The 64,700-nt window shown below is 42.0% G+C and overlaps 1 protein-coding gene across 1 annotated transcript; it reads left to right on the forward strand.

Moving 5' to 3' along the window:
- The first annotated feature begins 627 nt into the window (after nt 1–627).
- On the forward strand, nt 628–37,062 carry LOC126651136 (F-actin-monooxygenase MICAL2-like). The gene is made up of 12 exons (XM_050336710.1): nt 628–658; nt 2,671–2,863; nt 5,833–6,005; nt 7,280–7,354; nt 11,340–11,437; nt 13,701–15,048; nt 22,499–22,593; nt 24,620–24,712; nt 26,109–26,202; nt 31,850–31,949; nt 33,090–33,163; nt 34,063–37,062. The coding sequence occupies exons 1-12, from the start codon at nt 628–630 to the stop codon at nt 34,245–34,247; spliced, it is 2,559 nt and encodes an 852-aa protein (XP_050192667.1). The 3' UTR covers nt 34,248–37,062.
- The last annotated feature ends 27,638 nt before the right edge of the window (nt 37,063–64,700 follow it).

A 64,700-nucleotide genomic window follows, 5' to 3' on the forward strand; every position in this document is an offset into this window, starting at 1 on the left:
GAGGGGCAGGTAATGATTACCAGTTGGGATCCAGGCCTGCAGAGCTCCAGGCTTTTGTTTGAATTGGCCACACTCTTCTCCTGTGCTGTTTACATGAGTCCAGCAGCAGCAAGTCCCTGCTGCCTGCACTTGGTCCATACCCATTTTATCCTTAGGGATGGAAAACTCTCCTCCAGGCTGGGTGTAACCACCAGCACCTGCCTACAGGGCTGGGGGTCAGCTCAGTGCTGCAGTAGGAGAGACTTAACATCATCAGAGCCTACAAAGAAACTCTGACCCTTGGGCCTCTGGGATACCTTTGCCTTCTGTTCGAGCCTGTTGCCCAAGGTGCAGTCCTGTGATGAGGGACAGCAGTACTAACTTAATCTTATCAAAAGGCCTGCAGAATGTCTGACCCAGTGTTGGAGTTAGTGCACATGTGGGCGTCCCACGCACTGAAATACCAAAATGGTCCAGTCTCTGCTTTTGTGGAATTGAGTATAACATAATTTATTCAAATTTATATGTCACAGTACAAATATGGATAAAATATGTTAGTAAGGAGTGGGTTTGCTTTGTAATCCTACAGTGGTTTGGGTTGGAAGTGACCTATAGAGGACTATTCCAACCCCCCTGGTATGGGCAGGGATGCCCGTGCAGGATGCTGATCTTAAACATGGTTAGTATCACTGTGCATGTAAACTTATCTTGCTCAGAAAGGACTCTGCTGTCTAACAAATTCCTGAGAGGGTCAGCTTCTGGGTGCAGAATTCAAGGGGAGAGATGATGATGCCAAAAAGGAAGGGGGGAAAAAACCCCAAACCCACAACAATAGGAAAAAAGCAAGCACAGAAATGTAACTCTTCAGAGAGTTACATCCATCCCTGTCATCTGGTGTCCTGGGTGACATCCTGAGGTCCTTCACCAGCTCTGACTATTACAGGTCCCTAATGACTGAAAACTGGATGTGTAGTAAGCTATTGAAGAGGGACTTGTTGACTGGAAATCTGTTCATGTTCAGGAACCACGCTGGGAATCATTGTAGGTAGTCTGTCTGTCTGTGGGTTTTGATGGTCTCCAGCTGTGTGTCTGTTAGTCATAAACATGTTTTCTCCTCTTTCCTGTTAGCGTGGCAGGGAGAGCATTAATGCATGGGGGGGGGGAAGGGAACACATACTGAGCCTGCAAGCAAATGGCAAAACTGACTTTCTTTGACAGCTGCTTGCAGTGGCCTCAGGCAGTGCTTACTGCCAGCATGGGTACAAAGTTTATAGACAGAACTGGAAAACTATTATTTGGTTTTGTTTGCTCTGATTGTCATATAAAATGCACCAACTTTTAAGGAGAGAGTTGAAGGATTTGGGGTTTACAAATTGGATCACAAAACCAGTTTCTACTTGGCTTCTGGCAAGTAGAAATGGCACCTCGTGGTCCAGCCCAGCTCATGTTTCATGCCTTCCTGTGAGGAAGGGCAGCCATGCCCTGCCATCCTGTGGGCTTCCATGAGTTGCCCAAACACTGCCAGGCTTGCTGTGCACTGCCCACATCATCTTTGGGTGGGTGGCCTTGGTGGGCCAAAGTAGAAGTCAGACATAAAAATCAGGGAGGTATGAATTTCTTCCATTTTTTCCCATGTGTTTGGGATTTACTTGTAGCACTCTTGCTCCCAGTGGGTTTGTTTTCCACTTTGAACTCCTGCAAGCACTTGGTGTTCAAGGTAAAAACCCTTGCAAGGATGGGGTGAGTGCACTCCTGAAATAAATAAAGGAGCAGCAAGTTAAATAGGAGTTTAACTGATGTTTACTAAATAGTTTGCTCTAATAGATGAGAAAATGAGCCATGTCCAAGGTCTGATGTTTTTTCCACTTATACAGGTGTAAATTAGTTCTAATTCTAATTCAACCAATGTTGAATTAGATGTGGTGAAAGCACCACACACAGGAGGTGAACAAAGCAGAACCACTCTCCCAGAGCTTGTCACTTGTTCCTTCTGCACTGAGCTCCAGGGGAACTTGTGCAGCTGATATGTTTATATTTCCTTGGGCAGCAGACTGTAGATAGATGAGGTTGCTCAAGGAATTGCAAGGGAAACTTGACTTTACTCTCTATTCATCTTGCCTGAATGCAGAGTTCAGGGATGGTGCTGTTTAACTGCTGGGATGCTGCTGCTTTTTCCAAATCAGTGTCCATATTTGCTGTACACAATCAAAAATAACCTGAAGAGTCTGTTTATTTTGTTCACTCCCACTGTCCTAAGTTAACCTACACTTGTAGTGTGAGGCTGAAGGTTTGGCAAGGTTGGTTCAACTGCCTTCTGCCACAAGCACAGCTACGAAGGTGTCCAGAAAAAAGCCCATGAATCCCTAGTTGTGTGGCAGGCACGTGTCTTAGTGCTGCCAGCAGGCACCCAGCCTGATGGCCATCCCACTGAGAAGCACAAGGACCCGTAGCTGCGCAAGCTGAGGCTGCCCCTGAAGTTTCCTTCTCTCTGAATCCAAGCTGAGGAAGCCCAATAGGGCTGTATTGGGATGTTTTTGCTATGCCAGGCTGTCCATGCACACCTCTGGGGGCAGCACAGGGCCCCACACAGAAACCACCAGCGATGGCCAAGACCACTGGATGGCAGAAGTGAAGTTCCCCTGTGGTTCCCTCCTCCCCTAACGCTTTGCTATCACCTTTGTGCTTTGCCAGGCTTCTGCTTGCCCTTGGCTGATGCACCCACCTCCCCCAAGAAGGCGAAGAGCATCCCCGGGCGCTGTGACTTGGAGAGCTGGTTCTCACCTCCTTCCACCAAGTGTTCTGCCATAAGGATCATTCCCGAGGAGGAGATGACTGAGCATAACTTTCTTGCCATCCGAGTCATGGTCACCAGTGATACAAGCAGGTACTTGAAAATATGAGTAAGCCTATAAAAAAACCTATAGAAAACCCAGTTTGATTTTCCCCTGGATTGCTAAAGAAAAATATAACAAAATATAGTACTGTGTGTATGTAGAACTGGGCGGGGGGAGGAGGAAGAAAAAGACAAACCGCTCAGACTAACAATTGTTCTTAACCACAGCCATAAATCCCCCCAGGCACATGACTCACTTTGCAGGAAATCTTTAAACATTCACATCCCACACAGGGGCCTGAATCAGAGGGAAAAACATTGTCTTGATCAGCCTGGGTTCAGCTTCTGGAACAGACATTTTTTGGGACACCAGGATTAAGCAAGTGGGTGTGTTGTGGCAAAAGGTGCATCCTGTTGACGTGGCCACCTCCCGCCTTGGGTACCATCCTGCAGCTCCACACCCTGGGTCTCTTCTGGGATGTTTGAGAGCCTGCCCACCGCTAAGAAATTGGATGATCCTTGAGGAGCTGTCAGAGGAAGCACAATTTCTGCATGCATTAGAATTTATTGACTCTCTGGGCAGGATTCTGTGGGATTTCATTCTGCCTAAAGATTAGGTGGATATCTGCTGAGTAAAGCAGTTTTCCTTACTAAGAACTAAAAAAAAAAAAAGGGGGGGAAGGAAAAGCGAAAAAAGGCAAAACCTAAGCCAACTGATGCAAACTATTGCTCTGTAGGGAAGCTCATTCAGTTTCTAACACCTGTTTGTGGTGCTGTATAGCTTGTGGAGAGCAATGCTCTGAGAAATGCAAATTTCTGCTATTCCCTGCAGTGGTTTGTGCTCTGCACATGGATCTAGGTGCTCTTACAGGGAAGGATGCACCTATCAAGGGCTCCTCTACTGTGAGGAAATGGAGAACACAGGGAATGGTTTACTACCTCTTTGACACCCCCCCTCCCCCTGCCCCGCTGAGCATGTGCTTGTATCCCTCGCTAATACCCTCCTGCTCGCAGTGGCGCCCGGGCAGTGATGAGAGCCGGCTAATCCTTCTGATCTGAGGGATCAGCTCCTTTCCCTGCGGCAACCCCCGCGGCTGGACGACAAGGCCCCTGGTTCTCTGCCAGCAGGACGTGGCACGGGGAGCGACGCCACATCTGTCACCAGCGCAGCGAGTGCCAGTGGCTCTGAGGTCGGGCTCCTGCTGTGCCCTTCCCCTTGTACTGCTCTGGCAAACCAGCCCCTGCCCAAAAACGGGGGACAGGAGAAATAGAAAGTGACAAATGGCACTGCTGAGCTGTCCGGGGGGAGCTCAGTGGGACTGGGAAAACGACCAGCTCGGTGACACAGCTTTGCAGTTCAGGGCTTTAGGTACTGTGAATAATAACTACCTACCAAGCAGAGATCAGAGGAGAAGCTTCATGCTATAGCATTACCTCCTTATTGGCCAAGGAAAATAAACCTTTTGCTCTTTAAAACAGAAAGATATCAATCAATGTTGATGGCAGGGCTTTTTCTTTGGTGTGGCGCTCTGCCTGATCTCAGTGTGGTATTGCACCATCCACACAGGGACGCAGCTATCAAAGTCTTCATATATTTATATTTTTATATGTACATATATGTGTTTGGCACTTCTTGAAAGTCACCCTAAAAAGTATGTTTTAGTGGTGAAATATAAGGCCACTCTGATTCAGCCTGCTGAGAGCTGCACACCTGGTGCAATGTTCCCAGTCCCTGCTGTCTTGCCCACCCTGGCCTCCCAGTACTGTTGGTTTGATCTGGGCAAAGCCAGGGTGCAGGGATGGTGAGTGCTACCAGGCTTTTAGCCTGGCATTGTCTGCAGCCTGTCCTTGGTCTGCAGCGTGTCCTTTACCTCCTCTTCCCCCTGAGCTGTGCAAGCAGTGCTATATAAACACAAAGCAGTGTTTTCCTGCTATACCAACAGGGCTGCTTATGGTGTGAGTTCCTCTTTTTTTTAAGGCAGAGCTATTAATCATTACAGTAAATCTATGAATTAGGTTAGCAGTATTGTTTGCATTAAAAAATCAGCTGAGTTGGATCATGCTGGTGGTGGGAATGTGGTCACATCAGAAGGGCTGATGGTGTCTGTTCCCTACAGTGTGGACTTCAGAGATGAAAGAAATGGCATGATTGTTGGAGAACGGGCTAATAATCACCTTAAACTGTCATTCCACCATGAGGCAAGGCCATGATGTGTGTATCATTCACATACGTTTTTTGTGTGGCATAGTTTTAATTACATTTAAACAAGGGATACCATAATCTGCCTCTGTTATTGGCTCAGGTGCCTCCCTGAGGTTGTTGTTACATGGGCTGACCCAGTGGCTTCAAGGAACGAGGAGAAAAGTCTCCTCATTTCTTTATTTCTTATAGACACCTTTTGCATGTTTGAAGGCTGCTCATGCAGCTTCACTCAGTCCTCCCTCTAGACTAATGCTTACAACTGTCTCCAACTTCTTGACTAAGCCTTGTTTGCTGGGCCCACAGCTGTCCTCACGCCTCTCCTCCTGGCTCCTTCTTCACTGGCTCCTCTTATTTCCAAAAATCTGTGCAAAAGATGTGAAAAGTGTAGAGTTTGGACCCTCATGCCTTGTTTCCAGGCCAGTTATGGCATTGCTGTTTCCCTTACTTCATCTTGGTGTACAGCCTTGCAGGCAGAAGGGCCTATCCCTGCTAAACGAGCAGTGCGGTGTTTCACCCCAAGTCTCTCAGTGGCACTTTGACTCCAGGTGCTGGTTGTCTGTGCAAATGCAAAGTCTGGTGGGAAAAGGGATAGCTCAGCTGTATAGCACCTACAGCAAATTACAGTCCTGTGATAAGGATGATGAAAATGGGGAAAACGAGGACATTGGGTCTGGCTGCCAAACACCTATTTCACTGAGACACCCACACTTCTGTCAGTGCTGAAGCCAGTGCTTGTTGCACTGAAGGGAAATAACTCTGTGCCATATACCTCCTGAAATGTCCCACTTTCTTTCTATCTTGCCCTTTTTCTTGGTAGCTCTGAGCTGGAGTCTGATTTTAATGGTGACTCATCTAACTCTGAAGTGAGCGAAGGACAGACCACGCTGCTGGAGCCCCCCGCCTGCTCGAGCCCCATCCAGAGGTGGGCATCGCTCATCAGCAGCCCTGTGGTGCCAGAGGAAAGCTCCAAAACATCCAAAGTTGCTGATGGTAAGCAGCATCCTGACCTGAGGCTCCTGATGCATCCTGAGGGCTGCAAGCAGGGTTGGGGGAGAGGTTTCAAAGCAGAGGATGTTCCCTGTAGTGTTAGTTCCCACTGTGACAGGTTGTACCTGTTAGTCGTGTCTTTGTTTGGGATGTTTCTGCCTTTCTGGTGCTGTAACTGAAACGCCATTTCTGTGATGCAGGGTAACCTGGAGTAGTTGTGCTTTATATTTAGCTTGTGGGGTGGGATGACTGTTTTCCCACAGGCAAAAACTTTGGATATTCTTAGTAGTCAATGCAATATCTGCAGCATTGCCTAGGCAAAGGTTGTGTTGGGAAGCACTAGAGAGCTCTGCTTTGTGCAATTTGTGTTTCTGCCAGTATCTGCTTAAAATCTTTTTATCCAGTGAAAGCACAATGAGGAAATGATATAGCCAGCAGGGGGGTATGGAAAGGCTTAGGAACAATCTGCCTCCAAATGAATACTCATTTCTGAAGCTAGTCAGAACTAAAAGATGTGCTATAACAGACAAAGAAATTGTTTTGGAGAAAATAAAAGACCATCAGCATTCATTTCTTCTTATCTCTCCCCCACCCCGCCCCACATCCACATATGCATCTTTAATCCAAACAGAAAAGAGGGGGTTTCATACAGCAATTTGAATTGACTCTTGGATAATGAGGCCCTTGTTTAGGGCAAAAGGACAGCAGCAGACCCCGAAGAGTTCCCAGCACATGTGACCCATGCAGTCACTGAAGGATTTTATCCTTTTTTTTCCCCAGTTTCATGTTGTCCCCCACCCCTGGCTGCTAAGGTCATGTTCCTACCACCATCACTTTCCTCCCCCCACCATGCCAGCCGGGTTATCCAGATCTTCCTGAGCAGCCTGTTTTGGCTCTGCATCCTCACCCAGCTGCATTAGCGCATTTTCCCCCCCCGCGTTCAGTCTGCCCCTTCGCCCGTCTGTCTGTCTGTCTGTCCGTCCTTCTGCTCGTGTCGGCTGCTCCGAGAAAAGAGCCGGTGTCGGTTTGGGGATAAGTGAGAAGGTTCCTGGGCTCTCCCACCAGGAGTTGCTCCCGGCATCCCGCGGCGTGCACGCGCTGCCCTCTCCCGGCCGCGCCGCGGGGCCGGGGCCGCTGGAGGCTGCTTGGAAAACTGACCCCAACTGCCGGAGGTTTGAGGGGTTTTTCCCCTCTACTTTTATTTTTGAACATCTCCATTTTCGGTCTTCGACTTCTGCTGCATTAGCTGAATCTGTGTCCTTTCTGTTTTTGTTCAGCACTCCAGAGAGCCAACAGCTTTCACTCCACAGCGTTAAATAAGTGTCAGAATTGGAGGAGAAAACTCCAAACAAGTGAGTAAAGCCTGAGAGGTGATTGTATTTTTTTATTCGTGCTGTTTTCGATTTTTCTGTCTCTTAATTGTCTGCTTCCCCTTCTTTCCTTTAGAAGTTTTGTATTTTTGAGTCACTAGATGAGAAAACAGAGATCTAAAACACATCAAATATTTCTTTTCCATATTCTTATCTTTGAAAGATCAAATTCCCCTTCTGTGTGACTGTTCTCTATGTAATTACATCCATCAGCAAGCGGTGTCCTCTTTAATTCTCCAGAAGAGAGCATGTGCTCCTGTGCCAGAGCTGCATATTTTGTGTCTAGCCCTGCCTGCGCCACTTGCTTTTGACTGGGTGCAACACGGAGTCTAACATCATGTCACTGATTAGAAATGCTGCTGGAGGTGCCTCTTTGCATCCTTCCACAGGTGCTCTGTCACCTCTTTTCTGTTGGTAAAAAAACAGGTAGTATTTCTGGGTTGCTGAAAGGAAGAAAGCCAACACTGTCCCAAGAGGTGAGCTAGTGAAAATAGGTATTATTAGTTCTTGTCCTCCAGCAGTGTCCCTTGTTTTGGGCTGACCTGTCTTTGCCCATGGGAATCACACAGGAATGTAGTGACTTTGGTAGAGACCAACCAGCTCTGTTCTCTGCTCACTTCTGAAGCACTGTGGTCATCCTCACAGCTGAGGCTGCATCTAGGTAACCTTTCTCTTGGGCTGGAGTCCCCAGACAAGCCAGCCACACTTAGTCACATCCTTGCTGCTTGGAACCATGTTGCCCACCCTCCTTGGCACAGCCCCTTGGCAAGTGCACACACTTTCCTCCCAGGATCCCATTGAGGATTGGCAGGTACCTGCCAGGATTGACCTCACTAGTATTGGGGTTGGGTGAGCTTACCAACAGCCCAAACCCTCTCAAAGCTTTGTTAGAAATGCAGTTGTATCTGGCAGACTGGGGGGTTGACAGTCCTAGGTGTGAAACATGAATGTACAGCAGCAGAAAGAAGGGCTTTGTGCATGTGACCAAGTGCCACACTTTCTAGATATGGAGACGGTGGGTTTTGAGGAATGCTGGTGACAGCTGCTCTTTACCCTGCCCTAAACTGCCCTCTGCAACAAGGGGGATTTCTCCTGCCACTTGGAGTCCCAGTTACCCTCAGAGAAGTTATGTTTCAGCTTCTGAAACAAGTAGGACCCCTGTACCCATTAGAGGACCAGTGATCAAGCAGAGGCGTTTTGGCCTGCTTGCTTTGAGTGCCCAAGAAAGCTTCAAAATCATTTGCAGGTGCCCACTGTGGGATGAATTTTTAGATCTCAGAAGATAAGCTGCATCTCTCCTTCCTGGCACCAGGCTTGCCTCCAAGCCTGGTGTCCACTATACACATGAGCAGTGTCACTACCCACCCACAGTCCCTTGGAGGCCCTGATGCCACAAGTCTGGGATAACTCAGCAAATCTCAGAGTATCTACAGAGCTATTTCATAGTCCTGAGAGAAGGCTCCCACTAAGCTCAGCTTCAGCAAACCCTCCCCTCCCCCTGGTCTGTCCCCAGAGAAGCAGTTGTGGCAGACGGACAAGCAGACAGGTACAATGGGGCTGTGTTCCCTGGAATTCGCTGCACTTCCAAAGCATGAGGCCTTGCCATGCTCTGAGAGGCTGCAGGGGGTGTGTCACCCAGGGGAAGGCTCTCCCATGCCTAAGATGGGAAGGTGGAGAAGATTGTTCTCCAAGTCTCATGGCATCTATGTCAGCCTTGACTCCACCTCTGAGCATTTGGGGATTGGCATATGCACCAGAGTTTGGCTGCACCAAAGGATTGGGTTAAAAATCTTGCCTTAATTGATCTCAGTTGTTAAAAGCTCAATCAAAAATTACGCTTATTCCAGATTTGAGGTGGGGGTAAGAAAGACAGAGAGGAAAGAAGAGAATATTGGGGGTGAAGGAGGGCATCCCTCCTAATTTTAACTCATTTTCAGCTTATTCACAGCAAGTATATTACTTAATGGTTTGCCAATTAATTTTCCCATCGTTTTGTTTAAAATCTACCGTCTGCCTCAAGGGCTCTAGAGGGAGCTAGAAGCCTTTGAGAGAAAAGTGGTGTGCTGCATGAATCTGTCTGAACCTCAAGTAGGCTGTTAAAATGAGGTGTAAAGCACAGTCAGCATTCAGTGGGAACAGAATAAAGGCAATTTTTAGTCTCTGGAGGAACACTAAGTCATAGTTTCTATATTTAATCCAATTTGATTACAGGAATTTATATGATCATCAGTCACATGAAAAAAAATCTGTCTCCTTTTCAGACATATTTCCCAAAACACATATGTTTCATAAACAGCACAGGGTACACGGCCAAGGAAAGGAAATCAGTGTCACAGCTATATTGGCTGAAAGGCTCAGAGCAGGATATTACCTTTCAAAACCTTTAATCCCCATCGCCCAGCCACAGGGAACACTGTGCTCTTAATTTATCTTGGGATTTTGGGCCAAGCAGATCATGATAGTGCCCTAGGGAACTTTTTTTTTTTAAATCCTGTTTTAAAAGTGAAGCTGAAAATATCGATTCAGGGTGTTGATGGGAATAAAACCATTATCCCTGTGACAGGCAGCGAGCTGTGGCTGTGTGTGGAGCAATGATCTCGCGTGTGCAGGCCCCGTCCTTCTGAGCTAATGCACACCCACGAGAGCTGGAGTGGGAAGCAGTTCTCCCTGTGGGCTTGTGCCTTTACCCTGCAGAGCCCTGGGCTGGGGGTTTTATGTCCTCATGGGAGCTGTGGCTGTATTTCCCCTCCGTGTGCTGAACCGTGACATTTGCTCATGTCAGGAGGCTCAGAGCTTTAGCAGATCAGGCTAAACCCCCCTGGCTCACTTATGCAGGTGGTGGTAGTGGTATTTTTTTATCCTAATTCTGGATTCTCATGTTTTCCTGTGGCTCAGTTCACTTTACAGAATGTAAAGGTCAGCCCCTGGCTGCTGTCCCTGCAGGAGTTCCTTAACGAACTCCAGCGCATTGTTTCCCTCCAATCTTGATTGAACATAACCAATTGCATCAAGATTGGGTACAAATAGGTGAGACACTGAGAGGAAAGGAAACTTGGCCTCTCTCCCTGGCTTGTCTTTGCCGAAGTTCACATGCAGGAACTCTCCTCTCTCCCTTGAGTGTTGTTTTTGTCCTTATTCAGTTTTTAGTCCCTGTGTAGAAGAACCAGAGTTTACTTTGGGAACCTGCATGGATTTCAGAACTAATAGTTGGGTTTGGCAGTTAATAATTCACTTATAAATATACTTGTCATGTTATAGCTTGACATGGTAATATCTTGGCTCAGGGACACTTCCATTTGTCCAAAGATTATTTATTGTGTAAAATTCCCACAGGCACAAATATTGGAAAGTTCTCCTGACTCCCTTCAGGTGCAAGTTGCACCTACTTTTTCTTTCAGCAGGTCTGTGTATGTCTGTACTAGTTTTGGTTCAAGGCCTTTAGTAATTAGTTACCTTGCCTGATCCTAGGAGAGCCCCCGCATGCCGCCTGTTGTCCTGGCTTGGGAGACCGTTTGGGATTATTTCTGTACTTTCTACCTGCAGATGGATGTGTTTCCCATTTTTCTCTTTCCCGTTCCAATGAACAGCCCTCTCAGAGGTTCTTCATTTCTCAGAACTACCCAGAGTTCAAAAGTCACAGGTTGTTTTGACTGCCTCTCCTTCTGAGGCCTGAAAACCCTCTAAAGGGGGCTGGTTTTCCAGAGAGTTTCCTGGAACTCAAAAGCTGCTTTACCACATCCAGCCAAAAAGTGGAAGCAGTTCAAGTACACTGCTGAAAATATCAACATGTGTTTGGCACAGCATCCACACGTAGAGTGAGGCCATAAACTTCAATATTGTAGGTCAGTTCTTCAGGTACAGCTGTGTCCAGGTGAACGTTTAATTTTCTACTCTCATTCTTTAATTGCAAACTTTATTTAAGACAAAATCAATAGCAATGTGACAGTTAAATTTGTGTCTTTGACAGGCTTTCCTCTGCTGTCCAGCAAGAAACCTGGGCTACACTGGAAGGACAGCTCAGGCAGCTGTCAGAGCGGTCCTGGAGAGGGTCATTCCCAAACACAGGTATGAAGGAGAATTGTGCAGAGCAGAATGTAACTACTGTTGGGGCACGTCTGCTCTTGGCAGGCTGTCTGGGCATCCTCTGCCCTTTCAAATAGTTTTGGTTCTCACAGTAACCACTGAAGTTGGAGTTATGCTTGTGCTATACACAGTGAGGAGGACTTGCTCTAATTTGATATAATTATTCCCAAATCAAGCATCTAAGTCATGCTTGCTGTGGGATTCAGACATAGATTCCATGAAGAGTTAGGCACTAATCTGTGGCATCAATCATGAAATCATAGAGTAGTTTAGGTTGGCAAAGACCTCTAAGATTGTTGTATTCAACCATTAACCCAGCACTGCCAGGTCCACCACTAAACCATATTCCCAAGTGCCACATCTATGTGTCTTCTAAATACCTCCAAGGATGATGACTATACTGCTTCCCTGGGCAGCCTGTTCCAGTGCTTCATGACCATTTCAGTGAAGAAAGTTTTCCAAATATACAGTCTAAACCTGTCTTGGCACAGCTTGAGACTGTTTCCTCTCATCCTGTCACTTCTTACATGGGAGTAGACACCATCCCTCACCTCACTACAACCTCCTTTTGGGTAGTTGTGGAGAACACAAAGACATTTTGGTGCTGGAGCATGTCCAGAGAAGAGCAACAGAGCTGGTGAAGGTTCTGGAGCGTAAGACTAACAAGGAACAGCTGAAGGAGCTGGGGGTGTATAGCCTGGAATAAAGGAGACCTGGTGGAGACAGGGGATTTCTGCTGTTAAAGCCTTTAGATGTAGGCGTCACATGTCTAATATTTTCCCCTTACCTCCAATGGGCAGAAGATTTCTAGACTTGCAACAGGTCCTGTGCTCCACACCTCCCAGTACTCAGGAGTATCTTCTGCTTCCTTCTTCCATTGTATTTTAGGGGTTTTAATTATTTTTTTTTTAAGGCTGAGGAAGGGTGGACCTGCCCTAAGTGCAGCACTGCAGCAGGAGTCATGACCGATCATCCTGAGCAAAGGGCAGCATGTCCCTGGACTCGGAGCCAGGTGGAGCAGGGGCCAGCCCACATCCGCTGTGGCCCAGCCATTTGCCCTCACTCTTGGGTTAACCATGATTAATATTTCTTGACCTCAGGACCTGTGTTAGAAAAAAAATCAACTCTTCCACATCCATGGTGGTAGTTGAAATCCGGTACAGGACAATGGGGTCAGGAAGGGAATGTCCCAGGGGAGCAGAGCTGCACAATGATGCACAAGGAGAGGTGACTCCGTGCCGCTCCTGTTCTACAAGCAATGCTTAGTGACCTTTTTCTTACTTCAAAAAGTAAGGACTAAGAGGGTGTTCATTTGTTTATTGGTGTTTCTTACATTTTTCTCTCAGAGATCCTGGCCAGTAATAATTTTAGTCATCAAATACAACTGTGAAATGGAGAGGAATCATTACTGCTTTAGTTCTGATGCTTCTGGGAAATGAAAAGTCAGACAGATTAATGGCTTCACCCATGTGAATTTGGGAATCTGGCACATAAATGGAAACAGGAATTGAATCTTCATACCATCCATTATCACATAGCACTGATGATAAAATGCCTCCCTTTTAAAAGGAAGAACAAACTCAAGTTTTGGTCTGCTTACTAGATAATGTGGGTATTTATCCTTGTTACGATCTTCAGCAGAAGATTTTGGTGGCTGGAGTAATGAATTTAAACCATTGCCAAAGGAAAAATAACCATGAGAGAGAACTATCTGAATTGTTTAAAACTACCATCCTGCATTTTTATAGTCTTTTCTGGGTCACTTCTTTAATTTCTACCTCTGCTACATAAGCATGCAGTATTATAAAAGCATTTGGAGAGGATGGATGATGGTCTCTTGTGCTTGCTCAAAACTCTAAGGTGATGCAACTGGAACATACACAGGAGAATAGAGCAGGTCTGCTCTTGTCTATTTTCCTGGAGATAGGATTGTTTCTTTCTAAGAAAAATATTAAAGGTAATTCATAAAGATATGACAGATTCTTAGCATGAATAACATTATTTTTAGACTGTTAAAATTTCCAGTAATATTAGATCTCCACTCCTAGAGAAATATTAGCCTTTTAGGGAGAAAAGCTTTTCTTAATTTATTATCATCTACATAAGTTTGTGTATATAAATTAAGTATTATGTGTATTATTATTATGTTAAGATTAAAATGGATTAAAATATTATATGAAATAAGATACACAAGGCAGTATTTTTCTGTCACTAAAATAATCTTTTTTTTTCATGCACATCACAGTCGATTTCTTACAATAGGCCACCAGAAACTACAAAAGGACATTTGAAACCCTACAGCCAAGTATTTCAAAGAAAAGAAAAAGCCAGAGAGATGCCTGAAGACACATATTGCTATGTCCCTCATTGTTCTTTTCAGAGCAGCACCACAGGTTCTCCAAGGACCTCTCCTGGAAATGGGAAACTAGTTGTTGATTTTTATGAGCCTGAAGATACAGATAGTGACTCTGGGACATACTCAGCCCAGGACTGGAAGGAAAAAACGTGGAAATACATCTCTGAACCAGAAGACTTTAATAAGAAGACAAAAGAGCTGTCATCTCTGGATTTGAAAGGGAGAGATGGCAAAAATACCAGGCACACAGAAGAAAAGCTCGAGCAAGAATTAAAGGAGGCAAAAAAGAGGCTGGGGCTTTGTACTCAACAGCAACCCTTGTATGACTCAAACAGGACAGACTTAGGTGGAACCAGGGCAGGGTATCGAAACAGTGAAGCCCTGTGGACTACAGAGAAGGATGATGACTGCAGAAGAGATGCATTCAAACGATCTGGTTGTCCTGTGCCTCTTGTAATTGCAGGTGATGCTCCGCCAGCTTTGCCAGTTGACACAAAAGATGGTCTGAGGAGTCTGGATGCAGTTTCCAGGGAGCACACAGCTGGCCAGCCAAAATCACCACTGAGGATCATAGCCAATGCTATCAAAAGGTCTATTTTGGAGCCTCTAACCTCGACTCCAGGAGGACTAAAGCAGGACTCAGAGAGAAAAGTCAAAGCCTCTTCGGAACAAGCTTTCTTCAGCTTCCCCAGCGCTCCTGGTAATTCCCTAAGCCAAAGGAACACTAACAACAATAACACTCAGACACAGGATCTTAAAGTAGGGGAGTGGGAAGGAGAATATTTAGGAGATGGAAGCCCTTTCTCAAATCCACGTAATTTTTCTGTCAGCTCCAAAGAGATATCTCTAAGGGATTATAGTGAACAGGTATCCCTCACGTCCTACAGTCCTCACACCAGGCCTCCCAACACAACCAGTCTACCTCAGAAATCATCTTGCACTAGGATGGAGGATGTCCCGGGACTCTTAGAAAAGTTTAGCTTTAAGGACACTCCTCCAGAGACTCCCATGGATGACATGTGTATCTGTAAGGAACAGTCCACTCATCGTTCATCTCCAAAGCCCAAGAACACCTCCAAGGACAATCTGGATGACTCTGTACAAAAGGGTAGTCTTGGATTGCTCTTCAGTAGACTGAGAAGTAAAGGTCATGAAAGAGAAGGGAATTCCTTGATGTCATCTCTGCTTGTCCCAAAGGACCATTCTCCAGACAACAGCTTGTGCTATCGTTCCACAGGTAAGGTGGCATAATTTTGCTGTTGCTATTATTATTAGTAGTAGTAGTAGTATTAGTATTGTGTAATAGCACTTAACCTTGAAAAGAGCTGTACGTGATCATGCAAACACATATCTATTGTATGTTATGTTTAATATGTAGTTATTTTCTACATAAGACTTAATAAATATAATGTAATAAGCACCTTATTGACCCACCCTGACCTATTTGAGATCCTAACTAGACAGTGATTAAAAGGCATCAATTTTCATGTTTGCTAGCAAGAAAAAGGTTAGTATTAAAATTGCAGGCAAGTCCAAGAAGTATTGATGTCAGGCAAAGAACAGTTTGAGTAATGTGAGCATAGGCTCAAAAAGAATTAGCTGCAGTACAGTTTCAGGGATGAAATATGAGGCATGAGAGCTGTACCCACCTGTCTTTCTCTGTGATCCATCTTTCTACTGCCCCACTGCAGAAAGACTGAATTATTTAACTGAATAACCTATTGAATTTTATTGGCATACCTGTTTGTATCTTACTTTATTAAATTGCACCCCCAAATGTAACCCCAAACTGCAGCATTAAAATCTGTATGTAAAATGTGAAGTCACTGAAATGTACTCACTGAACTGCCAGACACTTTTGCATCCCTTTTGCTTCAGAACTGCTGCATACTGTGAGGAAGAGAGACAGCATGTAAGAGACTTGATCTGAAACTCATTAAAATTCCTGCTCTCATTCCTGAATTTTTGGGTTGGACTTTGGAGCATCCTTTATCTAACAACTCACAAAACCAGGCATCCTCATTGAGCCAGAGGTTGAAGCCACAGAGAGTTGCTGGTTCACACTTGTAAATCTGTGGCCCTTAATGGGAAGATTTTTTGGAGTCTATACCTGGTCATCACCCATCAATTAAGCCAAGCTGACTTGCTCTTAACTAAATGTATTACAATAACTCGTATGTTCTGTTCCTACTAAAATGGGAAAAGTTCTTTTTAGGTATGAATAATGCTATCCTTTATTTATGTTTTAAATATGTTGGAAAAACACTCCTCTGCTATGCAAGCAGAGGAGTTGCATTCCTCTGCTATGCAAGCCAAATGAGGATTCTTAAATTATTACAATTATTGCTTATAGGCATTGAAAAGTCTGCTTAGATTAAAAGAAAAAAACAACAAAAAAACAATTAAAAAAAAAAGAACAAACCCCCCACAAACCCAAAACTTAAACTCTGATCTAGCCATTCCCTAGTAATCTGTCACTTTCAACCTTTTAGCATTGCAACTCTCTGAACTTTTTCAAACATTCATATTTGAGTAAATCAACTGGTGAAGAGCCAAGTCCTGCTTGCCTCTCTAAAATGGCATTTCTATCTCATATTGGCACTTGTCTGAGGCCCAGGCTTGGCAAACTTTAGTCTGATGATGAGCTTTAGCCTACATTTCATGTCATTATTCTTCTCTCTTGAAATTTACCACAAATCACAGAAAATTTCTTTAATGAAAAAAGTATTCCCAGCACCTTGCAGAGAGCAGTTTAGTGAGACTTTTTCTCATACTTGTCTCTTTATAGTGTGACTTTTCTATCCTATTTCAGGCCAAACTGTTCCTGTGCAAGTATGGTTGGTATTACATTACATTGGTGTTTTCTCCCTCAGTGGCTCGTGGAACCAAAGAATGAGCTGGATGATAAAAGTCCTTGAGATGAGACTGGGCAAGCTCATTGCAGAGAAATCCTCTGAGAAGTAACTAAATACTTAGAAACTGATATTCCAATATTGAACACTCCTGAACTGAAAAATGCTTGGAGGCTGAGCGAGTGTTAAGGGGAGGAATCACATGCCTATAGCGTTCCTTCAGACATACAGTGCTGGAAACAGATTGGAAGGACCTTCAGTCCCACCCGACACATCTGCTCCTATGCGATGTTGCTCGTCTTTCCTTACACCTTGTCTTACTTCAGCTGCAAACACACATCCAGATGTCTTTCCTATGCTGATGACTTCTGCATTTCACACCCAGGTGTCTGTCCAAACTAAAACTATGTTCTGTCCTTCTGTTCTCTCCTACCAAGTGTTCAGCCCCCAGCTGAAGCTCAGCATGAAGAATCAAAGATCTTAGCAGCCTGTCATTCGAACTTAGACCTGCAGTTGCACCTTCCATGTGGGTCATTCCAGTTTCTGGTATCCAGACCTGCTTTTAGGGCTTTCTGCCTAACACTATCCCTCTGTTTCATAAGAACTAGTCCTCATAGCTACTTGGAAATTTTAGGCCATGCAGAGATCTAGCTGGACAGGCTGCTTCTGTGGGACCTAGACGAACCTTACTGTAGTAATGGGGATTCATGCACACTTTTCATTGAGAGACTGGTTTTAAAAAAAAGAAAATCGAAAGTTTGCCCATAGAATATACAACTGTGTGCAAATAACCACACTGGAGTTCCTAAGTGCAATTCCAGCTTTTTGATTTACTGCACAAATATCTCTGAGGCTTTTGTCTTTTATTCTGTCTTTGTGTTTCAAACTGCAGTGAACACCCCCCCCAAAAACTGATCAATAAGTGTTGAATCAGATGGTTTACTGTTCTCTCCTAAGCCTACTTCCCCTTTTGAAATTAAAAAAATGCCAAAGTGCCATATTATTTACTGATACTAAAAATCATTAGTACAACAGGAGAACAATAGTAAAAAGAGACTTAAGCCAGGTTGTGTGAGAGTTGCAGTCAACAGTGTTTGTAGGGAGATGAAGTGGTGGATCCAGGGGTTATTTTTAACATACAGACAGGCCTTCTGAAGACCAGTCCATGAGGGTGGTTGTTTATCAGCAGATGGGTGTGACTCCAGGTTTGCTTCTTGATAGAGATGGAGGCATGGGAGGAGTATTTCTGTCCCTGACAAAGTAGGGATCGTGTCAAAACATTCCTAGAATTGTCCCTTACATGAGATGAGAGTTGTTCTAACTCAGTGTGTGACTATGTGTTGTGTACATGGTGCACATAATTAAGCAGGACAGCCAATTCAGCTAATGAGAAAATTTAGCATGAACACACTCGGCTGATTTTGTGCACTTTTAGATTGAAAAGGGATTGCTTGCAAATATTTCAGGTTCCCATTATTGCATCTTTGTACCACAGAAAGTCTGTGTGTTTGCAGTGTTCTGGTCAGCAAAGACACTGCTTTCACAGTGATTTTGTATTTTAGGAGGGGAACTGAGGCACTAGAAGATTAAATTACATGTCTAAAATCACATGGGAAATCTGTGGAGAAGCAGAGATGTGAAGTGAAATAACCAAGCCCTCTCTTGATTTCTACTGGCCATTCTTTTAATCTCTTTCCTCATGCCAATTTCCCTCTGGTTTTGAACATCAGTGCCCCAAGAGATGTGTGTAATTTTGCCTCTCTTCTGTAAAATGCTGAAGTCCTTACAGTGGTCATGATTAAGTCCCATGACTTTTAAAAATATGTAATCTTGGACACTTACAGAGGAAGCCAAGGATTAGTGTAACTTTATGTTATAAAAACAGTTTCTGCTCCAAGGCAATTCTGTGTATTTAGGCTGCAGTCATTACCATGACACAAACACGCCCCGGGAAAGGGAGGTTGAGCTGGGACAGGCAGACTGACAGCACTGGTGGTTTTCCCTATAAATCTCCAGGACAATCAGCAGTGCTCCCACATCTAATAGAAGGTAGCACCTTCTTAACCTCTTCATATGACATCTCCCTTATTGTTCAGAGTCCTTCAAGTTTCCTGGGAATATGAGTACCTTGGATGTGTATGTTAAGGGAGAGGTTCTCAAAGCACTGCACTTTGGTGCAGTTGCTCCTCAGCGTACAGTGAGGCATTCAGTGATGGCATTCCATGGCAGCAGGCTTAGGCCAAAGTGTCTTTGACACTCACCCTTGGATTGTCGAGCTGTAACAAACTGGCCATAGGAAGGAATTTTAATTTCATGGATATAACTTTGCTTATCTGACACATACATATGAGGATACTACGTCCCAATATCAAGAATTGGAGGTTTTCTCCACCAACGTACTTTGAAGTGTATTCTGTAGCTCTGTCAGGTTCACTAACAATTAATAACACTAATAACTAATACTGTTTTCTGTTATTTGACATCTGTAAATCAGGTATGCTGGAAAAGTGTCTTGACCTAACTCCGAGTAGCTATTGTGAGGTGAAGATCAAGAATAGATTAATATACATTTCAGAAATATTTTTCCTTTGCCCTTTATATTTGAAGGGCAAAGGAACAAACTAATACTGTGACTGGCCACTCCCAGTGGTCCGAAGTCTTGTTAGATGGAGCGGAAAAACTCCATATGTTAACTTGGAAGTTAGGGGGATGCTAGAGTACTTAAGAAATAAGAAATATGTAATAAATAACACTCAATCTAAAGGAACGAGATGGCTGTAAAGATAAAGCCCAAGTCCAGAAGACTTGAGTTAATATTTGGGAAAAAAACATAAGTTTTGGAGATCTGTTCTGTAGCCTATTGAGCTTTAAGGCTTGGCATATTTGAAGTAGACAAATTATTTTTGTGGCAGTTCAAAGTTTCAGATTTTAATGATCCAGAAAGTGTGAAAGTTCCTAAGTTGAATATTTTTATGTATGAACTCCTTGTCTGAATCCTCACAGCTGGCGGCTAAATTTTCTCTATCCCACCCCTTTCTGTTGGAGGGGATTTTGGGGTTTTGGTTTGGGGTTTTTTTGTTTGGTTGATTTGGGGTTTGGTTGTTTTGTGGTTTTTGGTTTTTTTGTTTTTTTTTTTAAACTTGCAGTATTTTTCTCCAGCTCTGCATGAAGCAGAGGCAATTTCTTACCATGGTTGCTATAGTTGTCTTGAAGTTGAAATTTCCATCTGGGGTACACTTCAGAGCATAGTTTTGGTCTCTCTCACGAAGAAATAGCCAAAGAAAATGAGTTAAGCAGAGCACTGAGTGGCTGCCCTTTTAATGTTGAAAGAAATGCACTGTCTCCCATTGTTTCTATATCCATAAAAGCGGCAGGGCCACACATCTGGGAGCCAAAAACCTGTCCTCTTATCCCAATTCTGTCACTCTTTGCTCTGTGTTTCCAGGCACCTCATGCTTCAATTATCCCTGTTACATTAGCAGAGAACATCAGTGCGTGTGAAATGTATTTGCAATAATGGGACAATGAGCACAGGTAGAGCCTTCAGGTGCCTCATCACTGAGTAGGTCATGTGTTCCTTCATCCTGTAACATTCCCAGGTAGAGACCACAAGGGTGCTGATCACAACTGGGTGACTGTTGTCTCACAGGGTTTTGGGTACTGGGTCCCTTGAGAGGCTGAGGTGTTTGGAGCAATCTAAATAGCTTTTCTCTGCAGAGCAAGGTGCAAATACCTGCCTCTCCACAGCCGATAGGCTTTGGGAGGACTGTGGAGGCTGTGAATCTATTCCATTCACAAGCATCAGATTTGTGCTCATGAGACAGGCCGTGGAAATCCTTGGGGAGGTCACAGACTCTCTCCCTGTCCCAGAAAGACCGAGAGTTCTGGAGTCACACCCCCAAGGAGGAAGCAGGTGCCCTTGTGTTAGAGCAGGCTGCTTTGCCTTCAGACCTTGTAACGCTTTTTAAATTATTGATATCACTCAAAGGAGAGGACAAGGGGAAGCAGTTGCTTATTCCCAGCACAGCTGAGAGAAGAAAGGGAGCGTGTAATTGCTTGTGTTTCCAGCCCGGCTGGGCTGTAAAGTTTGCCCTTTGCATACTGTGGAATTTGATTTCTCCAGTGGTGTGACTGCAGGGTAGTTACTGCAAACTTTTTGTTGCGCAGGGAAAAGCAAGATGGGAGAGTTTACTCACTAAAAGAAGGACAGATGCCCCCCCACACCTTGGAAGGGCTCTATGTCTGACTGTCCCTGCTGGGGACAGAGATGGAGTGCGGCTGGGTACGCACTCCTGTCCACAGAGCGTGGGGCAGTGTGTGGCACTGGCCTCCCCACAGCAATCGTGAGCTGTCAGAGAGTCCCTGGCAGGTCAGCAAGCAGGAGTTGTGTCCCTCCTCTAAGATGTGGGGTGGCAACTTGGGCAGTTCTGGAGCAGAGAGTAGAGTCACCTGGGAGGCTGGAGACCCACTTGGAGGGCTATTGCAGCTCCCTGCTTTCACTTGCAGGCATCTGCTGCCCAAGGACCTGAATCACAAAAAGGATGGTGAGACCCAAGTCTGCTCCATCGAGCCAAGCATGAGCTTGTGGCTTCATTGAGCACAAGGACTGGGTGCTTCTAAAACTGAGATTGCTGAGAAAAATCAGAATTTCTGCCTCAAATTATGTGGACTTGTTTTTATTCTTTACTGTCTGGGGTGAATAAGTTTCCTGGATCCTGATTTTAAATTAGGGCTGGAGACAAAAGTCTTCAGGACTCTGCTCCAGAACAAGGCAAAGAAGAAACCTTTACACTGGGAAAATGGGAAATGATTCTAATCTGAATACAACTTGCACCTAGAAAGCCAGCTGATACCTAGCAGATACAAGGAAAAAACTAACACTGTTAGCTTTAAATAATGTACATTTACAAGATGCCCAGCTGTTAATCATTAACCCTGTAGCAGGTTGAAGCATAGACAGATGTTCCAAAAGCGGTTTTATTTTCTGAAATAAAGAGAATGAAGCTATGCATTAGACAAATTAAGAAGAAATTCAAATATTTGCACCCAGTTGAAACAAGATGCTGGAAAAACAGGCATGATAAAATTGCTGCAATTAAATGTAATTCAATTTATAATTCTGAAAGCATGCTTCTTCCAAGGGCAGGCTTTGAGTTTTCCTTATGGAGTGTATTGTTGTGATGTATGGATTTTCCTGACTTCTTATGGCATTTTAATCAACAGTCCAATGATGTGATAATATTCCTAAAGCAGAAAAATAAGTGACGTTTGTTTAGACATAATTAATGAAATATTTATGTTGCATGAGGCTGTGTGATAAAGCCTTGTTCTCTTAGTCCATTTGCTTCTGATTACATTTGTGATTTTTTTATATGACCAGACATTCTGACGCCAACTATTTTACACTGAGCAGATGTCATGTAGTAAAAATGGGTGCCAGATGCTACAAGCCACATAAGGGTAATTTGTTTAAGAGCTGGCTCAGACTTTGTGCATTCAATTACACTGTATAGTGAGCCTTATACAATCATTTGGGTAATATGGCTAACTTCAGATATACATTTTAATGAATGTTGAGTGCATTTAGAACAGCACGCTACACGCAGGGTGCTCAAGGAATTAATTTATTTGTATGTAGCACCTAAAAAAAAAATATATATATATATATACACAGACAGTTTCTGACATGGATCAAAAATTTAATTAATGCTGTCAGCTGAATTTCCAAATTGCTTTAGGTGCTGCTGATTAGAACTCGGGGCAGGTGCAAAGTGTCTGTTTAAGTTAAAGAACAGTATTTTTTGCTTCACTGAGTATTTTGTTCCCTCATTTTAGGATGTGAACACCTACCTGTCAGAAAACAAGCTAGTGAGTATTCGACTTCATCCTCTGATGATGAATTTGAATTCAAGCCTTCATTAACACACAAGGTAATCTTGGCTTTGGAACAAAAAGTTATTTCCTTAGTTGGCCTGTATTTAAGATTCATCATATGATTTTGATCTAAACCACACAGCAGTTTCTCAAAGTGGAGATTGGGACGTTGGAGGTTACATGTCTTGGAGAGAAAATACATTAAAAGTCTTTAAGACAGATGAACACCAACATTTCTTTTTCCTCTTTGGGTCTTTAATTCCCCCAGGTTATACCAGCGTTGACAGAGGAGGTCTTAATTTGACAAGCAGGCATGTTTCATTGAAACCACTTTGAAGCTGCATTCTTAAGTGGCCTTAATACGTAGCCCAACAAGCAAACTGTTGAAAAAATTAAACCAAACAGATGCAGATTTCCTTTGGGGAAATACGGCTTCATTTGAGAAGTGCTACAGGCTGGTTGCCTGGAAAACACTCTGTTTATCCTGATCAGCACAAGTGTGTGAGCCATGAAGCCACACCCAGACCCTTCACACCAAAAGGGCCGACTGCCCACCTGGGTCCTGAGCCCTCCCGTGCAAGCAAGAGCCGTGGGGTTAAAAGCACAGTGAACTTTCAGTACCCGGCTCTGGTGTGAGGGAACAGAGCTTTTGTTGACTGAATAGCTCATGGGAAATGTGTTTACCTCTTTACTGTGGAAGGTATCTGTGAATGGAATTAATAGTATGAGGTGGCCTTTTGATTTGTTGCCTTTTGGCGGGGGGGGCGGAGTGGGTGAGGAGGAAGGAAAACAAAGTACAGTACACAGGAAAAATCAGCTGAGCTGAAGTGAGACTTTGAACAGAAACCTAGTTGTGCAGCTCCAGAGGAACTGAAATGCCGTGAGGAAGAAGCACAGCAATGTGTGGCAGCACTTGTCACAGGTGGCTCTGTGTCAGGATGCACTGATATGTCAGAATTCTTCTCTCATCTTTCCTGTTACAGGAAGGACAATCTATAGCTGGATAATGTTATGGTGAATTAAATAAGGTTTAAACAAAACAGAGAAAAGAAGGGAGACACGAGAGCCACCTGGATGGAAGCAACCCCCGACAGTCCAGGCAGTCCCAGGGAGGGCAGGACCAGGCAGGGAGAAGGCAGCGCTCCGGGGCAGCTGCCAGAAATGGAGTGAACAAGCAGCTGTCACACACAGACATTAGCAGCAATTCAGTTTTGATGCACATACTCCACTCAGCATGTTTCATTCAGCTGCTTCCTACCAGTTCTGGCTGCTGTTTTGTCAGTGCTACCACTTGTACCTGGCGAAATTCGGTGGGAAAAATTTTAGTGGCATCCTGGCTGGTTGATTATTTAATTGTCTTGTCTGCAGTGCTCATATATTCTGTCTCCTCCAAAATGGGAACACCACAGCCTTGAAGCATTTCAGGTTAGCTCGGGTCAAAGGCAAGACAGAGCAATGGCAGGCGATTCCCTAACCAGCCCTGAAGCATTTGCTGCCCAGATCTCCTGGCAGCAGCAACAGGTGCCTGGGGAAAGGCAAAAACCTCTGTAATGCAGTAGAGAAATGGCATTGGGGAAGGTTTCATTGGGCTTCAGGTAGTGTCCCATGATAGCTGGCTGTTTCAGCTGTGTCCCTCTTACTGTGTTACAGGAGATCCAAAGTGGATTTTTCTACTTAGCAGCTGCAGCAGTAGAAATGGGTTTGAATTTCCTCAAACTGATGCTTCCCCAGCCGGTGCCTGGCCATGTCTAGTGGGATGTTGTATACAGTCAGCTTTGTGATTCAAACGTTTTTTATTGATAGACACAGTTCACACTCACTCAGGATTGCATTAAGAGCTTGTAATGATTTAAAGTCAATGTAAGCAAATGCATGTAAAATTTTGTTTCATTTTGGTGAGGTTGCCCCAAGAACCCTGCAGTAGCTCACCCACTTTGGGCAGGGGATCAGGTTAGATGGACTCCAGAGGTTTGTCACAACCTCAGCAGCTCTGTGATTCTGGGGAAGGTTTTAGGAAACCTGTAATTGGTGTACTTATGCTTTGATTACCTTTTTTTTTTTCTCTATCTCTCTCTTTTATAGGCAAAAACAGCTCTCAGAAGGAGAAGGAAGCTGGAGAAGGAGACAAAGCAGTTGATTAAACAAGAGGAGCTGAAGAGGCTTCACAAAGCACAGGTGAAAATGTAGCTTGCAGATGCCCCCTTTGTCTCTCAAGAGTGACTAGCGAGGATGGCGGTACCCAAAGTGGGTTCTGCAGCTCCCCTGACTCCTCACTGCTGCTCACTGCCTTCTGTGCTGAAGTTCCCCCAACCATCAGGAGCAGGAAGGGGTGGATGTGGGAGGGCCCTGCATCTCTCTCTGTGTGACAAATGCATGTGTGCCCCAGATCATCCTAATTTTGTAATTGTATATGAAGAACAATAGGGAATGGTGACTGGCAGTAAGAGGAGAATGCACTGAAAAGAGATGGGGAAATAACATCAACCCGATAGAATGTAAGAAACTCAGCTACTACCTCTATGTACAGCAGGAGGATACAAAAATACAGCGATGGCTTTTGTTTTCCCTCTGCTATAACAATGGAAGTGAACCATTTTCTTTCTCAATGATGGAAAGTCACTTCATTTTGTACAGGCCTTGCTCTTCAGAAAATGCTGGGAAAGCTCTGGACTCTACTGATGTGTTGTTATTTCCAGTTACAGTTTAAGATGGGTGAATGTGCTTCTGCACAGTGTGATCTTGGGTGTATTTTAATACGAAATAGGAGCAACTGTGTTCTGGTTTTTATCCGAGAATTGTAAATTATCTCAAGGTAAAATTAGATGCATACATGCCTTCTCTTACTTTTAATGCTAAGTCCAAAGTTTTTGAATCATCTTACATGTTTGTTAGGCTACTGTTGAGGGCTTGGTTTGGAATGCCCTAACACAGCCTGAAATGGGAACTGCTGAACATCCATCTTTGACATTTCAGCCTTTTCAGATGTTTTATGCCTATTAGCCCCATGACACTTCTGAAAAATCTTATTTAAAAAGGGATGGACAATGAATGTAGAAGTCCTTCCTGAAGTGCCACTGAATTATCACTTCTTAGCTATTACACCTTTTTCTTTCTAGGTGAAAAATTTGTGAAATATGAAAGTAAAACAAACAACAAAAACCTGTGGACATCAAAATAGCTAGCAGAGCTTTCTAGCTGTAAACCTTCAATATTTATATGAGCTTTAGTCATGTAACATCACAGAATATGTGTCTCTGAATATGTTAAGGTATTGACTTTTTACACTCTGTGAAACACATATGATCTCTGTCATCTCTGATTTTCAATGGGAGAGCTAAAGCTCAGAAAAACTGAGGTTCTTCTGGTACCTATGATACTTAGCCACATAAAAGTGCCATAGATACCTAGTGGAATTATTAAATTGTGTAGGCGCCTGGTACACTCAGTGAGTTGGCAAGAGCCAGGACTCCTCTGAGACCTTTTCGAGCTGTTTCTCTAACCACTGAGACCATCTTTTGTCTCTGAATCTTGAAGTTATATCTGTAGCTTTTATATCATTATAATTTTGCAGGCAGTCCAACGCCAACTAGAAGAGTTGGAGGAAAGACAAAGAGCTCTGGAGATTTCTGGTGTCGAACTGGAGAGAGAACTAAGAGGAGAAGCAGGTACACAGAGCAGTTGTTTTTTGTTTGGCGGTGGTTTTTTAACCTGTTTCAAAGTAGAGGGATTTAATGATTATAATGAAATAATTTGGTGTGAAATCTGAAAAGAAACAATAACTGGAAGGACAAAAATAATTGTTTAACCTTCTTCTTTTAGCTCTGTTAGCTCATACATCTTTACATTGAATGATGTAAATTTTTTGTTGGTTATCACGGAGTTAGAATTATTTACCTTGCTATTGAACCTTAATCTACATTTTGCCCCACTGCCCAACATGCCCCCTTCTTTTTTTTAAATCCCATCCTGAGCTTAATTTCATCATAGGGAACCAGTGAGGTTTCCAGGAGCTGTATCTCAGTTACCAAGCCAGCAGCAGCCCATGCCTAGTAACAGAGTCCTTAATGACTTCTCCTGGAGTGTGAAATGCCATTAATATGATTAGAGCCAGTGGCCATGCTATAGCAACAGCAGCATGCAGGCACAGAGACCTTAACAGTGCAGCTTTTCCCTCAATGGGCAGGAGATAACAGGCATGTCAACCTGGCCTCAGCCAGAGGCAAGGTTTTCCTTCGGCTGAGCCAACAGTCCCAAGCACTCAGGGCTGCAGCGTTCCTGCCACTGGCATAGCCTTGCCACTGCTCCCCAGCACACATGGGGTGAAGCTGGGGAGACCTTTTGGAGAGGGAAGGGACATCTGGGGGCTCCTGCCAGGCTCAAAATGAGGGTGTGACTACATGTGCCTGTAAGGAACTTCAGAGGGGGCTGTGGTTCTGTGCTGAAGGCACTCTGGTGAGCTGACAACCTGAGTGCAAAGGTGTCTTTATTTACCTCTGTTTTAGAAAACTGAACCTTGTGCTTTCATGACAGGCAGTTGCACAACACGGAAAACCTAGATATGTTTTGGCACTTAATCTTGTTGTTGTCTTAGCCAGGCAACCCAGCCCAATCTCTACATTTTGGTCTTTTTAATGCCTTATTTCATAGCAGCTATCGCCCCTATTCTGACACTGAACTAATCAGTTCAGCAAGACAGCATTTACCCAACTTTTTTTATTTATTTAGTAATTTCCTAGAATTGATAGTGTCAGCCTATTCAAATGTTATTTAAAAGGTTAGCATTTTTTTTTTTAAATGAAAGCATAACCTCTTATCAAACTCTACCTACCTTACTGCCCGTGAGAAAGTCTGCTCAAAAGGCTTTGAGGATTCAGAACATTAGCTTTTTTGTGCGGAGTTGTATAAAGGTGGTTGTTTTTTGGAAACCTCAAAAATACAGAAGAACAAGAAGGTTCTAACTCTTGGGATAGACACCGAATACCAGGATAAATGGCCTAAAGCCACCTCTTGTTTTTGCTGTTTTGACAATCGCATTTCCTAAAGAAGGCTGTCTGCCAAGAGATCGATGCTTCTCATTCTCTTGCCATCCTTAGTAATTGGATTGCCCTCATTAAGGTGAAAGTACAATTTTTTTTTTCTCCCTGTTGATTGTTTGTGTGTAGGTGGCCAGTTACAAATAGGGCAGATACTGAAATGTAGCATGTTACTGTTTCTCAATAACTCTCCTGGTGCAAAAGCATGAAGCCATAAGTTTCCCAAACAAAATGTGAGTGCTTTGTTACTTGTATTAGAATATGTGTAATGATGCAGGAATCGGTGAGTTTAATATTCTGTTCAACCTTCTTAAAAATAACAAGCATTATTGTTTAATGAATGACCAGTGTTTATTAGGTTAAGTTGTACTTAAGCAGGTCTGCGCTTATGCAATTGAAGTGATTTAATAGGTATTATTAAGGTAATTAGAAAACGATCACAGTTCAGCAATAATATTGAACTGCAAAGGTTGTGAATAACCAAATTTAGAGGCAGGCCTGCAAACACTAGTCTTCAGTGACATTTACGCAACTCTCCTCTAATAATTCTGTGAGCCCGGGATGAATGGCCCCTTTGTTAGGGGGAGTTATTCATTAGCTCCTCAACTGAATTAGAAGAGAACATGCGTGGGTGCGAAACAACTGCCGTGAAGACTGATGAGCAAAATGAGGTTTTGATGATCTTCTAATTGTAGTGACAACAATTCATGCATTAAAAAAAAAAGAAAAAAGAAATAGTATCAGTTCTATGAATAATTTTTCATGCTCATTATTCCCTTTATTCTGGTTCGAAATACCAAATAATAAATCACTGATGTACCGTTTCTTTGTTTTCCACTGACATTTGTGGAGGCTTATGGAGATCTTCTGCCTACAAGAAAACACAGAAATAAAACCTCGAAACATGTTTTCCACTGAAATTAGCATAATGGATCAGTTGACTAAATAAATCATGAAGACTGATGGTAAAGAAGAAAATCTACTTTGAGAGAATGTTAAGAGAGCTCTCCATGTTTTGGAAGGTGAACAAATATTTGCAGATGGCGTACCTAGTTTTTTATTTCATAAGGAGCATATCCAGGGTTTCTTGGAATTTTCAATGGAGTCAAAAGAAATCAGTGGAAAACCTGTAGGAATAGGGAATATGAGGTTTAACTGTTCCTAAAAGGGTGCAAGGAGCCCCTGGTGGTCTAGTGGTGAAGGCGCGGCGCTATCACCTCCGAGACCCGGGTTCGATTCCCGGTCAGGGCCACTCCCGGGCAGGTGGGGCTCGTTAGCCCTTAAAGGCAACCCACCTACGTCCTGAGGACCTCGCTGCCACTGTCCAAGCTCGCTTGGCCTCGGCAGATGAACCTTAGGATTAAAGGGTGGGCTCAGTTCTGCGCACACTGTGTCTCACCTAAAAAATCCAATGCGCAGGCTGGAAGGTGTAAGGACCTTCCCCGGATCTTCGCTCGCGAAGGCTGGCCATTATATTATAAAAGGGTGCAAACTGGCTAAGCCCCCTTTACTGTGTGATGACTGTGTGGAGAAGGTTCAGGTTTTGAGAACAGTGTTCAGTAAATACTCCTCTGCAGCCTGTCATTCCCTCAAAAGGGATGGAAATAGAAGTACTTATGATGTCATTAGAAGAATGTTTGACTTTCAAATGGATCTCAGTTAAAGGAGACTTGGTAAACCAGGAGGAAAGGTTTACTTTAGCAATGCTGTAAGGAAAAGCCAACCTGGCTCACAAAATACACTCATAAATTGTTTTCCATCTAACATTTAAGATCTGTTGCATTGTGTTATACAAAATACTTCATTGGCTTGCTCTGCTCTTGGAAAGCATCAAGCACTCCATCACACTCAAATAATAACTATTAGCATTGTTGGTAACAAACATTTGAAAAGCTCAGGGGTAAAATGCCATTTGGAACACTTAGGGGGCGTTCTGTGGGATGGAGGAGATGGAAAAAAATAGGGCTATTTTTATTTCAGCTTGCACTGAGGATTTTGCTAAAATGAGTGTTTTCTTTCAAAGTGCATTTTCTTTATTTACCTCAATCAACCCACAATACACAGTCTTTTATTAGAGATACAGAGATTTTAAAGTATAAGGTGGAAAAGTTAAAAGGAGGAATATTTTTGCCTAAATAAGAAAACAAAAAGGATCTAGTAACCCTCTGTGTCTGTGCAGGACTTATGTGTACCTGCAATTGCAATGTTTTTACTGACAGTAATATAGACCAAATTTTGATGATAACCTCTTATGGTGACATACAAAGACCTAAGACTCTTTTAGCTAGGGCTGTATCCTGCACTGGATCTGTGAGAAACTGGCATGTTCCAGCAAGGACTGCTCCAGCAGTCACTGAGAAGACGCTTTTTATCACCACTTGCTGACCTGGAAGATCCCACAGGAAAACATCTATTGCTGCCAAATTTTAATGGAATCACGGCGAAATTGAAGCAAGATTGCTCTGCCCTCTCCTGCTGTTTATCCTCCTGTTTCATGGTGATTTCCAGTCGGGGTCAAGTCCTGATGGGAAACTGCAGAACAGCACTCAAGACACCATGACTCTTGTCCTTGTCATTCCTCTGACACTGACAGGAAGTGACCTGCATTTCCTGGGATAATGGTGGCTGGTGAAAGCACACAGATGGTCACCCAACAGTTTCCCTCATACTCAGGAAGATTGCTAAAGGGCTGCACTGGGTGCAGATCAATACTGCCCAAAGGAGCTGGTCTTCGAACTGCTGCTCTCTGGCTTTGACATAAAGTGAGGGACAGGTGAAGCCGTAGAGACAAGAGGGTAATTCCTAGGGCCAAGAGCAAAGCACATTTCAAAACTGTGACAGAAAGGCATCAGAAACACTGCTGAACTTTCCAGGACTCTGTCTGTCTCTCCCCTTGGTAACCTAGTTTAATTATGCTCTTGTAATTGGTGTCTCTGGAGCTTGAACCTGACACCTTTGGGTTTAAATTTCAGTGCTCTCAGTCATCTGAAATAAAGGTGCAGTCCTCTTAAAGGAGAAATCACATAAGTTTCCCACCACCAGAAAACGGGCAGGCTGCATTACGGGGATTTTATGCTTGATTATCCAGCAGTGTGGTATAAGGACGGAGGAGCCAGAGGCCTGGTGTTCCCCTGCCCGCCGGTGGCACCTCCTTTTGCTTTGTCCCGGGTCTGACTGTCCCTGCCTCTAACATGTATAGTGACGTCTGTAAATACCACATGTTGGGACAGGAGCACAGGCTGGCTGTTGGTTTTATGCCTCTGAAGGTGCCAGTGTGTCACCTAAATTGTTGCCTCAACCTGGACTAGTGTAAGGTATTTTCTTCGTACAAGTGATCACTGTTTTGTGGCATCAGGCAATGGATGTGCAAAGCAGACGTGGGAGGTGTGTTAACAGTGCCATCACTGTTGCTGTAATTCTGCATCTAAAGATGATGGGATGGTTTTACTTTGTGGAGAAAATGAGTGGAAATTGTGAAGTGATGAGGATGTTAAAAAGGGCAATGAGGATAAGAAATACATATGTGTTCTGACTTGCCATTTGAAAACTCCCAGGGGTTCTTCATTGCCAAAGAGTTTCGTACAGATGGTATTTTAGGAGTAGTAAAGGCCCTCACCTGGTAAAAGAGATCCATCCTCTGTGCTCCTCTGCAAGGCAGAGTCAAGCTCTGGAGAGACCATCTTGTGTTTTGTGTCTGTGTAGTGTCTACCAGTGATGCCCTGGCCCAAAGTGTTTTAGAACCACCCAATAATCATAGATTCGTCATTCAAAGCAGATGGAGATTTAGAGGCCTATTGACAAGTGAATGGAAATTTCCTGATGTCCACTGGAAGCAGGGACTAAGTTGATACTTGCCAGCATGTGCATCCTGAAGTCTGATTGTGTTAATGGGATGTGGAATATCCACTTAGACATATAGTTCAGCTCTGAAGTCCAGCTTCAACAGAGAAACTATCTTATCAAAGGCAGAACTAAGAGAAAGACAAAGTGCCCACTAAAAAGAAAGTCTATATGATTATTAGAAAGGAAAAGCTTTAAACCAGAAGTGTTCTATAATCTAGTGCATCTTTATCTGTAATAAGCCACAACAGTCAACCAGAGGTAGACAAAACTGTTTTACCTGTTGTACCCAGTCAGTATTGATGTACATTGCATACAGCAAAACCATCTCCATTTGAGCTCACATTGGCTTACACAGGACTATTGAAAGGGAACTTAATTGGCAAAAGCATGGGAAAGAAAGCTGGTAATGCACACTAAAATCTCCTATTTTATACAGATTCAGGCACAAAAGATGAAACTCAGATGCTACATGAATGGTTTGAGCTGGTCCTGGAGAAGAATAAGTTAATGCGTTATGAGTCTGAGCTCCTGATTATGTAAGTAAAGACAAGCATTAGTATTAAAGATGTGGAGGGGAGAGGGGTAAAAGTGTACTCACAATACACCTGAACACCTTGCTGTGTGCTGCAGTTTGAGACAGTTGTGGAATAAACATACCCAGAGTAGCTACAATCTGTTTTGAACACAGATTTGTAGTTGAGCCCTCCTCATTCTTCCCTCTTGCAGTGGTGCAATTATTTCAGTCCTGTATAATGCTCTGAACCAACAAAGCACGTAGATGCCTTTACATCATGTGGGTCTAACACTGGGGCACTTTCACCTTTGGAAGAAAAGTAGTCTGACAACTTAATCTCAGTTTTTACTGGATATAGGGAAAAAGATCTAGGAATTCACTACAGCAGCAAAACAAGCAGATAAATCCCACCTCAGATGCCACAGTTGTGGTTGATGGAAACAATATTTGCTGTAGCTCCCTCACCTCGCCCTCTTAGAAACACACCCAAGAGACAGGCGGAGGTGACTCTCAGCTATTTTCTCCACTATTTGTGGGCAATGTGGGAAGGCAATGAGAGCTGCAGCAGTCATTGCTCAGCCCTGGATTTCACACCAATGTGGGCTGCTCGTTGCTGTTTATCAGCCTCTCCCCATCTGTGCTGATGCTGCCAGGGGCCAAAACTCTTCTTGCCCCTTCAATTGCCATTGGGTGTTTTGGTAGCAATGCTTCCTGCCTACACTGCCTGCAAAGTGGAGTGAAAAAAAGCAAAAGCAGGCAGCTTTTACCACCACAGGACACAAAAAGTTGTTGTCTGGATGTGTACACGTGTTAATTCCTTTGCCTCAGGCCCTGTTCCTGTGCAGAGGGCCTGGCAGGGCCCTTCGTGTGTGGGAGTGTTCAGCCCTATCTGGAGTTACATTGTGGGTGCCACCAACAATTCACAGATGGTGAAAAGCCTTGAGTGTTGCACCGTATGAGGGAGCTGAATCTGATACATAATGCAAAAGGTGGTAGTGGTACTTCTGCTGTGGAGATGATGGCATAGGAAAACCTTTTAGCCCTGACTGCCCATGAGGAGAAAGTAGAGGATAAATAGAACACAGAATCTCTTGGTTGAAACAATATATATGTCTTTATTGAAATAAAGCTTATTCTTTAACATACTTTTTGCTGTACCTAGAGCCCAAGAGCTAGAACTGGAGGACCACCAAAGCAGGTTGGAACAAAAGCTGAGGGAGAAAATGGCCATTGATGGTAAGTCAAAGGGGACGGTGTTCTCCAGTCCGCAGTGACAGACCATGCCTGTGTGCATCCCTGTTTGCTCCAGAAGGGACCAGGATGGCTGAGGCTCCTGTGCTCTCAGCGAGTGCAGCTCAGCCAGCAAAATGTGACTTGTGAGATCTTCTCATCTGACTCCTCGTGAAGACAGCTGAGCTGACCTGCCCAGCTCTGCACTGAACTGGATGAGAAGCACTGCATGTGTAATTATGCTAATTGTGCTCTCCAGGCATTAATGTCCAGCTACCATGCAATAATGGGCAGCAGTGGAAAGTAGCTTCTTCAGCCACCTAAATAAAGAGTTATCTGCTTTTGTGTAGCATTGATGGCTGCCACAGCATTTTGGAACTGCTTTTAGGTACTTAGAATTAAAGTTTGGGCTTGTCCTTCCATTTGGTCTTTGAGAAACGAGCATGGGTAGGAGGAGTCAAGGGACAAGAGAGGTTCCAGAGCACTGAATACTCCAAAATATCCTGTTGTGTTTAGGCATGTGGATTGTAAGTGAAGGCAGTTTTCAATACATTTTCTGAAAAATATTTCCTATTTTCTTACAAGCACTACATTTCATTTTGGGCTTTTTACCTTATAAACTAAATTTAAACTCCATCTTAATTGTTTTTATAAACAAGCAGTGCTTTTCCTATCCTTTCCAGTCCAAATTTTGTTAAAAAGTCTACTCTAGGCATTAGGAGCCTTAATGGTCAACTTCAAATGGCCCAAATGCAGTGGAAAATTTCCCTGAACTATAACTTGAAAAGTACTAACTGCTATTGACTTAATTTGTCATTAACTATAATGTTAATTCAAGCTGTCCTCGTAACAGTTAAAATGCAAACAGTGATCTGGATTTTCATCACTTTTTTGTGATCTTCTAGACAGCCTTAAAGATGAGGAGGATCTGAATGAGGAGGATGAAATTTTTATTGAGATGATGAAAGTGGTGGAAGAAAGAGACAAACTTGTGTGTACCTTAGAGGAGCAGAGAGTGAAAGAAAAAGCAGAAGACCAGCACTTTGAAAGTCTTATATTATCCAGAGGCTACCAGCTGAGCAGGATTTAAACAGCCACATGCAAATAAACATCATTTCAGCAATATTCCCAATCATGGAGATACAGTCTTCTGAAAAATGAAGGAATTAAAATTTAAAATCAGCTTATTTGGGAAACATGTCGTTTTGTTATCAAAAGCTTCTAAGCACTTCTTTTACTCATACTGGAGTGAGTCGTTTCACTGGCAGCTCAAAGGATCACTGGCATACAGATTTGGACTGAATTTGCCTGACTGATGGGCATCAGGGTCTGTGAAAGGGAAATCAAAGCTCTATTATTCTCTTGGAATTTTATTTTAATGCTGAGAGTAGAGTTTCTGAGGAACATGATGACATCACTTCGTATTTTTGAGACAGCATTACTGTTCATCTGTTTGTCTGAATCTGTATGTGCTTTTGTTAATATTTTGGCACAGCCAAGCCATGGTCAACTATGCAAAAGTCAGAAAACAAGCATCTCATATAAAAATAGGATTAGATTTTATTTCTGGTGGAGGAAGAGTCATTTGACTAATGACTACATATAAGCACTCACTAAAACTACTGTAAATACAATGTCAGAAATTAATTTTTCAGGTATTTGTAAGTTTTATTGCACTGTGTATTTTTGAACAAGAAGTTAAAGTGATATTAAATCCCTACATTTTGTAAAATGGTAAGGGATTATCAAAGGAGTGACTACCCTTAAAGCTGTTACATGCTCAAAAAAGTTTCTGTATGTCAGAGATTAAGGTCTTTAAAATACAATAAAAGATCATTCAAAAATAGTAATCCAGACCCAACTGATATTTATAGGGTAGCCTTTACTATGGTAGACTTTTTACAGTTGCTTGATAAAACCTATCACGAGTTGTGCCATAGGGTGCAATGAGTGGTATAGCAGTTAAAGATCTCCCTGAGAATAATTCCTGAAAAGGACTGCAAAAAATGTTGAGTTTGTAATATCAACATTTGATAGAAAATATTGTGGCTGCATTTAAACTACATTTGTCTTCCTACTTAAGAATATATGCATATTTTTAGCTTAAAGGAACTATCCCCTGTCTTTGTTGTACGTGCATTTGTAGATATTGGCAAAACAGATGTTGCAGAAGTTCTCCTAATTTAAGTACTTTCTTAAATCTGAGGTAATTCCGCAATTTAAGATTAGTGCATCATACATACAGTTGGGAATATTACCAGATTTTCAAACTGAAAACAGAAAAAAAACAAGAAAGAGAAACTGAAAGACTGTTTATTTTTGAATGTGATTTTACCTCATGCTCTGAGAAGATTTGATGTTCTCATTATTTCATGAATGGTGCTAATGTGCAGCATTTGCCTGCGGTACAGCCAAAGCTAGAAGCCTTCCTGTCACAAAAGGTTTAAACTAAAAAACCACTTGGTAGGTACTTGTAGGGTAACAGGCACACTGGATTCTGTCACAATAACTTATTAATTATCTTCAGGGTTTTTTTTGCTGTATTAAAGAAATTTGAAATACCCATTCTAAATATAAAAGCAAGTTCTTACTATTGGCCACAGATAAATATACAAGGACTATGCTGTTGTTCTACACTATTTATGTGTTCTTATTTATTTGACTGTTTAAAGAGGATAAATGTCAGATTACATTTTACAGTTTGGATGTTGTCTCTGATTTTGGTTGAAAAATGTGTATTTTCAACAGTTGTGTATAGGAAAAGCTGTGCATTGCAGAGTAGACTTACCAATTTGGTAAATAATTAGCAAGAAAATATGAATTAGGATTTTAAACAAGGTTGAGTTACTATAACTTGAAGGGATGGTCTAAAAACGTAACAGGCAGGGCTTTAAAAGTACCATTTGTCTTCCATCACAGTGGAAAGACAGAGGAGAATCCTTGAATGTGTTCCAAAATTACCATCTTTTTTTCCCCTGTCACTCATAGGCTAAGCATACCTATTGTTCAGATGACATCTTTATTGAGATTAGTTGCAGTGATTGATTTTTTTAAACTATTACTCAAGATTGACACAAAGTAGGAGAGGCAGAGCAGCAATAAATATTTTAGTTTTCTCTGTTGAGTTCTGCTGGTATTTCCAGTTATGTGGAGAAAATTTCTGGGTTTCATCACTGTTGCTAGAAGCCTCATGTAATCCCATAGAACAAGACAGTCTAGAACATTTATCACAGCTTTCTGAAGAAAAACAGAGAGTCAAAGTATTTTCAAGGTATTTTTAAAAAGTGAGATTTCAGTTTACAGGAGATACCTGTTCTGCTATAAAACCAAATACAAAAGGGTGCTTTCCCTTTAGCTCCAAAGTTTTGCATTGCTGGGAGTATTAGAGACAACAGAAGCTGAGGGCCATCAGCACTTTAGGGACTTCAAAAATATTCTTACTAAAAGAATACTTTTTCTAGACGCCATGTGGTTGTAATACTTGCTGCACCCAAAAACACGTGTCTGCTCTTGGGTGGAAAAACCTGTCAGGCCACTGTAACCCTACCTGATATTAAGTACCTCACCAGATTAGAACCAAAAATAAACTGTGCAAGTGATTTAGAAAATAATAGACTCTTAATTAAGTCATTTAAAGCAGGTCTTTGTGTATTATGAGAGTAGAGAAGGAGGTAAAAAAAAGGGAAGCTATGTGCACTGTTCACAGGTCAATTTGATATGGTTGGCTTTTATTAGAACTGTATTTAAACACTGGTTTGGTTATGAGTTTTCTTGCTGCTCAGTCTTTTCTGTGAATTGCCTCACTAATTTATAATAGATTTGTTCATTTTTAAGTTCTTGGCACTGTCATTTTGGGGTATGATGTGGTGTGCTGGAATGTATTGAATGTGTCTAAATGGGCTGGATGTGAGCAATTTTCTATTTGAAAAAATAAAATTCTATCTCACTCTTTTAAGTCTCAAAATCATTTCCATAGCAATTTCTCTCCACTGATACTTACAGTGTAATAATGTGTGATGAGGAAAGATAACAGGTAAAAATTATATCAGTTTCTTAATTCCATCTACTGGTAAGTAAATTGCACTTTCTTGAAGTGCACAGGTTAATTTTGTAGTTTATAAATAATGACAGTCTTAGACAAGTTAGTGGGCATTCAACTGTATCTTTAACACAAGAGTTTACAAACCCCATGAGATTAACAACTTCCACACATGTTGCATAGGAATTCACCAGCTAATTTCCTTAGGCAATTATATGAATTATATAATAATATAAAAACTATAACAGCTCCTTGCAGACTCGAAAGGAAAGTGTCTGTGAATGGATCAAACTGTGATGAAAACCTTAATTGTAAGTTTTCAAATTCCACTAATTTTACCTCTATCAGGTCATCTCATTATTTTCTACCAGTGGGAGAGCCCCTTACAGAGCAAGACAGAGCTGCTCAAAGGAGAGAAGTGGATAGGCAAGATTTGGGCTTATGTTAGTGCCAGCACCATTGTCCTCTGCCTAATAACTCTGAACTGATTGATAGTCCTCTCCTCCTCAGAGGACAGATGGACAGCTGCTTCTCTTCAGAGGTCAAGGTGATTTCTGGCATCTTTGAACTGAATTTTTCCTTCTCCTTTCCTTTCCATCTTGTGTGCGTCAGAGGTGGTGACTTCTCTTATAATACCTCATGTAAGTTCTCAGGACTGCAGAGGAATTAACCTGCCTGCTGGGTTTACTGGAAGTAATACATCAAACACTTATCCATGTTGAAAGCCTTGCAGACACATTGGCTTCTCAGCCAGCTGGTCAATAGCTGGAGGACTTTTCTGGCCAAGGAGCAGGATAGAAGTGCTCTCACAGAAATTATTGAGCCTCTCCTAATCACAGCACACACACCCTCCTTGTCCCCTATTCCAAAGATCAGAGCTCTAAAGAATCACCGTCGGTGCTTAGGGACACGATTTAGTGGTGGACTTGGCAGTGCTGGGGTAATGATTGGACTTGATGATCTTACAAGTCTTTTTGAAACCAAACAATTCTGTGATTCTATAAGAAGTTTGGGGAAAGGATTTTGTAAACTACTGTTTGAAACAAGACCAAGCCATTTGTCCAAAGGTGAAGGGACACTTCACTGATCTTTAGAGTATTTGACTGGGTTTCTCTGGGCACAGGAAACGAACCTAGAGGTTTTGTGCTTTGAAATTTCTGCTTTTTTTAGCCCAGTGCAATCCTGGCAAATATTTTGTGATGAGCAAGGAAGACATTTGCTGGATTTCACCTAAATCTCTTTGCCTGATATTTATGAACAAATTGTGGTTTCTTCTTGTTGCTTCTAAAGAACTACAAAAAGAAACCTGATGGCCCTGCATACCAGCAATGTGTTTGCTGGAATATTCATATAACACAGTTGTACAAAATTACAGGCCCAAGTGAAGGGCACAAGTACAGCTTATTATGAAAAAGGTTGTAATTTTTTTTTTTCTAAAACTATCTCAAGAAGGCCAGTTGTAAGTGCAAGTAAACTTACCCAAGTTTTTATAAATAACTGATTGATCAAACAACATGCTACCAGAAGAATTAAATACCAGGATGATGTTCTCATTTTACCAAAAAGCTTGAAACCCACTTTCTTTCCATTGAAACTTTCAAATTATTAATCTCTGTGACTATATGTAACATGTTATCTTTTGTCTTTCATGTACTTTTTCCTCATCACATCTTTGTCTTTTTTGCTCCTTGATTTACAACAAAAAGTACACTGTACTTTTTAAGAATCTAGTTGGAAATACTCTGTTACTTATGAAACTATGGGGGTTTTTTTGTATTACTTAAAGAGAAGACTCTTATCTCAAAGAAGTTAGAAGTTGAGTAGAAAGCATAGCTCTGTTTTAAATTCAAGCATGAGTACGTGCTCAATTTTAAATTCAGTTTGTGAGCTGGAAACAAATTTATCCTCAGGTGTGAGTTTTAGATGATGGTGGCAATGAAAATTTGGAGCTCTTCTACCATGATACTGATGCATTCTGCTGTTACAATGTAGTCACATCAAGATGATCAGTCAACCCTGAACCTGTCTCAGAGGGTCTAAAGTCACATGCAGCAAAGTCCTTTGGGATGTGTGGGTATGGAATACAGACGTGGATGTACAATTGTTACCCAGGTGTGGCTGTGCCTCAGCCTGCTCCCCATGCTGCCTCTCCCAGCACTGTGCAGAGATGGCCACTGCCCACAGCCATGTGAAGAGTGGGGCTGCCTGGTGAAATTAAAACCACTTTCCTGCAGGGCAGGGCTGGAGGCAGCTCCTGCTTCCCATCCTCCTGGGGCGCCAGCGTTGCCCACAGCGTTGCCTCACTGCACCGGAGGGAGTGGGTGCCTGGCATGTCTTCTTCATGGACTCGCGCAGGAGCTCTTGTCTCCAGGTATTTTGGGGCACCCTCGGGAAAATCCCAACCAAGACATAGATATCAATCATCTGCAAAGTAACTGGTATGGAAACACCTTATTTCCTAAGCGGGCTCCTTTACTGTGCCATTAACTATCAGGGTGGGGTGGGCACGTTCAGCAGTTCACCACACAGCGTTGGCAAGTCAGCAGAAGGCTGACTGCAAATACTTAGGAAAGTAAAAAGGGTAGACACTGATCTAGTTCTCCTCTTCCTGAAGTCAGCAAAGGGTGTTACTGTAGGCAGTCACAGCAGTGGCAGTAAGTTGATAAAGCACTTTTAAATATTCCACTTCTATTAACTTTACATGATCAAATGGCCAAAAGGCTAGAGCAGAGTTACATCAAGGAGAGAAGTGTTAGGAGAACACTGTAAGACAAGTGAATGATATTGCACTTAACCAGCTTGGCTGCTCTTTCTTACTAGCCTAGGCCGTGGCTGGGATATTACCTACCCTGCCTCTTCTGTCTCATTCGGAAAGTAAACCTCTGGTCCTGATTGTTCTGAGTTTTGTAATAAAAGAAATAAAAAACAGCTGTGCATGGACAGATATGAAGGTGAATAAGAATTATTTGAAGTGTGTGGGGGGAGAGGATTTAGAATTCTTTTATTGCCTGGCAAAAGAACATATGTGATCAGGATACAATTAATTTGATCAAATGTTTGGCTCATCTGTACGAACAAGGCGCTGACAGGGAGCGTAGTGAGAGCTCTTGTGGTCTGCTCTGCATTTTATATGCCAGGTGCAGCAGGGCCAGCCTGAACAGCAGCCTGCTGGCTGCTGTGTCCTGTGCTGGGATCATGGAGCGTGATCGTGAAAGTATTCAATTGTCAAATATAAAGCAGAGAAAACCTCATTCCTGTATCTGCCATAACTTAGACATTGTGCATATCTGTAAGGCCTTTGGGCTGAATGCAATATTAATTTAAGGCCATACATCCATATATATTCCCAGATAAAAAAGAAAAAAAAGGTAGCATATACAGTTCTAAATTTAAGATACAGGGGAAAAAAATTGTTGTAACTATCCTCAAAGAGAAACATCACAATTGGAAAAACACTGCAATAATGTTATACACAAAGAACTATAAATAAATCCTTAAAGAAACCTATTAAAAAAACCCCAAACAACCAAAATAAAACAATTAACTTGTCTGCCTGCTTTCGCATTATTACTTAAAGCCCACTGTATTTGTTTCTAAATCTGATAAAGTTGATTTTAAACACAGTAAATTTCTTTTAACTTTTTTCCCCTTGTGATGTGAAACTCCCATAGTTCATGAAGCTATCCAATACGTAATACTGTATTTACCATTAATTTACATAAGCTGAATGTAGTGAAATAGGAAAGATGCTGGGTTTTTTCAGCTGTTTTGTGAGGGACTTGGCAAACATATGTTGAATTCTGACTACTCTGTACCGCACAACCCAGAACCCATTACTGTTCATGAGGTATCTGGCTTGTTCTGTCTTTAACACAAACATAGAGGTACAAAGGCAAGTACACTTATGCTTGCCAAAATGCCCTCTCTTCTGCTGTGTCTACAAAATATTGATATCTATGTATAGTTAGGCTCCAAATGGAGATTTAGTTGGGTCATTGCTCTGTTTGTAAATGCCACAGATTCACAGGCATATAAAAAAGGGATTTGATGTGTTTTATTTCTCCTTTTGAAATTACCTTTTATTATGTTTTTAAAAATTATTCAGAACTGTTAATCTCCATACACTGTGTGAGCAGCACTTCTGTAAAAAGAGAATAAGGTGTGAAATTCAGACCTAAATTCTATAGACAGCAGTTCTGTGACACAATAGGTGCTGTGAACCAGAGAGAAAATGTAAGGAAAGGATTGTGGTAATGACTTGGGCTCACTCCTGCTTATAACTGATGGCAGTATGGATGAATAAAGTTTTTCCCCAGGGCATATACTAACTGCATGCAACAAATAGGCATTGATGTCTACCCCTCATCAGCTAACCAATGTTACTGGCTTGTAAAAACACAACAATTATTAGCCGATTTAGAAATATCCTCATGGTAATTTCATTTCACTTACTATGCCTAATGGATAGCTAGATATTTGCATGAAGTGTGTGTGGCTTTTTGCCTGAATTGTTAATCAAGTGATTAAGTGGTAAGTGAAAGTAGTGCATCCAGATAACATTAATGCTGGTGCAGTCCTGGGTTCCTCCTGAACCAGGCACAGCAAATTACCTGTTTTAAACATACTTCTCTCTTAAGGTACTCATCTGCAAATCAAAGCAGGGTTGATATAGACAATCCATTGTGTTAAGTCACCTTTCCTTCCCACAGGCTTTTTGTACTAGTCTGACTACAGCAGTTGTTTTCTTTTGTAGAAGTGGATGTGATGATGCCGACTCTCACCACAGACATAGACTACATCTACAGGCCGAGGAGCTGCTTTGCAAAATGGGGTCAAGACTGAAATGTATTTCGTAAGGCTGAACTCTAAGTTGCACTAAACAATTTAGTGACAATTTATTACTTCACGAGTTCCTCTCTGTGTCCTGAACTGGGGCCCCTGACACAAGAAAGGTGTGAACCTGTTGGAGCATGTCCAGAGGAGGCCATCAAGATGCTCAGAGGGCCAGAGTACCTCTCCTATGAAGACAGGCTGAGAGAGTTGTGGCAGCCTTTCAGCCTGGATAAGAGAAGGCTCTGGAGAGACCCTCTAGCAGCCTTCCAGTACCTAAATCGGTGTTACAGGAGAACTGGAGAGAGAGTTTTTGCAAGGGCAGGCAGTGATAGGACAAGGGTGAATGGCCTTAAGCTGAAGGAGTGTAGATTTAATTGGATATTAGGAAAAAATTATTTCCTGTGGGGGTGGTGAGGCATTGGAACAGGTTGTCCAGAGAAGCTCTCAATGCTCCATCCGTGGAAGTGTTTAAGACCAGGTTGGATGGGGCTTTGAATAATCTGGCCTAGTGGAAGATGTCCCTGCCCATGGCAGGGTGTTGGAACTAGATGACTTTAAGGTCCCTTCCAACCCAGACCATTATTCTCTTGGTGCAGAGTGTAGCTGTGACCCTCCCATGCTTCAGAGCCTTCACCTACAACTAGTTGTGGATGAACTGAGCTGTCTGAGCCTTGGCACTCTGTCCATACCTGCCTTTAACTTTTAGCACCCCACTACACCGGGGCATTTGACCACCCAGCCCCAGTCAGTCCTGGCTCCACTGCAAGGCAGGGCAAGGGCGGAGGATGGACCACGGGGCGAGGCGCTGTCCTGTGCCCCAGGGCACAGCTGGGCCCCCAAAAGGCGGTGGGTGCCCCCCCGGGAGCGGAGCGCGGTCCCCGCACCAGCCGGGGGCCGCAGGGAGCCGTGCGAGGGGAGCGGGCCCTCCCCGGCGGGAGGGCGGGCGGGAGGAGGGAGGGAAGGAGCGGGAGAGCCGGGAGAGCAGAGCAGGAGCTGCCTCAAATGCTTGAAATAATTCCGCTTCCGTTCCAGAGCCGGGAACAGCCTCCCACGGCACCGGGGCCTCGGACCCGTCTGCTCCGTCCCCGAGCGCCCGCGGCGGCTGGGCCAGCATGGCAACCTCCCCGCAGAAGTCCCTTCTTCCCCCAAATCCCCACCCCTAAATCCCCCCGTCCAGAAAGAAAGATGACTCCTTCCTGGGCAAGCTCGGCGGCACGCTGGCCAGGAGGAAAAAGCCAAAGAAGGTAAAAAGAATTATCAGGTTTCCACGTTTCCTGGGAGTCACCTTAATGGGGGGCTGGCAGGGGGACGGAGGACGGGGAGGAGACAGGGGAGAGGAAAAAGCTCTGGGGAGCGGGAGGAAGGGGCTGGCGGGGAAGGACGCGCAGGGTGGGGTGGGGTGGGCAGGCGGCGAGGGAGGAGCCGCCCCGGCCCCGCCGCTCCCGGGATCGATTCTGGGATCTGTGTGCAGGAGCAGCTCCTGGGGTCTCTGTGGGAGCCGATCCCGAGGTCTGTGTGCGGAGGTCGCTCCGAGCATCCCTGTTTGGGGGCTGCTCCGGGGGTCTGTGTGCGGGGGAGCCGCGGAGCTCGGCCGGGGAAGGAGCGATAGCCGCGCAGGGCCCGGGGCTGGTTCCTGAGCAGGATTTACCTCCGCAGTTGTGGTGCAGGCACCCACAAACTTGGTGCTCGAATCCTCCGTGATTCATAAACATGTAATGTTGGTCTACGGTGTGGTCGGCACACGTCGCTCTGAGGAACCCGCGTAATGCACGCGAGTGATTTCATGTTCATAATCATTGCTCAGAGGCTTGCAATGAAATTGTCCTTGGGCTAAGCAAAAAAACCTTCGCCTCACGACAGCAGACCTTTGCAGAACGCGGAGTATGTGGAACAGTCTGGTTCTTTGTCCACACATGTGAGTTAATGCCCATCCCCGACTAAATTTGCCTATTTGAAATCCCATGAGACAGAGAATTGGAATTTAACCTCGCTGGCCCATCGTTTTCACAGCTGAAGTTAATTTAAATATGATGCAAATAGAGTCGAAGTAACAGCCACTTCAAAACAGTTTTTCAGGCAACATTCGTTGCTTGCAAGTGCAAAGAAAGGTACTACACCCAGCAGACCTTTGCCCTTCATGTGCACAGGGGCAGTGCAAGGAGGCACAGCCTTCCTGAATAGCACAGAATAGCACAGAATAGCACCAGTGCTGTAGCAAAGGATGATACAACTTGAGCGAGTACAGCCCTTCATTCTGTAGCTGTCACATCATCTTTCTGTGATGCATGGGCTTGCTTTTCAATTAAAACCCGTGTTGCACGATTGTACTCGTGTTATTTGGCTTTTTCTGGACTGTAGATAACCTAGAAGTTGATGAAGTAGTAAAGAACGACAAACTTTACTAATTATCCACGTTTTTGCGTTATTCTGTTAGAGTATTTGTGACCATTGGCAGTATTGAACTAGCAGGAATCTTCCTTAATGAGTCCATACTGTAGGTATGTGTAGAGGTCTTTAAGTTAGCGATTTGTAGCAGATTTGGTATGTCCATTTTAATTTTATTATTATTTTTTATTATTAAATGCTGTTTTCCTTAGTGTCAGATGTTTGAAGTCACAAGTCACCAGCAAACTGTTAGAGGGAGAAGTTCCTTTTATTCACAACTTGTAATCTTACAAAAAGATATATTCTGTGAGATCATATTTCTTCTCATTACTTTTATGCCTGTATTGAATTTACTGACTAAAATGTGCACTTGCAATTTCATTATCTCATCACTTTTTACCCTTTAGAAATTTTGAAACTGCATTAGTAGTCTTCTGTGTTTCCCAATTTTATGAAGTCTATTTAAAAATAACAATGACTTGGAGAATTGTTTGGGTTTTTTTTTAACTTTGTGAAGAGTTTATTTGCTGATGGACAAAAAAGTGTTGTATTAAATTCACCTTAATATCCTTCTTACTTCTGCATATATTTGTGACATTTCTCTGGTGGATGCATATATAGAGGTGAGGTTGATAGTATGCTCTTTTATTTTGTTTATTTTGGGGGTTTAGAGGATTAAAACCATACCATGAAGCCTCTCTTTGTCATGCTTCTTAATCTTTCCTGCACTAGAATTAAATATGGGTTTGCAGACTATTAATGAGGGACTTTGTTTCTTGCAGGCTGTAACGCACACACATGGGTTTTATCTTAAGTTGCTGTCAGTTTGTAGGGCTCTAGATATACTAGTCACCTAGCTAGGAACTTCATATAGGAGGGCAGATTGTCTGTTCATCTGGGCTCTGTTCTTTGAGGTTTTCACTGCCTTAATAGAGCTGTGGTAGGTTTCCTGTAGAGCTGGGTCTCAGTCACAGGAGTGCACGTGGTTACTCACTGTTTACACACATGTTAGAAAATGTTCAAGTATAAGTCACAGGTATTTGAGGAAAGAAAATATTTTTTTTCTACTGGCCATGTTTAGGCCTTCATGTTTAGTAAAGTAGAATGAAGTTCTTTTAGATGGCATCTTTCATCTTTTCTCCCATTTTTTAGCAGCACATCAGGATCTGGATGTTCCGTGTTCTGTAATCCAGTTTCTTAGCCTAATATCTCTTTCTACTCTGTTTTAATGTGAATATTGATCTCTAATCTAGTAAAGTCTCTCAATAAAATGAATTGTTAGTAACTCTTCAGAAATAATGCTCTGGTTTGGGTTTTTTTTCTGCATAGGGTATTCATTTCCCCTTTCACCTACTTAGTCTTGTGATTTGTCATTTTAATATTCCAGTAGAGTAAATCCGGTAAATTCTGTATCTCACCTATGTCGATATTTCTTCACGAGACAGCAGTTCTGATTATTCCAATTTGTTGTTGTGTTTAATCTACGGGCAGTGGAACAAGTGCTCTTTTGGATGAATGTAGACCATGCAGAAGATACCTCTGTCATCCCAGTCTCCTGATCAGTCGGGTTAAAGGCCTGGCTAGAGCTACTATGGCATTTTTTCCAACCTGCACACCCTTAGGGACTACCAGGAGGCTGCTGCACACACCCCTCTGTTTTGTTTCTCTGTCTTAAGCCAGGGCATGCTCAGGGTGCACCCCTGAAATCAAAAACTCAGGACCGTACCTGGGTCTCACAGCTTAGTGGTAGGTCAAGACACTCAGTGGGCCCTGGTGTGGTTATGATAAATGAGGGACAACTGAAAATTTTCCTGTCTTTCAGTCAGTGTAAGTTCTGCTTTTACACAGAGGACAGAAACTTACTGATTTACTCCAGCAAATCAGTAATAAAATACTCCAGTATTTTGCTGCAAGGGCTAAGAATTGGTTTTGAATAATGTAAGAATGTTTTCTCTCTTGTAGGGAATATACTAATTACACTTTAGTACTATCAGTTCTGTGTATGTAGTTAACTGTTGTAGATGATACATTATTACACATGAATTTTGACTTTGTCATCAACAGGCAATTTGATCATTGGCAAAGTGATATTTTCATTTATTGCAACAATAGAGCCAGTGTCAAAATGCTCCACCAAATAAAAATCCTTTAGGATCTGAAGTGACATTATGATGAAGAAAAATGCAGATTATTTATGAAGAGAGTCAAGTCTGTGTAGTTTTTGTTACACCTAAAGTATTTTATAATACAATATGAAGTGGGTTTTCTGTAATAACATTAATTCATGTGTATAAATGTGTATAAAAATATATAGCTAGCCTTTCCTTTATGAACTTCAAAGTTTTTGGCAATGGTAAGTAGTCCACCAGAGGTAGAGATGAGAGTAATCTAGACAAGTGAAATGAATTCTCTAATATGACAGCACAAGTTGTTGACCAAAACAAAGAGAGTAATGCAAAGTACTGTTACTTGAGATATCACGTGATGTAAGCAGGGCTTACTTACCCTTAGTCATACCCTAAGACATATGTTAATATGGAAAGTACATTGCCATTAAATATTAGAGAATATTTGGTAAAATCTAGTATTTGGAGCTCAAATTTGCTTATGTTGCCATCTGTCATGTTGGCTTTTAGCTGGTTTTCATTTGCAATATCTCATCACCATTGATGTAATTCAAGGATGAGAACATTGTACTTTAGCCTTTCCTGTGAGAGCATGTGTGTATGTTCTTTTAAAGTAATAAAAAATACAAATTATTGAAGATGTTTGGAGTTAATTGAATTTGCTTTTTATCTAATGAGAGAATGGTGAGGTAATACTAAAATATTTGATGACCTCTTTGCAAACTGAATTCCAATATGCAAAAATTATTTGTAGTTTTTAATAAGGTTCCATCCCTTTCATTCCTGAAATGTATTCAAAGACTGAGCCACCCTATATATGCTACTGAAGGATCCCAGTCCTTATCTATCTGGAGTTCAGATGCATGGTGGAGCTCATATTAGCAAAAGCAAACCACAAATTAATTTTTTTGTAAACTCCTTGTAGAAGTCTCTATTGTGGACTAAATATACATCTTTAAACAAGTGCAAGGAGAGAACAGAATGTTGGTGGCGTTTTTTTAGATGGATGGGGGGGGGGGGGTGTTACATTATGAATTCTTCATGGTGGGTTTTAGTAAGGTCACGTGTGATTGTCCTCCTTGAATTTTCCTGGCCTGGCAATTATAGACACAGAAAATTCACTCCCCCTAATAGCTTACCTTAGTGGAGAATCTAAAAGAATTGGCCCCTGACATGCTAATAAATCTGTGACACGTTTGGGAATGGAGAGCGAAGTTCAGAATTGCTTAAATTGCATAGGAGCAGATGGGAAACACACAGCTTGGACCCGTGCATCTGGTACAGAGCAATTGTATGGGTTCAATCAGTTTTCCAATTGATATGACATCAATTTCAGCAATTTGACTGCTCTTCTGCCTAGTTTATTTGGTGTTGATGGGCAGGAGAAGGAATGAATTTTCTGCTACCTTCCACTTATGATATTTCATCTTTTTGTGTTGCGTGTCTTGTTTTGATTTAATTTGGTATGTGAGGTCACAGTAGGCAGTATTCTCTGTATGCCTACGGGAAGAGCATGTTAACAGTGTAAAATATTGTAGATTCTGGTGTGTTTTGATAATAACCTTAAATTTCTTAATTTGTATTCTTAGATTGTCCTAGTTTCATGTTATTCCATAAAACGCAGTATGGCAACAAGGTAAAGATTAGGAGTAAGTGTAGGGTAATGAAAGCTTTTCATGTATTTTAAGTAAAATGTTTGTCTTTCTGGAATCTGTGAGTAAAACGCCTTACTGTGTAACTCACTGACAGAGAGATTATGCCTTGGTCTTGCTGTGGGCATTTTACTGTGAAAGAAGTGTATTCCTTGGTATGCAAGAAGCATTCTGCTGAATTTTGAATAATTTGAATTTGAATAATTTTCTTTGGACCTGTTTCTGCAGCTTCCTTTTGAGTAGTACACACTCCTAGTGCAAATGACTAGTTTTGTCAGTAGATTTTTGTGCCTTTCTGTTTCTCATGTGAGAGATTCTAGGCTACCTGAAAAGCTTTGCAGGATTTCTCTTATCTTCTACTCTCATCTGATGCTGTATTTAAAATGCAGATGAAGCTGGAAAAAGAACTAATCTATGTCCTACCATTGTACTTGCTCACGTGTAGCGTGAACGGTGAAAATGAACCACTGAATGCTGATTTCATAGTGGTGCTTTGAAGATGGCATCTAGTGTCTTCTGTGAGAAGGAAATGGCACGGGTAAGGCTTTATTGTCAGTCATATTATCAATACTTTTGAATTGCTGCCTTTCACTGCAGCAGATCAGCACATCAACCCTAGGCCTCTTTGTGCCATCCGAGGAGCTGAACAGCTGTTTTTGCTGCCTGACAAAATGGTCTTTACTGCCAACCTTACTGTGTAGCAACTGAAATGTGCTTATAATCTTTTCCCTGTATACTGTGTTGCATATTTCCATGTCCCTGGTGTACTGCCACAGTCACCTTATGGACAGCTGCATAGCTGATGCTGGGCAAAACCTGTTAGCATCACCACTGAAATAATTATTGCCTTGGAGCGAGTTCTGTTAAATAGGTGGAAGGAACATGGAAAGTAAAATAGAGGGAAGATCACTTGCTTTGTTTGTCATTTCGTTGCTATGAGCCTTCTGAGCATGGGAGTAGGAGAAACTACTGAAGAGGACAGCACTGGGTTTTTGTTTCCATGCTTTGAATCAGAATTGTCAGGGGATATCTGGGGAGGCCTCTCTGCCCTGACCGTTGAAGGGATTGCTCAGCAGAAAGGGAGATAATTGTCTCTGAAACACTTCTGTCAGTGAAGATGAACAGCATGGACACCCAACTGTTGCTCAGGCTGCAGTGGCAATCGCCCTCCAGATGCAGCTCCTGGGCACATTTGTAAGTGACAGCTCTGACATGCTTGAAGCTCTGACGTGCTTGAAACTGTTTGTCATCTGTCCAGCCGAGCTGTGCTGGGTTTGTGCGGGTGGAGCAGTAACTGCTGCAGCCTTTGATAGCTTTGGGGTCTGTCCCACTCTTGCCTTCCTGCCTCTACCTCCTCTTTCCACAAGTGCTGCTCTCTGCAATGAACAGGAACCAGTCAGTGCATCTATTACTGTTTATATGGGGCTAAATCAAGGGTCAGGTCTTATTGTGTGTGCTAGGTGCTATACCTTCACAGTACCAAGAGCCCCTGCATGCAATAATTTTCAACCTAAAGCTGTTTATCTTGCATATTTTTCTGGCTTTTTCCTCCTGTAATCTGCATTTTAACATTATACCTGGCATTTCAGTTTTGCTAGTACTCATGATCTCATTCAGAATTTTTACCTAGTTCACTTTCTCTTTGTTTTTTTGTTTCAAGAGCTTTTCCCCCCTCCCTCCCACCCTTTTTTGATGGGCTCTGGTTCTGGTTAGTTTAGAGAAAGATATGAGAATATTGCCAGTATTTCTGAACCTCAAAAGTCACAGATAGTCCTAAAATTACTCTAAAAAATTCATTGTGCAAGCAAATATTCATGTAGGACCCAGTCCGGTTATGCTTGGTCCATGTGTTTCCTGTACAACAAACACATGAGTCCCAGATGCCAGCCTTTTTGCCAGACAGGTTATTGAGTCTGTATCCAGAGTTATCCCATCATGGTATAGCTGAGCATATCAGTGCTTGCTTTATGCTGAATCTCCCCTAGCACGTGCAAAGGGGTTAGATCCTGTGGGATTGTAAAACAGGATATGGAAAATACACTGAGGGTGTTGAGGTTAACACAAAGCACAGCAATGCCAACCTCCTCTGTGTCAGAGAGGGGGCAAAGGGTTGTGGTAGTGTCTCACTGGAGGCAGGAGGACCCATGCACGCAGTAAAGGGATGTGTATGAAGAGGACACAGAGCCAGACTCTCCTGCCTCTTCTCACAAGAGCATCCTTGATTATTAAGTTGCTTTTGAACTAATATGATTGAAAATTTTTTTTTTTTACTGTATGCATTGTTAATTTTTGAAACTTATTGCTATGGGATGTTTTGGATGATAGAAATATTTTTTAAAAGTGGATGGGGTGGGGGAAGCTAGAAGTGAGTCTGGCTGGATTTTAGATATTCCAATATCTGCAGAGGCCCACTTGGGAATCATGTAAGCCATCACAGACATTTCATGTTCAGAAATCACAAAATACCTGTTATAAAATTGAAATCCGTGGCCGTTACGAAGTTTATGCCAAATTTTATTGTTTTGTTTTTCCCTGTTTGTGTTGTAAAGAAGGCATTCCTGCCAGGGACCAGGACCCTGGGCTTTGATGTCCTGTTCTGACCCAATACAACCATGAATTCTGTTGTTCTCTGACTACCTGCAGGAGGGCATAGAGCCACTGAACTCTGCCTTGGCATTTGACTGCCAAAAGCAGCCTAAATTATGTGGACAAGTCAGCTACCACACAAGTACGCCTTTTATTTCCTGCGTTTTTCCCATTTGAGCAGTTTCTCCATCGTCTGAGCCCACAGGTTTCATACAGACTAAAACTAAACATGCACTGAATGGGTTAAAGGAAGGGAGGTGGTGAAGGGGAGTAGAGAAGCAGAGCAAGGGGTCTGGCTGTGGAAAGCAGCTGCTCTCTGAAGTGCTGCTGGGCTGGGAGGAGGGACAGGGCTGGAGGGCAGGGGGAGGGAAGGAGGATGTCTGTCTGCCTGTGGGACTGTGTCCATCCCTTCCTCTCCTCTCTCCAGCAGCAGCTGCTCCCCCCTCTCCTTGTGCTGCCCTGGTCACAGTGGTCACTGCTGCGCTCTTTGGGGTGCTATGAGCAGACCTGGGTGAGGGGGCCTGGTGGTTTGGCAGAGCCCGTTGCCACTGCAGCTGTTCCCCATCTGTGGGGAAGGGATGATGGCCACAAGCTGCCAGGTGGACTGTGCTGTCCCAGAGACAGCTTGGGTTGCAGAATTGCTGAATAGTTATGGTTGGAAGGGACCCCTGGAGATCGTCTGGAGATTCAGGTGTCTGATGGTTCAGGATCTCAACTGAGGGAAGGTGGACTGGTCTGGCCCACCAGGCTCGTACCTTTGACTGGCCGGGTGTGATGAAGGCATGGTGACAGCATACTCTGTCAGTTCTTTTCAGTATCTGCTGTATTTGGCTGGATGCATAGCAATTATCTAGATGAAAGACAAAAAAGATTAAAGTGGTGGAGTAAAATCAGCATTGAACAAATGGTTGAAGAGCCTCCAGTGCCTCTAGATTACAGGACAGAGCCATGGAAAAGAAAAAAAAAACAACTAGAGATCAGCTCAGACTGATGTTCCTTTATTTCAGTGTTAATTTTTTCTTTACATCTCCAGATTTAAAATATACTTTTCCTTATATCAGACTGATGAAAGCATGTATCCAGTTTGCAATGTGAAGGTGGATATAGCTAAATGAAGATGTAGAAGAGAGTAAATACGAAGTTCTCATTTTTATCCTCAGTGAAGTAAGTGTGCCTGTCACAAGAATCTGTAGTTTTAGAACTCTGATGTTTCCTGTAGCATTTAAAGGAATCTGCCCTGAAGGTAAGAGAAGACCTAGAGACTAAGACTCTGACCAATCAAACTCTGGGTTTGATTACTGTTTGTGGGATTCTACATCTTCTGAAACCCTTTATCTTAAAGGCAGCTTCCTGAAAGTACAGGTTTGTGCTTCTGGAAATTTTTCTTGGACAGAATCTCTGGGATGTATCCTAGTTTTAATTTTCTTTTTTTTTAATGCCTTCCACAACCATTAAACAATGCCCTCCCTGCAGACCAAATAGTTTAATACTGTGCTCTCTGCCTTTCTCACGGAGATTAAGATAAGGACAGTCCAGTTATTTTGTTACTTCACTGTATCTGAGATCAAGTGCTTCCTAATAATTTAATCCACTGAGTTCTGTAGTCCTTTTCAGCAAAATGCTGATGTTGCTGAAGGTGAAATTAGAAGCTGTAGGAGCACAACTTAACTTTGTGAAGTGAAACTTTAGAAAGGCAGTGGTTAAGGTGTACCTAAAATTTTGTTACTTTTCCATCTGCTGCTTCTGTCCTCTTCCTTTTCCTCCCCACACCAGTTCCTATTAAAATACAGTTGTTGTTGACTTGTATCTCTAATGCTAAGCTATTTTATTAGCCAAACTGCAGCCAAAACCAAAAGGAGATGACCCTTGAAAGGACAGTTAACACTGCACTTGGTGCAGTCAGTGCTGTGCTGGAAGCAGTTCACGTGATGATGCCATTTTGCGTGAGAGAGGATGAGCTGGAAGGGAGGATATTTTGCAGCGCTTCACATTTTCACTTGTAGCTCTTCCAGATTCTGGGGTGGGGCTGAAGGCTTAGCTTGCTTTCTGTGTGTTCTGTAAGCCTTTTCCAGCTTGTAGTAGTTCCTGTGATGCTTTTGAGTTTGTAGCTGTAGTTGGAGCACTGGGTAGCAAAGGCATTCAGAGCTTTGCTCTTTATGTGTTTCATCATACATTTTCTTCTTAGTGTGCTAATACTTATTAATAGATAATGTTACTTGGCTTGAATACCCTTGTCCCTGTTGGAATTGGGTGTGTATCGATGCACCAGTGAGTTAATTCACTTTGGTGACCAGACTGAAATACAAACAAAAGATGTTTTGGAGCAAAAGCAAAATCAGATCAACAACCTTATGTGAATCCTTAGCCTACTCTGCAACTACCCCTTAGCAAGCTGTGCTCAGGCCAGAGAAAACCAAGGACCAGAAAAAAACAGCAATGTGGCTGGTCAAGAGTGAGTTGTGTTGGCAGAGCTCTATCAGGAAGATTAACCACCATCTGTTCTCCTAAATCTTGCACCTGGCTCTAGACTGTTCAACCAAGCGATGATCTTACTCAAAATATTAGAGAATTGCAGGGTTAAGTAACAAAGCTCTACAGTGTCCCAAATGTTCTGCTTTCCTTTTAGTTTTGTAGTGGTCTCTGTAAAATAATTGCACATGGTACTGTGAAATGTTCTTATTTTTTTATCTTATTATATATGTTTAGATATTTAAAATTAAAGATAGCACATTGGTCATGAGATGACAATACTGCTTTTATTCTAATCTTTGCACTTCTCCTTCTGATGTCTTACTGATGTTTCCATTAAGAGCACATAGTGTACCACGGTTAACAACATGTTACTTTTCCCTAGATAACTATTTTTGCAAAAGAAAACACCGGGAATGTATATTTTTGTGAGTCATTCTTGGTAGTTGTAGTCATGTTTAAGCCCTTCTGGTTTCTCTGATTTCTGCTTAGCATAGAGCTGGTCCTGTTCTTTGCCTTTCCTGTAGAGTGTCTGTGGCACTGACTCAGTGATGGGTGAGATCAGCCTTTGTTCATAGTGAAACCTATGAAATCCTGCTTGGAAAAAGGGACTTCAGTCAGGGTGGTAGGAGAGGGAGTGCAACAATTGTCAGTGGCCACTGGTCCCCCTCAAAAGCTCTGAGCAGAGACTGAAGGGTGTGGTAGAATGAGGAGCACCTGCTCGTCTCCAGACCAGTAGTAATTTCCCAGACATGAAAATGCAATCTCATACTGCAAAAGCTCTGAAAGAATCAAAAATCCTAAATGGAGTTCTAAATATTATAATTTCCTCAATGTTTCTTTAGCATAGGGTTCATAATTTTTAATGGAATGTGTGTTCACAAGAAGAAAAAGTCCATCACCACATGAGTGGTATTAGTACTGAAGTCTCATGTGGTACTTAACCTCTTTACCTGCCTTTGACTTTGCAAAAGTGAACTTTTAAGTGCCCTAATTAGTGCTGGCCTCTTGGCTTTGGCTGCTGCAGCAGTGCACAAGCAGATAATTCAGATGAAGTTAAGCTAACTATGCTAGAAACAGGATTGAGAAGCCAAGTAATGAAATAACATTTTTCATCCATGATTTTTTGCGTTATCCTTTGGAGATGCCAGCTTTTGCAACTGGCCACATTTCTTTGGTCATTTTCACACAGTGCTTTCTGTCCACTAAAAACACCTAAAGCTCCATGTTACCAGCCATGTTCAGTAGGTGGACTTCAACCCTTATCTTACCTTAGCAGGTAATGATTGCTGGCTTATTTTCTACTAGGATTTAGCACTCCAGCTTCTCATTTACTGCAGAGGAAAAAGTTAACTTGCTTTCCATGGCCTGTCCATTGGATTTCTTTCCTGGCTTCTAGGATGTGCATGTTAATGTGTCAGTGCTGTCCTGCCAGTTGTACCTGCACTTCTTTAGCTCACAGTTAATTGTTCCCCTGGAATTACAGACACTGAAAGACTCGGGTGTTGGGTGATCATAGGGCTATGGCTGACCACGTTCCTGGCTCAGAAAACAGGCAGGTGTCATACTCAGCAAACAGATGGACGGGGTGCAGGCAGCCCAGAGAGCACGTGTGCCACAAGCGTGGGTGTTAAGGTCAGAATTTCCCAGGCAAGAATGTCTAAATTGCTGTGCCGTACTTATCCAACTGTGAGCTGGATTAATGAAAGGGAGAGTTTAGGCAGAAAAGTACTTTGGGTACATTTAGTGAGAGAAGAGATGTTTTCTTTTGTATCTGTACAGGTGGTCCTTTTGAAGAAACCAAAGTAAGCTTCCTCACCTGGGTAACAGCCTGAATAGGTTGGCAGGGTGTGAATCCATTTTCAACATGTGTAAAGAAAAGCGTAACCGTTTGCCAGTGTACAGCCTTTCATTTATTTTTTTTCTTAACAAGTTTTTTCTTTGGCCATAGAGTCAGGCTGAGGCCTAATAATTTTTTTTTCTTTTAACCGTAGGCAGTTCTAAAGTAGCAAAGTATTAATAGTGAAATATTGGTTTAGAAGAACACTAATGCACAGGGGATTCTAGAGCAAACGAGGCAATGCTGTCAATGGTTCAGATTGTTCTTAATTACAATAATGGCATTATAGGAGCTGCAGTTGCTGTCGGGCACAAAAGAAGATAATGATAATGTCAGAGTGCTCAGAGTAAATGCAGTATAATGTATTGCAGTGCTGAATTCAAAAGATGATATGCCTAACTTGTCGTCAGAGTACATGAAGAAGAAGAATGGTAAAAGGTCAGAACACTTTTTGTTGTAACTATGTAGTTCAGGGGTTTGGGATTTGTGGTTTTGGGTTTTTTTTTTTTTTTTTTTTTTTTTTTTTTTTTTTTTTGTGGCCTAATTTTTCAGGCTTAAGAAGAAATGTCAGGTCTCGTGTGTTTGAATGATGCGTACTAATTTTATCAGAAGGTGCGATCACATCTGTCCTCCCCACTTGGGATAAAGAAATCACTTTTACTTTGAGAAGGAAAGGAAATATCTATTGTTTCAATAGCCACATACCCTCAACACATTTGATATTGATCCTATTAGAATAAAAAAACATGAATATGTTAGATTGGGCCCCTAGTCAGAATTTGCCCCAGTAGCCTCTGGAGATGTGTCCGGATCTATTTAATGCATGTAATCCCTATTTTAAAATAAGACAAAAAAAAAAAAAAAATTCAGCTCTGAGTTTTGGGCATGTTTCAAAGCTGGATTTGAACTTTATGGCTAGAGACCAAATCTGAACTGCAGCACTTGTAAACTTTGTTAAGGCTGTATGCTTACGTGAAAGGTGCTTTACTGTTTTACTGCAAAGTAAAACGCAGCAAAGCAGCTTGTGGTCTCAGATTCTTGTCACTGCTTTGTTATTCTCAGTCATAGGTACGAACAGATAATAAACTGGAAAATAGTTATCCCACTCATTATCCCATGAGTGTTCAAAGTGATTTAGTGTCTTGTGTAACTCCTAAAACCTCATTGCGGTTGTGGGCCGGATTGGAAAAAAATAATCAGCATCCAGGCGATTTGCATCTTTATTACTTTGTTCATTTTTAACTGGCTTGAAACAGTTACTCGCAAATGAAACCATTTCTGTAGAATCCTAATAAATATTTTTTAGGTGGTGTTGTCTCATGCACAGAATGCCGGTGTGTAAATACAGTTCTTCCCGACGGGACCGCAGGGTGCAGGTGCTCTGTAGGGCACAAGGTGGCTCCAGCTCACGAGGAAAATTGGCGTGAACGGAATAAGTGCCAGGAATTAGTTCAGAGGAATCAGCCAGTAGTGTGTCAGAATGGAGCTCAGCAGTTTGCTGTATTGCAGGTCTGTTATTTTAAATATGGATTGAATCTTAATGACCTTTAGAAGAAAACTGTGTCTAGCCTTAGAGTGGAACTAGTAAATTTAGGTTACATTTTGTGTCTCGTATTTTATTTTAGAGGGAGTTTCCCCACGGATCTTATCAGAAATTCTGAGTGAAGTTGTTCTTGTCCAAGTAAATAACAACTCTGTTTATATCCATAGCTTACAGGAATGCTGTTCTGAACAGAGTTGATGTATACAGTAAGAACACAAATGTAAAGTAAGCTGGGCAGAGGATAAAACAGAGATAAAGGTTCATGAGAAACATTCAGGTTTTTTTTTTTATCAAGGAGGTTGTTAAAATTTATTGGGTAGGGAAGATAACAGAATAAGTTGATAAGAAAATCGCACATTATAACCAGCAATAAAAAAATGCTTTGTGTCTGTTTTTGGTCTTGCACTGTGTAACAACAGCATTTTTGTTTTCAAAGTCACTTAGAAGTGAATTGCTTGTCCAGTTCTATTTCCAACATAATATTAGCTGCTAGTAGTCTGTCCTTACACAGAACATCTTCATTTGAATGTTTTTAAACACTTGAGAATTTTAAAGTGAGATCAGAAAAGGAGAAATGTTTGTTCTCTCCACACCATCTGCTTGGGGCAACTGAGGCAGAAAAAAATGAATTGATTTACTCATGTGATCATCTGCAGGGTAAGAAGTGGAAGAGAGCAGTGGTCTCTTCATTTCAGTGTTTAGTCTTGCTCCATTAGATAGCTTTGTGCCATTCAAGTTTTTTGTGTTTATTTTTTTAACTGTCTAATGTATGTCTTGATATAGTTTAGACTTTTAGACGAAACTTAACTTTTAATTGGTTGGGTTTGGAATTCTTTTATTTAACAACAACTCATCTGGTGTTGCATTTTTTTTTGTTTGTTTGTGAAATTTTTTTTCGTTTGTGAACTAGGTAGAAGTTTTCTGAGGTTTGAATTTTTAAATTTGCTTTACATACAGTTGCAGCAGGCACTATATTAAACAAATATATTAATAAATAGCAGTTCTTCATGTGACTTTGCCTCTATACCAAAGAAGGAGGTTTGCTTAAAAGATTTAAACTGTTTCACTTGATAATAGTCTTTCTCAAAGTAATATCAGGTGTTAAAACAAATTCATAAATCTAACTTTGCTGCATCACTTACTTTAAAAGTCTTGAAGTCTATAACATCTAATGTTAAATACAGTAAAATAAATTAGGTACCAAACCTACACAGAGTTAATGTTAAAGTAGTGCAAAGCACCATTTTGACTTAGTAGATATTCTTTATTTTCAGTTTTACAAAAATATTTTATCAAAAGTTAACTGCGGGCATGATTCTCATTAGTAACTCCCCATATTAGATTCTAACCCCTTTGTTCTTCATTCAGACAGAACGCCCATTAGAGTCAAAGTTTTGACTGAATAAGGAATACAATAACTGGCTCTAGTTTTAGTACATATAGGGCCAGATTGTGGGTCACGGCCAGCTCAAGTGTACAGCTCCAGTGATTCCAGATCTTGTGCATAATAGGCAGATCCTTCACACTGTTATGATGGTACTTTATTAACATGTCAAATACAGAAGAAAAAAAACCGTGACAGTTTTATGGCTGCTCAGAATCTTACTAGCACGTCTTAATGTTTTGTGTTTCTGAACTGAAATTATGCAAATAGGTCTTCAAAAACATTTCCCTGTTTTCATGAGAGAGTGAAGAAAATAGAAGTAATCAAAAATTGGTATTAAATACGCAAATAGTTTGGCCAATTAATAAATATCTGCTGTTGCAGAATAGAAGGTCTGTGGGCTGGAGCTGGCTCTTAACTTAATGTTAACTTACATTTAATTAGCCAGACCAGATGGAAGCTGGCTAAGCTTCGCATGAAGGCTTGTGGGAAAAAGACATAATCTTCCATTTTGTCAAAGGAACTAATACCACAGATTAAAGGTCGGTGTTCTTTTCAGAATTTAGAGTGGATGCATAGTGGCTGACAGCAAGAAACAGCAAGGGCACTAAGAAATTAGCTTAACCCCTCGATAACTAGTACACCGGCCCTGCTTCATTTGATTCCCCAGTTCAAACCATCAGTCTCCAGTTTCAGTAATAAGTCCCAGACAGATCAGAATGTCTGTAAATTTTATTCTTTTGTCAGGAAAGTAAGAGTCATATGTAGGCAGTTAGCATGGGTAGAGAGATGAAGTTCTGGGAAAGGTTTTCTTACCCAGTGGAGTAAAAATTCATGCTGTTCAGATGCTAAGCACTTGGGATCAGTCTGACAAACCACTTAATTCCTCGCTTAACAATAAGCATGCAAGTAGACAAGTCAAGTAGACAAGTCAAGAAACCATTCATATGCTCTAAGAGGTGCATACATGGATCAAGTCAGGGGCTCAGAGCTTAAGGACTAAATCATGCACATACTCTGTTCAGGCTTGAAAGTGTAGTAGAAATAGTGAATGGATCTGTCAGACTGAACCTTAAAAATAGCTACGAGAAATTGCACAGTTTTTAAAATGAAGAAATTAAAGTCCATTAAAAACAAAACAAAAAAACCCCAAAAAAACCCCACAAAAAACCACAAAAAAACCCACAAAAAAACCCAACCAACCAACCAAACAAAAAAACCCCACACCAAAAACAAAACAACAAGAAAGAAATAAAGAAAAGGGGTTGATTGGTTGATTTATGCTAATTGTTTGAGCATTTAGGCAGTCTTTGGGGTTACTTTCTAGTGTTTTCAGCAAGGTAAGAGAGAGTTCTTTCTGAAGTGGAGAATAGTAACCTACAGACCAAGAAATTAAGATAAACTCAGCATTGCCATGAAATATCAAATGCCACATTGCTTGTGCAGAAAATAAGATAACCCTCTGCAGAAGGTAATAATTGTTATAACTTTGGTCTGCCATCTTTCCATATCCTATTTAGAGTGGAAAAACTTGTGCAAGGTCTAACTTGGGAAAGGAAGCTGGGAAATAAGCACCTGCTAGTTGAATCAGGTTTATGCCTGCCTTCATGTACAGCAACAGAGAGTTAAATATCTGTTGGACTTTCCCAGCTGGGATGCAGGCACCTGTAGAGCTGGTAGGTGTCTTTTGAACACCCAAGTACAAAGGTGCATATAGGTGCCTAAATAGCTACTTAAGTTCCCACAGTGTATAATCCCCTGACAGTCACAGTGTATTTTTAAACACTTAAAAACAAGCCTTTCAAAACATTTTGGTGTTCATTTCTCTGTTTTGTAAATATTTTTGCTACTAGACCATCTTACCTAGTTTGTTGCATATGAACTTTCTCATAGTGAGCACTGTCCATTTGGTGGATTTGTCACATAACGAGATTGGGTAGTTCTTAAAAAGAGTAGAGTATTTTGCAAATCTCGATTAATACTCTGTGCTTGCTGACAGTCCCAGGAGAGAGGGCTGGGGACGTGAATGAACATGAAAACTCTGCAACCTGTTTATGATTGCCTTGTGTGGATGGAGATTTGATATACTGAGGTGAGGAAATCTGTGCTGCTGTTTACTGTAGCATTTTTAGAGTGTGGATAAACACAAGATTCCAGCACCATGCTCTGCAAAGTCTACAGATTAAAAAAATTAATTTTAGTGTGCAAAGCTTTTATACTGTATCAGCTGAACTGTAGCACGTATGGATTTGGAATCCTACTGAGTATTTTGAAAGCTGTATTCACATGAATTTATGTTTATGCTTTTGTCTCTTTTCTCATTTTTTAAATAATTACATCCTGGGGATGGAAGAAGAATTGTTTTACTAGTCACTGTTTACTAGACCACATTTATCTACAGTTACCAACTGGTGGCGTTGGGGATACCACAGTTATTTTCCATTTTGAGTTACTGACATATTTCAGATACCACTTCATGACAAAATATTTGAAGGGAATGGTAAATTTAAAAACCATTTTAATCTCAAATGATGGAGTTATCGTTTACTTATCAAGCTCATTTGAGTTGATATTGAGTTGAGTTATAAACCCAGAGATGTGTAAGAGTAGGTAGTGCACTTTTGGGAAATGTATGAAAATACTGGGTTTGCTTTCCTTGTCAGATAAAACTCAACAGTGCACACCTAGACTCAGCTCCTGTTCTCTGATAAATGCCTACTGCCTCACATGGAGAGTGTAGTCCAGCCAAATAGGATTTGTCCCAACAAGTAGATTTGGAGAGAACCTTTAGGAGCAAAGTTGTTCATATACCTTTAATGAATGTGTCAGACAGACATCTTCAGGTGGGGATCACACTCAGTTTTGTGAGGACACAAGTACAAATTCTACTTTCATTAAACTCTGTTACAAAAAACTGTTGAAATCAGGAGAATTTGGGAGCTGCCCTTTTCAGGAAAGTACTGTGCAGTATGAAACTTGCCAAAAACTAATGGATTGTTTGCAGGAAATTGGAAGTTAAAGTGCATGAGTCAGTCTACTTCAAGGCTGAACAGTTTCCACTAAACTTAAATAATGAATGCCAAGACCTGAGACAGTACAATCAGCTGCAGCAGTTTTCTTCAGTTGCTTAGTCCAGGCACTGTAAAGGATTCTATGTTTAGCAGAGTCCTCCTTGTCTGTTAGTTCATCAGGCTTAAAAAATGTTAGCATATGTTGTTGTTACTGACACAGAAACCTTTGCAGAAGGAGCAGCAACCCAAACATTTTTTTTTCTTGTTTCAAAGCAGTTACTACAGAGTAAGGACTAGAATGTGAAGTTTCGGGGATTTCATCTGCAGAAAACAGCTACCTACTTTTGTAATGTCAGTCTCCAGAAAACGACAGGATCATTTCTTTACTCAGAAGTGATACATGTTAGCTTCACAAAGTACACAAGTCATTTGCTTGCCAGTGTGTGCAAGGATTTATGGAATATAACAAACACTAGATACAAGACAAAAAAATTCTTAATCGTTTTGATTTGTGACAGACCTTATGCCCCGAGAGTATTTGTGCAGTACCACTTTTTACCAGGGTACTAAATGAATCTAACTCTTTGTAGGAATGCAAGAAAAGAATGAAGTGTTCCTGGATATGCACATGGCTTAGATTTCCTTAATATGAGTTATTTGATGTTTGTGCATGTAAAGAGTGGTTGGGGGCAGGCACAGCCCAGTCAATTCTTCCCTTAATTCTGTGCTCCTGCAGGGGGGGGTCCTGTTTTCCAATTTGCCTCAATAGTTGAACTTTCTAAGCATTCCTGAGCTGGAGAATCACTGTGTGCACCAGAGCCTTGGGACTTTGGTCTCATGCAGGCAGTGTGAAGGGAGGTAGGTGATATATCTCCATCCATTTGCAGTTGCTCGAGACAGTGTGAGTGCTGGGCCACAAAGATCACTGTGTGCCTGGAGTCACAGAGTCACAGAGTGGCTGAGGTTGGAAAGGACTTCTGGAGGTCATCTGGTCCAACCTCCCTGCTAAGCAGGGCCACCTAGAGCCAGCATGTCCAGATGGCTTTTAAATATGTCCAGGGATGAAGACTCTGGGTCCCTGCCCAGACCTCTGTGGGCAACTTCTGCCAGTGCTTGGTCACCTCATGGTAAAAATATTTTTCCTGATGTTCAACTGGAATCTCTTGTGTTTTGGTTTGTGCTCATTACCTCTGGTCCTGTCACTGGGCACCACTGAGAAGAGTCTATCTCTGCCTTTTTTACAGTCTCCCTTCAGATATTTGTGCACATTAATGTGATCCCCCTGAGCCTTCTCATCTCTAGGCTAAGCAGTCCCAGCTGTCTCAGCATCTCCCCATGAGAGATGCTCCAGGCCATCAGTCAATTATTTAGAATTTTGCTGTGCTGACTCAACATAACATTCTGTTGCCAAGTCTAGAAAGTTGCCCATCTAGAGGATACCTCCTAAATAATGGCTTCAGACTCAACTGTGTTAATTTACATGTATGGATCAGGGTGCAATTTCTTTTCCTTTTACCCACAAAAGGTAATTATTTCCTCTAGAGGTTTCATTGCAGAAGACCATTGAAAGGCCCCAGAGAAATCTTACCATTTCAGGTCTTGAAATAAAAGCTGAATTACACCCATGGGTATAATTATGTGATAGTTTTCTAATGTTTATGATCTAAATAGGAATGTTAGAGTTTTGATTTCTTTTGTTAATTTAATATTTCACTTAATAAGCATTTTTTTATAAATAGCAGCTCTCTTTCTTGTATTTGCTAGTTAATATGAAAACAGACAAGTGAAGGCCCAGCCAGCTCAGCACATACTGGCCAGAGATGTATGTCTGTAGAGGAGTATGAGACACATATGATGGCTTTTGAGAATGCTCTGCCAGCCTCCAACAGTTTGGCAATTCTTTTTGTGTATATTCACTAAAGCTCTCTCCAAATAGTTCTTGTGGGGTGAATTTTCCCATTTGGCCTCTGACCATGTGAAGTTTTTGTCACCTGCAGAGTGCTACATAAGGAGTTTCTCAGTTTTACCATGAGCTTTTTGAAGACCCATCTCTTAATGCTGGTTGTATTGTCTAGAATACTGTTTTTTGAGTGCACATTCCTTCTTCACCTTCTCTGCTGAACAATCACCTGGTCCTGAGTGTGATCAGGATTTTGGAAAGTTCCAGCACTAATGCTGTTTTTTCATTAGTCTTACAAGCTGACTGAAAGGTGGAATCTCACTCTGATTATTATCCCTGAGGTGTTGCCTCCCTTGAGCCAATTCAAGTGTCTCCGTGGCTGTGGAGTGTATGGGATCAGGAAGTGACATAGGTTAGAACTAACCTTTTTTGTTGGCTGGTTGGTCAGTTTAACTGAAAGCTCTTTGCTGACATAATTTATCATAAGGCCATGTGAATACTTGTGCAAGAGATGCTGATCATGTGGGAGTAAGAATGATCAATAAGTTTGGGAACAAGGTGCAATTGCTCCTTTTAAAAGCAGTGGCCATGGCACAGGTTCCTGCATTACTTTGGATATTTAATTATTGTGTGCCTCAGTTTCCATATATGTGAAGTGGAGCAGTGACAGGGATTAAACTTGGAAGAACCTTTGAGCTTTCTAGACGAAAAATGTTAAGGGTTATTAAGTGTGAATGTGGTGAAAGGCTTAGCAGACAGGTGTGGCTTAAAGAAATGGTTTGAAATCCAGTAATTTAGTTCTAGGTTTAATTGAAAGTTGTAATCCCAGCAATTGGTGCCAGTGTCTTCTAGGATTTAAATCCAACGCACTGAAGCGTGTAATTTAAGGCTTTACGGAACAGTATTAGCACATATACGCTTATCACTCAGCACGTGTTAGCATTATTCCTGTGGAATGCTCCTAATTAAAATCCAGTAGTAGCTTACAGTGCATTTGATGCTTACTATCACGAGCACTCAGTCAAGTTAGCAGCAAAATAAATTTAAAGGAGTGATTTTTCTCGAAGCTGAGAAGTAATTGGCGGATGCTTTTGTAACTGACGTTGTCATTAACATATGGGAAGTTTGGCAAGAGACTCCTTGTTGATCAAATGATTTCTGTTTTCATTTTTTCAAATCCTAATATTAGCTTAAGTAGGAGGAAAGGGACTTTCAGTTGGTACATCTGAAAACAGGATGCTTTTGCAGCAAAGCAGCCATTAGGGCATGCCTGGTTTGCACATTGTACTCTGACATCTCATACTTCAAAGCTTGATTTGTTTTGGAAGAGTTACACCCAGAAAATCTCGAAATCTCTTGCTCTGGTTTTGAATGGAATGAACGCACATCAAAATAAGTTTTTGTAACATCATATTTCTTCTTTTTGAAATTTTTACATTGTTTTTTTGGGGGGCCTAGTGTATAGTTGGTGCTCGGTAGATAGGGTTAATTGTTTCAGTGTGAGCAACCAAAGTTTTAAGTATGAATTCTGACTTTGTCACCCTATTAATCATAAAACTGCCTGACCTATCTTGCTTACTGTAAAACTGCTTTTTTTTTTTCCAAATTGATGAGTCATAAGCATATATTAAATACAATTTCTTTCAATATTAAAAAAAGCCCTGCTTACATGTTCAAATGTTTTTGTAAGCTAAGAATTCAGCGTATGTATGTCAGTACATATTGCAGTCGGCTTATGTTATAGTGGCTTCGATGAAAATTAGATCTAAATTAGA

This window comes from Myiozetetes cayanensis, unplaced genomic scaffold, assembly GCF_022539395.1.
Source record: "Myiozetetes cayanensis isolate MyiCay16 unplaced genomic scaffold, myiCay2020 scf6-25, whole genome shotgun sequence".
Lineage (NCBI taxonomy): Eukaryota > Metazoa > Chordata > Aves > Passeriformes > Tyrannidae > Myiozetetes > Myiozetetes cayanensis.

Excerpts from the sequence above, each read along its gene's own strand:
- LOC126651136 (XM_050336710.1), top strand. The coding sequence starts at position 628 with ATGCCCGTGCAGGATGCTGATCTTAAACATG. Across the intron at positions 6,006-7,279 it reads AACATCCAAAGTTGCTGATG|CACTCCAGAGAGCCAACAGC; the intron begins GTAAGCAGCATC and ends GTTTTTGTTCAG. Across the intron at positions 11,438-13,700 it reads AGGGTCATTCCCAAACACAG|TCGATTTCTTACAATAGGCC; the intron begins GTATGAAGGAGA and ends TGCACATCACAG.